Genomic DNA, 72,089 nt, shown 5'->3' on the forward strand with positions numbered 1-72,089 from the left:
AAGAAATTATCTTTATTGTTATTCTTGAATTAATGCACAGTGCTACCATACCTGATGAAGTATTTTTTTTATGTAGATACATTACTTGTATTACCACTAGTCATAAATTCTCCACTATTAATATCAGTAAAGCTCTTCACTTTAAAAGAGTTATTCATTAAATTTTATGTCACCTAAAAAAAGATTTGAATATGAGCAAAGATAAAATGACAATAATTTGATATTAAAATGAGTGACTGTACAATTCTGTCTATCTCTTTACGTATAAAATATGTTTCATTGATTAATCTCATTGCCGCAGTTATAAAAATATATTATAATTAGTGTTATAACAGATATCATGTAAAATATATAATTGCCAATCTCTATAGGTGTCATTGCATTTCTCTAGAATGTGCGATGCCGCCGTACTTTTTGATAAGCGACATTTGATTGAGAAGACATTTTGGAAACTTGCCAGAAGTTATACTATAACATCTCGCATTATAATTATAAATATATGCATGTGTGTTTTCTCGACAAAAGTAAAAATGCAGAAGTGTTCAGCCAATTTGAAAATCAATATTATACTTATATATACTAATTTGGTTTCCAAAATATATAATCATAATTTTTTATTTTTCTTACATCGCAACGTAAACCGAGTCTCCTGTTACACAGTGACATATATATTATTGATACAATTATATTTTCACATTTATTTTCTAAGACCTGCGGCAGATATTACAATACAAAAATAAATTATAGCGTGAGTATAAGTTTAATATACATATAATAAATATATAGCCATGCTTGCAGCATTATCTAACAGAGTCGGCCATAATATATTTTAAAAAATTGAAAAAATATGATAATCTATAAATAACTTACATTATCTATACACGTGTTTTCCACATTTGTGTCTGTCTTTTGGCATGGTCGAAAATTTAAATTACCAAAAATATATTCCTCGAGTGTATCCATAATCTGCGTTCCTTCTACTTTGTTCCAATAATTATCATCGATATTATTGTTTCTCCAATAGGAAAAAGATTCAGCGGACATCGAGAATATTGAATGGTTGGGATGTTTTCTTTAAGGTAAATTAGAGCTTCTTATGCGATACTATCTAATGATGCTTTTACACATGAGTAAAATACATTCATTTCAGGTTTCGCATATTGAATAGTAGCAGCTTTCTCCATTAGCTGCTTTCTGTGAGATTTTTGTTCGTGTCATTATCACAAAACAAAGGACCTTGTATATATATATATATATACAAAGTGTGTAAATAAAGTAATGAGACTGTTTTGAGATAAACTTTTATTTATAATTTAACTACAATTTAACTCTGTCTCCTTCAAAATAGTTCCCTTGGGAAGCTACACTGCGCCTGAGACATTATTTCCAGTCTTCATAGCAGTACTAAAACTCAGAAACCCGAATAGCCTTCAGCTAGTCAGTTATAGCCGCTTTTACGTTTTCGGTCGTATCAAAGGATGTCCTTTGAGATGAGTTTTCAATCTCGGAAAGAGAAAGAAGTCACAGAGACTCAGATCAGGCGAATACAGGGGTTGGAGAACGACAGGGATGTTTTTCCGCGCCCAAAACTCCGTAATCGAAAGCGTTGTGGACGGAGATTTTATCACGGAAAAACATCCCTGTCGTTCCCTAACCGCTGTATTCGCCTGACTTGAAACCCTGTGAATTCTTTAGAAACATTAAGAAACATTGAGAATTAGTTTAAATAAAATTTAACAAATTACATTACATGCACATATATTGAAAGATACTTATTTATATTAAATGGTGCGTGTATGTGTTAGAATTATAAAATAAAATATTTAACTATAAACTTTTTAATGTGACCTTGAATCAAAGTTTTATTGTTTTATATATTCATATTCTTTTAAAATAATTTATATATTATTTTTGTATGCATTATGTTTATATTATTTTTGCATTTTTATATTATTTTTGTATAATATTATTTTTGCATATCTTACGTGTAAATTTTGTGCAATTTGCACGAGTAACGTAAGATGAAGTACAGCGATTTGAAATTTCTTCTTATTACAGTGTTTTGTTACACATTTTTTATTTCAGATACATTTTTTTGCAAAAAAAACGAAACATTAATCAAAATATCAAAAATATGTATTTAAAACAAGCAAAATGTTATTAAAGAAGTCATTAAGCATAAATATCTGTAAACAATAATGAACATTTTTTTGTAATTACATGTAAATTTGTGTAATTTTTTTTGTTTATATTAAAAATGTATAAAGTTTATAAAAGACAGTTTATACAAAAAATTTATAAATATTAATAAAAAATATTGCCTATCTTACACTTTAAATTTATATTAATAAAAAATAATTTAAATATAATTGATCATTTGTAAGAAGTAATTAAATAATGAAAAGTTAGAATTAATACATACACACACACAAACATATATATATATATATATATATATATATATATATATATTGTAAAAACATTTTAAAAGTACCTATTTTCTGTTTCCTATTTTAAATGGGTGTCTCAAAATCGTTTTGCATTTTTAAATGAAAAACGCATTTATTTACATTTTCTATTATAAATGCAGGTTTAGACCCCCATTTCATATAAATCAATTTAATTTTGATAATAATCGATTCGTCATAAGGTGGAGCAAACATAATACACGATTTTCATATAACATATTAACATATCTATATATATAAGCACCGTCTGTCTGTATGTATGTACGCGAACTACTTCCGCATTTGTGGACCGATATTCGTGAAACTGGTACCAAAATGTTGCAAATTTTTTGGGGGTGGCTGCTGTGGGGTTTTTTTTTTAATTTTTTAATTTTTTTTTTTTTCTACAGAGGAGGGTATGTTTAATCTTTTTTGCAATATTTCTGAACACATGGTATCAAAATGTTGCAAATTTTTTTGGAGATAACGACGATGCGGTTTTTTTAAGTGTTACACCCCCACCCACGCACCCACCCACGCATCCACCCACGCGCATGCGCATTTATGGACCAATTTTCACGAAATTAGTACCAAAATGTTGCAAATTTTTTTGAGAAAACTACTGGTTTATTTTTTTAAGTTTACCCCTCCACCCACGCACCCACCCACGCAATCGTATATTTATGAACCGATTTTTTTTAAATTGGTACCTCTTCCGGCTCTTGCCCATCGAGCTTTCTGTTTTACTGCAAAAAATGATTATATTATATAATATTTATTTATAATATTATATTATTATATATAATATTGAGGAGGGAGAGGGAGAGAGAGAGAGAGAGAGAGAGAGAGAGAGAAAGAGAGAGAGGGATTAATTTAATCTATATATATAAGCACCGTCCGTCTGTCTGTCTGTCTGTCTGTGCCCGAACTACTTCCGCATTTGTGGACCGATTGTCTCGAAATTGGTACCAAAATGTTGCAAATTTTTCGGGGGTGGCTGCTGTGGGTTTTTTTTTAATTTTTTTATTTTTATTTTTTTTCTTCAGAGGAGGGTATGTTTTTGCGAAAAAATTTTTTTTTTGCAATATTTCTGAACACATGGTATCAAAATGTTGCAAAATTTTTGGAGATAGCGACGATGCGGTTTTTTTAAGTGTAACACCTCCACCCACGCATCCACCCACACGCATGCGCATTTATGGACCAATTTTCACGAAATTAGTACCAAAATGTTGCAAATTTTTCTGAGGAAACTGGTGTTTTATTTTTTTAAGTTTACGCCTCCACCCACGCAATCATCCACGCGCGTGCGCATTGATGGACCAATATTTTTACGAAATTGGTACAAAAATGTTGCAAATTTTTTGGAGATGGCGACGATGCGGTTTTTTTCAAGTGTTACACCTCCACCCACGCACCCACCCACGCGCATGCGCATTTATGACCAATTTTCACGAAATTAGTACCAAAATGTTGCAAATTTTTCTGACAAAGCTGGTGTTTTATTTTTTTAAGTTTACGCCTCCACCCACGCACCCACCCACGCAATCGTATATTTATAAACCGATTTTTTTAAAATTGGTACCAAAATGTTGCAAATTTTTTGAAGATGGCGACGATGTGGTTTTTTCAATTGTTACACCTCCACCCACGCATTCATCCACGCGCGTGCGCATTTATGGACCAATATTTTTACGAAATTGGTACAAAAATGTTGCAAATTTTTTTGAGAAAGCTGCTGTGTGGTTTTTTAAAGTTTTATCCCACCCACGCATTCACCCACGCATTCACACATTTATTCACAGACTTTTTCGAAATTTGTACTCAAATTTTGTTGGGGATGGCTACTATGATTTTAACAAATTTTTATCATCCTATTCATCCACCCACGCACCCATGCACCCATGTGCATACGCATTTATTGACTTGGTCACACCAATAAGTAATTTTAAATAAATTTGTGTACATGTTTGTGATTGCAAAAATTTGCAACATTTTGGTACTAATTTCGTGAAAATTGCATACAAATTAAAGGTTTATTTACACGAATTGCACACATAATCACAAATACGTACACAAATTTTTTAAAAATTACTTCTTGGTGTGACCAAGTCAATAAATGCGTATGCAAATGGGTGCATGGGTGCGTGGGTGGATGAATAGGATGATAAAAATTTGTTAAAATCATAGTAGCCATCTCCAACAAAATTTAACTACAAACTTTTCAAAAAAGTATGTGAATAAATGTGTGAATGCGTGGATGCATGCGTGGGTGGGATAAAACTTAAAAAAACCACACAGCAGCTTTCTCAGAAAAATTTGCAACATTTTGGTACTAATTTCGTGAAAATTGGTCCATAAATGCGCATGCGTGTGGGTGGAGGTGTAACACTTGAAAAAACCACATCGTCGCCAAAAATTTGCAACATTTTGGTACCAATTTTTTAAAAAATCCGTTCATAAATATGCGATTGTGTGGGTGGATGCGTAGGTGAAAGCGTAAACTTAAAAAACCCCACACACATACACACAGAGAGAGAGAGAGAGAGAGAGAGAGAGAGCGTGTGTCTTAAAGAAAGAGGGAGGGAGAGAGATAAGGAGAGAGAGAGCATGTGTCTTAAAGAGAGAGAGAGGGAGCGCGTGTGTTTTAGAGTGAGAGAGAGAGAAAGCGTGTCTTAAAAAAAGAAAATAAAATATCTGGGAGAAAGAAATAGATAACATAGTAGTCATCCACAAAAAAATTTAAACATTTATTTTGGTATAAATTTCGTGAAAGTCGAACAACAAATGTAGAAGTAGTTCGCGGTAATACAAAAAAAGAATTAATTTTTTGTGTTAAAACGGATTTAATATAGACTATATGAGGACCGCGCAAAGCGCGGTCCGAATAGAAAGGCTGGCTTTGAGGACCGCGCGAAGCGCGGTCCGAAAAGCTAGTGTGTTCATAAGTATAATAGAAAATACTACTAGCCTTGAAAAACTATGACATCTTGTGTTATTCATATATAGTACACAAAATAAAAATTATTATAAATGGAAAGAATAACAATACAAAGTATTTGAAAATATCAGACAAATTTTTAAATATATCTATCTGGGCCCTTGTAGCGGCATTATACGGATAAATTTTTGCTAATATTTTATTTGGCACATAATGCGTGCCTTCAAATTTACAAAAATAGCGACCTATTTCGTTATTATCGATCCATTTCGGCGTTGTTAAAGTTATAGCGTCTAAAATATAAAAAAAATATTAGATTCATAATCACTAAGAAAAAGAAAAAAATAAATAAAATAAATAATAAAGAAATTATAATAAATTAAAATAAATATAAAAAATATAATAATTAAATAACGGAAACAAAATAAAGTATTATTTTATATCCCAGAAAATATTTTGCGCGCATATACCTAGCCATTGCATACTAAAACGGCTCATATTGCGCAAGCAAAACCTTATCCTAGTGCGTCGTCATAGTGATAGCAAATGCTAGCACACTTTGCACGCAATTTCATCTCGTTATAAGCATGCAAGATGAGCATATTCCACAAGCATATGGCTGTCACTATCACATCACTGGCATATTTTTGGCAATTTGATATCCATTTGCACGTAATTTGCTGGTGTATTAAATAATATATAAACTAAACATTTGCCTGCAATATGTACGACTAAATATATCTCACATGCGAAACTCAGGCAAGTTTTGTACACAGTTTATATGCATAATGCGCGCAAATTTTGCAGGCAACAACTGTTATCAGGAATTACATACAAAAAGATGAGTTTCGTATACTAAACAAATAAAAAAGTTTATATATATAATGATGCTCATACCTTCTTCTACTTTACGAAGTCTATTATCTTCAGTGAGAATAATGTAATATATTTGTTGATGTACAAATTTAATTGTTGCTGTAAATTCACGAAAAAATTGATACAACAACATTGCATATCGATTCACGTTCCATGTATTGTCTAAGTTCTGTGTAACGTCTAAAGAGATTGTATCACTTCTATCAATATCATATCTGTCCCATCCGACGATCACACCCACCTCTTTACCTATAATTATAATTATATGATTATACCTAATCTATAATAAAATTCAATCTATATTCATAATAAAATAACTATATATGATTTGTCACCATGTTTAACTATCATCCCAACAGCAAACTTTACATTCTCTGGCCTTCTATACGATTTCTTTTTTTTTAACCGTTTATTTCGTAGATGCCGCTAAAAAAAGTAAGATCTAATTTGATTTGCTTATTCTTTTTATACAATTCGTAAATATTGCCTTTTTTGGCAATCAGTTTGCTACCTGAATAGTGTTAACATACCTGATGATTTGATATTTTACATAAATTATAAATAGTATAATATGTATGTGTTCCATCTACGTTCCCCAAACAAAGATGAAAGCGCTGTACTAATAAGGACAACATCTGAAAAAAAAAATTTAAACTTATACAAAAATGAAATGAGATCTGATTATAAAAATAAAAAATATGAGAGATTGTGTAATAATCCCTGCTGCCTATATTATCACGTGTAAAGCATATTTCATTGATTAATCTATTTGCCATAGTTATAAAAGTATATTATAATTAGTGTTAAGAAAATTCATATACAATGTATATAATTGTCAACCTCTTCAGGTTTTAGTATAAAGTCTGCCAAGGTATTTCCACAGATCATCATAAACAGCAATTGTATGTGAAAACGTTTCGGGAATTCTTTAAAAGTTATATCGTAACATCTTGCATTTTCAAACCTATTTATAGCACTGCAAACAATATAGAATTATAATATATGTGTATGCAATATATTAGAAATGCCGAAATGTTCAATTAATTTCAATTCTAATTTATACTTACTATTTTGGCATCCAAAATATATAGTATTCGTCGATTGCTAACTCTTCCTTAATTAAAACGCAACGTAAACCAAGTCTCCTGGCCACGCTTTCATATATTATTAATAAAATTGTTTTCTGGCCACATTTATTTTTTAACACCTTTGTCAATATTATAATACAACATTAATTTGTGCGAAAGTAATTTTAAGATATAACAACCATGACCATGCGCGCAGCATGTTAAAAGAGTTGGTTATAATATATTTTAATAAATATAAATATATTCAAATAAATTTAAATTTTATTATCGATAGAAATAACTTACGTTATCTATACAAAGGTTTTCCACATTTCTGTCTGTCCATTGGCATAGTCGAAAGTTTAATTTACCAAAAATATATTCCTCGAGTGTATCCATAATCTGCGTACTTTCTGCTTCGTCCCAATAATTATCATCGATATTGTTGTTTCTCCAATAGGAAAAATTCTCAGCCGACGTCGAGAATATCGAATGGTTGGGATGTTTTTCTCTAAGACAATTTAAAACTTCTTCTGCAATACTATCTAATGATGATTTTACATATTCGTAAAATATATCCTTTTCAGGTTGCATACGTTGAATCGCAATAGTTGCAACTTCTTCCATTAGTTGCTTTCTTCGAGATTTCTTTCTGAATTTTTTCAGTTTCTCTCTCACAAAGCATAAACTCATATAAAGAAATAATTCTTTATTGATATATATTTCAGTTAGATCGCAATCAATTCTCCTAAAAAATTATCATATTAATTGTATGATAAATTATACATATATTAGGCTACAAATAGAACGATAATATGTGTATACATGTATATATATATATATATATATATATATGTATATATTAAAAATTCTATACCGTGAAAATTGTGTAAAAGACTTTTTCAATTCATCAATGAAAAAATAATATTTTATGGTGTTTTCAGGTTTATAAATAATTTCATCAAATTTATCTGTACAAAATATTTCGTCAAATCCTCTTCTATTATTGAGTGAATCGTAATTATAGTTATGTATAATTTCAGATATACAATTTTTTAATTCTCTCATACAATTTACGCCTGTTTCTATAAAGTTTACAATTTTTTGATCCTTTCCTTCGTTCTCTTCAAATTCATTCTCATTTTCTTTAAATTGTGTGTCATAAAATATCTTCACAGAAGACCATCTGAAAATGAAACAAATTATATTTTAATAATTCTTTGTAAATTTCTTTGACAAGATTCTCATAATACTGACTGCTTAATCTGAAGATGATTTTCGGTGGGAATTTTATCGAAAGATACGGGAAAAACATTGAAAAATTCTACAATTAGAGATATCATGAATAATTGTTATTATATCTTCGAAATTATACATTAATCCTAGAATTTTTTTTGGTATTTCCAAGTTTCTCGTCATAAATGCCTATACAATTCACAGTCAGAATGAAAAAAGAATTGCAAAGAGGAATTACCTGTGAAGAAACTTTCTTTCCTTAAAACTGTCATATTTGGCTGCAAACTGGAAACGCTTGCACACACATCTGAAGCTAATTATGTCTTCAATAGTGATATCACTAGACCCAAGAATGATATCTATCACCTCGTTAGGTAAATCCATTATTGTCGTCATTATAAAAAAAATTTTAGTGAAACACGAGGCTGTAATAGAAATTTAAATAGCAACAAACTATTTGTGTAATTAATTTTCTGCTGGCAAATATACGAAATTTGCAGTATGTGATACTGCATACGTATTTAACAATTGCAGAAAGTACAAGCACGTGTTTCACCTGATCACTACATATAGTTTCCACGACTGAGTGTGGATTGTAAGACGTCCCAGCCAGAAATGTTAAATCGACGTCGAATCGACGTGGAATCGATGTCAAATCGATGTCAAATTGGTCGAATCGATATCGATTCGACGTCTTTTCGACCGATTATTTACTGACTGGGGTTGGTCAGGCATTGATCAAGTAAAAATTTTAAAATAAGAATGATTTTAAAATTTTTACCTGACCAACGCAACGGTCTGGACCTTATGTGTTGGGCTCAATATAGATCCTTTTTCCATGGCGCTTTATAATCACAAAAGGAAAACGGAATTCAAAAACAGATGACACATTATTTCCTTTTTACATTTGCGTTCTAAAAATAGAAAAAGATAGAGAACTATAGAATAGCAATATACAATTTAGATTCTTAAAGATATTCTATTGTAAATCGAGGCAATACTATGTTAGACAAACAAATTTGTTCAGGCTGTACAATTAGCGTCAGCAGTAAATGCTCTTATTATTTTACCAACAAAATTTTATAACAATTAAAAATATCTTTTAAAACCTCATATGAGGAAAATTATTAAATGAATAAAACGAGAACTTATACATACGTATGTATATATACTTTTATTAAATTAACACAAAATAATTTGTTTAATTATTTACTTCATTCATCTGTGCTAACCGCTTTTCAACAATTGCTTTCATAAACTAATCAATTTAAATTTTTTTACGGGCTTAATAAATTATTCTTACTACAAAGTTAATATACTGAAGCGTTATATTGAGTATACAGTAATAAAGAAATATTCGCAATTAATTGTCCTGAAAAATTTACATATAAATTTAGGATATAACTATATTTCATGTGTAGATGTGTGTATGTTTGTGTATGCGCGTGCATTCATGCGAATATACGAGCGGAAGTGCATGTGTGCATACATATGCATGCGTGAGTGTTGCGTGTTTGTTTGCCGTGTGTAAGAGACCTTTTTCTGCTGATACATGCACAGACGCATACACACACGCATACACATACACACATATACCAAAATTTACCAAAATTACTTTATTAAGAACATTGAGGAACATTGAGAATTAGTTTAAATAAAATCTAACACATTACATTTTATATAGAAAGATATTGTCCATATAAAGATACTTTATGTATAAATTATATGTATTTAATGATACTTTATAAATAAAGTATCTTTCAAAATATGAAATGTATGTGTGTATTAGATTTTATATTAAATGGCGTGTGTATGTGATTAGTATTATAAAGTAAAATATTTAACTATAAACTTTTTGATGAATTTTGTGAATCAAAGTTTTCTATAATTATATACTTATTTATATAATATTATTTTTATATCTTTCGTGTAAATTTCGGCCGTTCTACGGGTGGCTCAAGGCGAAGTAAAATTTCTCCTTATTACAATTTTTATTATCCTGTATTATTACTCATCTTTTGTCTTAAATACATTTTTTGTAAAAAAACCAAAAATTAATTGAATAATCAAGAAAATGTACTTAAAACATACACACAAGCAAAATATTATTAAAGAAATTATAATAAACATTTTCTACAATTCTATGAAAATTTTGTAACTATTTATTTTTCGTTTATATTAAAAATACATTAAAAGTTTATAAAAGACAGTTTATACAAAAAGTTTATAAGAAATTAATAAAAAGGTAAAAATTTAAATATAGGTGATAATTATAAAAAGTCAATAGTAAAAAATAAAAGTTTACAAATACATATTGTATATATAAAAATATTGAAAGAATTATTTTTATTGTGAAAAGCTATTTTAAAAATGCACATTTTCGTTTTCCTATTTTAAATGGGTGTCTCAAAAGCATTTTGCATTTTGCATTTTGAAATGAAAAACTTCCATTTATTTTACATTATCTATCATAAATGAGTTTAAACCCCCATTTTGTATAAATCAATTTGATTTTGATAATAATAGATTCATTATAAGACAGAGAAACATAATATACCATTTTCATAACACATGTGTGTACATAACAATAATAGAAAACATTGCTTGCCTTGAAAAACTATGGAATCATATGTTATTAATATATACAAAATTAAATATATTATAAATGAAATGAATGACAATATCAAGAATCTGAAAAACAATCAAAGATCAAACATTGTTTCAGCAATTTCTATCTCGGCTTCTGTAGCGGCGTTATACGGATAAATTTTTGCTAACATTTTATTTGGCACATAATGCGTGCCTTCGAATTTACAAAAATAGCGACCTATTTCGTTATTATCGATCCATTTCGGCGTTGTTAAAGTTATAGCGTTTGAAATAAAAAATAATAATTAAATTCATAATCACTAAGAGAAAGAAAGGAATAAATGAAATAAATAATAAAGAAATTATAATAAATACAATAAATATAAAACATATAATAATAAAATAACGGAAACGAAATAAAGTATTATTTTATATTCCAGAAAACATTTCGCGCGCAAATATATACCTAGCCATTACATACTAAAGCAGCTCATATGGCGCAAGCAGAACTTTATCCTAAAGGGTCGTCATAGTGATAGCAAATGCTAGCACACTTTGCACGCAATTTCATCTCGTTATAAGCATGCAACATGAGCATATTCCACAAGCATATTGCTGTCATACTATCACATCACTGGCATATTTTTGGCAATTTGATATCCATTTGCACGTGATTTGCTGGTGTAATAAATAATACATAAGCTAAACATTTGCGTGAAATATGTACGACTAAACATATCCCACATGCAAAACTCGGGCAAATCTCGTACACAGTTTATATGCATAATGCGCGCAAATTTTGCACGCAAAAACTGTTATCAGAGATTACATGCAAAGAGATGAGTTTCGTATACTAAATAAATAAAAAGGTTTATATATATAATGATGCTTATACCTTCTTCTACTTTGCGAAGTCTATTATCTTCAGTGAGAATAATGTAATATATTTGTTGATGTACGAATTTATATGTTGCTGTAAATTCACGAAAAAATGGATCCAACAACATTGTATATTGATTCACGTCTAAAAAGATTGTATCACTTCTATCAATATCATATTTGTCCCATCCGACGATCACACCCACCTCTTTACCTATAATTATAATTCTATAATTATTTCTAATCTATATATCCATAATAAAATAACTATATATGATTTGTCACCATGTTTAACTATCATTCCAACTGCAAACTTTACATTCTCTGGCCTTCTATACAATTTCTTTTTTTTTAACCGTTCATTTCGTAGATGCCGCTAAAAAAAATAAGATCTAATTTGATTTGCTTATTTTTTTTATACAATTCGTAAATATTGCTTTTATTGGCAGTCAGTTTGCTACCCGGATAGTGCTAACATACCTGATGAAGTGTAAATATTCCACATAAATATAAAGTATAAATTGTATGTGTTCCATCTACGTTCCACAAATATAAATCAAAGCGCCGTACTAATAAGGACAACATCTGAAAAAAAAATTTAATCTTATACAAAAATGAAATGGGATCTGATTATAAAAATAAAAAATATGAGAGATTGTGTAATAATCCCTGCTGCCTATTATCACGTGTAAAGCATATTTCATTGATTAATCTATTTGCCATAGTTATAAAAGTATATTATAATTAATGTTAAGAAAATTCATATACAATGTATGTAATTGTCAACCTCTTCAGGTTTTAGTATAAAGTCTTCTAAAGTATTTTTACGGTTCATCATAAACAGCGACAATTGTTTGTAAAGACATTTCGGGAATTCTTCAAAGGTTATATCGTAACATCTTGCATTTTCAAACCTATTCATAGCACTGCGAACAATATAAAATTATAATATATGTGTGTATGCAATATATTAGAAATGCCGAAATGTTCAATTAATTTCAATTCTAATTTATACTTACTATTTTGGCATGCAAAATATATAGTATTCGTCAATTGCGAACTCTTTCTTAATTAAAACGCAACGTAAACCAAGTCTCCTGGCCACGCTTTCATATATTATTAATAAAATTGTTTTCTGGCCACATTTATTTTTTAACACCTTTGTCAATATTACAATACAACATTAATTTGTGCGAGAGTAATTTTAAGATATAACAAACATGGCCATGCGCGCAGCATGTTAATAGAGTTGGTTATAATATATTTTAATGAATTTAATATATTCAAATAAATTTAAATTTTATGATCGATAGAAATAACTTACGTTATCTATACAAAGGTTTTCCACATTTCTGTCTGTCCATTGGCATAGTCGAAAGTTTAATTTACCAAAAATATATTCCTCGAGTGTATCCATAATCTGCGTACTTTCTGCTTCGTCCCAATAATTATCACCGATATTGTTGTTTCTCCAATAGGAAAAAGTTTCAGCCGACGTCGAGAATATCGAATGGTTGGGATGTTTTTCTCTAAGACAATTTAAAACTGCTTCTGCAATGCTATCTAATGATGATTTTACATATTCGTAACATATATCCTTTTCAGGTTGCATGCGTTGAATCGTAATAGTTGCAACTTCTTCCATTAGTTGCTTTCTTCGAGATTTCTTTCTGAATTTTTTCAATTTCTCTCTCACAAAGCATAGACTCATATAGAGAAATAATTCTTTATTGATATATATTTCAGTTAGATCGCAATCAATTCTCCTAAAAAATTATCATATTAATTGTATGATAAATTATACATACATTAGGCTACAAATAGAACGATAATATGTGTATACATATATATATATATATATATATATATATGTATATATTAAAAATCCTATACCGTGAAAATTGTGTATAGAACTTTTTCAATTCAACTTTAAAAATAATATTTTAGGATGTTTTTAGGTTTACAAATAATTTCATCAAATTTATCTGTGCAAAATATTTCGTCAAATCCTCTTGTATTATTGAGTGAATCATAATAATAATTATGTAAAATTTGAGATATATAATTTTTTAATTCTCTCATCAAGAGACACGGTAGTGTCTCGCGACCAGTTAAGGACGTAGCCGAGACACCGTGTATCTTAACGCGAGTCGGACATTTGAGTCTTTATAATATTTCGAATTCTCAATAACGGCTGAAGCAATCGAGTTTATACTAGACTTAATCGATAGATTGAGTTTGAATTATATAATAAAAGTGTCTTTATTTCTGCTCTACGTGATTTGTAAGCAGAGATATATAATTGCAAAGTCGAAATATGAAAAATTTCTTTTAAGAAACGTCCCCGTCATCATTGTCATCATCGACCACGCAAACATAGTAGTATCGTGCTACACGTATTCACACGTATACAACACATGCGCACACATATATCACACGTACACAACACATAAATAGATGCATGTATTGGAAATGTCCATCTCGCACGTTTTACAACAGACGGCGATAGTTGCCCTCCGCTATATTGACAGCGTGCGGGGTTAGATATTTTCAATCAATCAACGTGCGGGGTTAGATATTTTCAATTTCAATTTTTACATTCAATTTTAATGTTATTATTTGCAAATTTATGGTCATAATATTTCAATAATATTTCAATTATATAAATGCCTATGTATGAGTATGCATATATTTTTAATAATAGTTGCCCTCCGCTATATTGACAGCGTGCGGGGTTAGATATTTTCAATTTCAATTTTTACATTCAATTTTAATGTTATTATTTGCAAATTTATTGTCATAATAATTTATGTGCAAGTTTACAGTCTGTGATACAAAATCAGATATTTTGCTATTATTTCAATAATATTTCAATTATATAAATGCCTATGTATGAGTATGCATATATTTTTAATAATTTTCTTAATTAGCTTCTATATTTTTTTCAGTTGTACATCAAGCAGGTAGCATTATCAGCTCACTTGTGAGCATGGGTTGGGCAATGGCTAGTTATCATCGCAGCATTCGATTAGCTTAACAAGATAAATCTAATATCAGTGCTATAGGAACTATTTTACAATTTTTCTGGCATTTTCTTATTGCAGGTACATATATATCCAATAATTAATATACAAAATTAAATATTATTCATCACACACTTTGTATCAAAATAATATATTTTTTAAAATTTATTTTAAATTTATTTAATCATTTTTATCATTGTGATTGTAGTGGCAAGGATCTTATTGCTCAGTGTCATTGCAAGCATCTGGCCTGTATATACCATAATATATTGTGTAATACATTGGCTAAGTATGACAATATAGATTTTGATAGATTCCCATGGAATATTGGAATTTTGTCGGACTTACAGTCATCCACCACATATGCAGCCTACAATTAAAGAACGCATTTATTCCATATGATTTGCTTCTGTTATTGGAATATTTAAAATAAAAATTTTATTAATAAATTTCGATGAAATAATTTATAAGAGGTTGAAGAAACTATGAAACAAATTCAGTCTCATAAAAGGGTAGTTGGAACAATAGTGGTGAATGCAGAAGGTATTACATGAGATCATTGACATGATTTACTTGTAGTTGTAAACAAAAATTTATAAAATTATATTTGTTTTAGGTATTCCTATAAAGTCAACATTAGATAATACGACAACAGTTCAATACGCAGGTTTGATAAGTCAATTGTCAGATAAAGCTCGTTCTGTAGTACGTGACTTGAATCCAACAAATGATTTAACTTTCTTGCGCATACGTAGCAAAAAACATAAAATTATGATGGCACCAGATAAAGAATTCATATTAATAGTAGTACAAAATCCAGTTGATTGATATTTAAAAGAAACAAAAATATATTTCAAAGTTAAGATTTATTTTTTTGGTTGTTAATTTAATCTGTATGCTACATTGGATGTTAATATCTATTCAATTAAATAAAGAAAAATAAAAGAATAAAGCTTAAAAATTATACAAAATGCAGTATTTAATTACTAATTTAACAAATTATGAACTTTTAGAGTTTTTAAATAGTGCTTTCTTCTTTGATAACAATATTATATTTTTAAGTTTGATAATTATGAAAATATGTATACAGGGTTTGTCCGGAAAGTAATGCGTCGCATTTTTTTGTGACGCGACTATACATCGCAGAGCGATGGGACCGGTTGGGGAGGAAGGGGGGTACCCTTAGCTTTCCAACGGTAGGTCGCTCAATTGTTTCCATGCGCTTGGAGGGTTAGGACGGCTTATTCTGTGAACCTCTGCTTAGTGGTCGCGTCGAACTTGTGATGGAGAGAACGATAGAGCAACGCTATGCGATAAAGTTTTGCGTGAAGCTGGACAAGACGCCGCTGGAAACTTTTGAAATGCTCAAGAAAGTTTGGCCCCGGCGGACTTTTTTTTATTTCCTCGGCTGAAAAGGGAGCTCAAAGGACAACAGCTCGAGTCGGTTGACAACGTACAAGCTACTTCGACGGCCTCCCTGAACAGCATCCCAGTCAAGGAGTTCCAGAAATCTTATGACGCATGGAAATCGCGTTGGCAAAAATGTATTGACGCAGAAGGGTCATACTTCGAACAATTTTAAGTTGTTTTACCTATGCGATCAATAAATTCTTTTTTAAAAAAATGCGACGCATTACTTTCCGGACAAACCCTGTATATAGTAATTCATGGCATGTTTATTCTTGTATTTAATACAATTATAAATGTACATTTCTCATCAATAAAATATCACAGTATCTTTTTTATAATTTAATTTTAATATTGAGATTGTTTTTATTCAGTGGAAAAAAAAATGTGTAGTTGGTCCCTATTAATTATACATACATATAAGAGTGTCGCACAAATAATTCTATGCAGTCTTTTTAAGATAATATAAAAATACTTATAAATATAATCAATTAAAATACATATAATCAAAATTGTATGTATTAAAATTCAATAGCATATAAAAAAGATTTTTTAAAATTATATATATATAATAAAAATCCAACATTTTATATATATATATATATATATATATATATAAATATATATTTATTTATTGTATATCATAAATATATATTTATTTATTTATATTTACCTATCTTTTTTTTATATATATGGTAGAAATACAATGTATGAGTTATTTTATTTTGCAAAATTTTTGAAAGTTAAACTATTAATTACAATGAAATTATTTCATATAATACCGAGATTCTTTTCATAATAAAGATTAAGAGAGAGTTAGATTTTATCATAAGATTTATAAAAGTCATAAGATAAGGTTAATTGCATATTGTATAGTTTATCTCTCATTTTTTAAAGTAAATAAATATCAAAGTTACATTGCTTGAACTGATGCGTTTGAAGTATGTTGTCTTTTTGAGGGATGCAAGACAATATAGTACAAAAGCATTGCTGTAATTCCCAAGAAAAAAGAAATGATACAAATAATAAAGATTATATTAAAGTACTAAGCCTCTTTAACTGCAGGAGGACAAGCATATTGCCATAATAAATTTGCTGCAATATTTTCAAAAAAGCAGATAACATAGAAAGATAGATGTTTCCAAAATGTTTTGCTATCTACAGCATTGAGATATATAAAAATGTGAACTATGCCAATAACGAAAGCAAATAATATAAAATAAATGCGTTCTTTAATTGTAGGCTGCATATGTGGTGGATGACTGTAAGTCCGACAAAATTCCAATATTCCATGGGAATCTATCAAAATCCATATTGTCATACTTAGCCAATGTATTACGCAATATATTATGGTATATACAGGCCAGATGCTTGCAATGACACTGAGCAATAAAATCCTTGCCACTACAATCACAATGATAAAAATGATTAAATAAATTTAAAATAAATTTTTAAAAATATATTATTTTGATACAAATTGTGTGATGAATAATATTTAATTTTGTATATTAATTATTGGATATATATGTACCTAAAATAAGAAAATGCCAGAAAAATTGAATTTGCTTATTTATTTAAAGATGCTTATCATATACAAAAATGAATGATATAATCTCTAAAAACTCACCTTTAAAAAAAGGTAAAAAAAGGCGACCAGTTAAGGGCACGCCATTAACAAAAATTATCCATTGCAAACCCATGTACAATAGAATTGTATGAAAAATTATCGATTATAAACCCATGTACAATCGTAACAAAAGTAATGAAATAAAAAAAAAATTGCGCCAAGTGAAAGTAGAAACTTGTACCAGTGGAAAATTAAAGTTGCAGACATATATAGAGTCGTATAATGAATCAATAAAAATTTAAATTTGCAAATGTAGAATTGTACCATAAAAAAACTTATCTTATAAAAAAAAAGATAAACAAGATGCCAAGTCCATGCGCCATGTGAAAAAGTGTTAAACAAAAAAGTATTTTTAAGTAAAAAAATCTATCAATTGACAAAAATTTATGTTCTAAAATTAATATCTCTACAAAAAGTAATGTCCAATTATTGCGCGAATAAATAAACATTTTTATAAAAAATTAAAATTTAAAAACTTATGCAAATTTAAAATTAATATAAAATAAAGAGAAATAAAAAAATTTTAGTTAAAAAAACTGGGCGCGCTGCTAAATAATATTCTAATGATATTAAAATTAAATTGTTACTTTTAAACTCATTGCAGCGCGCCCAGTTTTTTTAACTAAAATTTTTTTATTTCTCTTTATTTTATATTAATTTTAAATTTGCATAAGTTTTTAAATTTTAATTTTTTATAAAAATGTTTATTTATTCGCGCAATAATTGGACATTACTTTTTGTAGAGATATTAATTTTAGAACATAAATTTTTGTCAATTGATAGATTTTTTTACTTAAAAATACTTTTTTGTTTAACACTTTTTCACATGGCGCATGGACTTGGCATCTTGTTTATCTTTTTTTTTATAAGATAAGTTTTTTTATGGTACAATTCTACATTTGCAAATTTAAATTTTTATTGATTCATTATACGACTCTATATATGTCTGCAACTTTAATTTTCCACTGGTACAAGTTTCTACTTTCACTTGGCGCAATTTTTTTTTTATTTCATTACTTTTGTTACGATTGTACATGGGTTTATAATCGATAATTTTTCATACAATTCTATTGTACATGGGTTTGCAATGGATAATTTTTGTTAATGGCGTGCCCTTAACTGGTCGCCTTTTTTTACCTTTTTTTAAAGGTGAGTACAAATTACGCCTGTTTTTATAAAGATTACGATTTTTTTATCCTTTCATTTGTTCTCTTTAAATTCATTCTCATTTTCCTTAGATTGTGTGTCATAAAATTTCTTTACAGAAGACCATCTGAAATTAAAATAAAATATATTTTAATAATCTTTTGTAAATTTGTTTGACAAAATTCTCTTAATATGTATTAACTCTGTAATGTAAAGGTGATCTTTGAGAAAAGTTTTAACGGAGAATACGGAAAAAACGTCGAAAAATTTCACAACCAAAAGATATCAGGAATAAATTTTATTAAATTGTATATTATTAAATTGTAAATTATAATTTAATTAATTTACAGAAAGAGAGCAACCTGATTTACCTCATGACTTTTACCATGATATATTATCAAGGTCATCGTTTTGAATTACCCATACATAAGTTATTCTCTTTCTGTGTAATTCTTTATTTAATAAATTTTATGTTTTGTAAATAATTGAAATTATTATTATATCTTTAAAATTATATATTTATCCTAAAATTTTTGTATTGTTTTTTCCAAGTTTATCGTCAAAAATATCTTCACATAATTCAGAGTCAAAATGTGAGGAAGCGATAAAGTTATAAAAATTTTACCCGTTTTAAAATTATTACTAGTCTAACTATTTATTATTATAAATTTTATATTTTAATATTTTATATGTACTCTACTTTTATAAAATACATTGTTCGCATAAATAATAAATTGTGCAGTTAATATAGAAAAAAATAATAAAATTGCAAATAATAAGAATTACATCTGAAGATATTTTTTTTCGTTAAAACTATTATATTTGGCTGCAAACTGGAAACGTTTGCACACACATCTAAAGCTAATTATGTCTTCAATAGTGATATTACTGGACCCAAGAATGATATCTATCACCGCGTGAGGTAAATCCATTATCGTTGTCATTATAAAAAAATGTTGTGAAACACAAGGTAGCAATAGAAATTTAAATAGCAACAAACTATTTGTGTAATTAATTTTCTGCTGGCAAAAATACGAAATTTACTGTGATACTGCATATGTATCTACTAATTGCAGAAATACAAGCACGTGATTCATCTGGTCACTGCAGACTGTTTCCATATTATACTTTAGCTCATTCTTATTTTAAAATTTTTACCTGACCAGCGTAACGGTCTGGACCTTTTTCTCCACTATGGATACCATTTTCCATGACGCTTTATGCTCTTAAGAGAAAAACGGAACTCAGAAACAGACAAAACAATTTTTTTTTTTACATTTGTGTCTTTAAGACAAAAAAGGATAGAGAATTGCAGAATAGCAATGTTTAGAATTATTATTCCATATTATTATATTTCACGAATTTGCACGATGTTTGGACATGTATCTGTTGGAATGTGCTGGTCGAGACAAGAGACACGGTTTTCTTTTATATATATATATATATATATATATATATATATATATATATGCACGCATCATTGTCTCATTTTGTTTTGGTCTTATCACGTGAACGAAGAAACGGTCAATCACGTGAACATGAACGGTCTAAATATCAATCGCGGGATCCCGGGATGTATCGGGCATTTTCGGATCGACAACGAAGGCATACCTGTGCGGCCTGAAATAAATTCGCACAGGTCACTTGCTAATCTTCATGTTTCGAGGAGCGCATCGCAACACATAGTCGCGCATAATCTTAATAAATCAATATTATACGAGGATCAAGTCATTCCAGTTTATTTCAATCAAACTCTCTCATACCATCGCGCCCGTACTGCTGCATTAAATAAAAATTAGAAGCCTGTGCTTCGGCTCGCGTCGCCCGTGGAGATTCAAAATTATACCCGGGACTTTACACGTGAGAAAATTTACGAAACATTTTGGTCCTTCGAGCCGGATCTTTGCGACAAACTGAAATTTGTCAGATTCGCAACAACATTTAACGGTACGAGCCGCTTTGGAGTTGCATCCAAAGGGTCAAGGAGCACTGATTATCGTCCATCGAGAGGACATCCCTGAAGCATACAATCAGTGGCCGCTGAAATAAATGAAATAAGGAGCTGCCAACCCGGAGGAGCCCGTGTGACGATTTATGATGCAGAGAAACTGGCGGACAAACAACCAAAGGCGGTCAATGAGGCATTAGCTGAGCGATCAAATTGACGGTCAAGGTAGGAGAATTACTCACTTGCCAATCGGGGTGTTCATTTCCGTTTCGCATTTCAGGTGAACTGTTATTGTTGCAATATATATTGTGCGCGATAGCGATATATTGCGTGGATTATGGCTCATTCGGATCAGATACGTCGATAAAAGCTGCGTGTACCCGAATAAAAACATACGCGGATTCGGTGACTCAATTGACGCCGGAAACGGTGGCGAATTTAGAGGAAAGAAAAGATAAATTAGCTAGCTATTGGAAAAAGTATAATGACTGGCAATCTGAGATAGAGGCGATCTGCGACGGTGAGGGAGGAGATCGCGAGGCGTTTGAAGAAATGTTTTTCGGATTGATGGCCGCGTTGCGCTGCAAGATTGCGGGATATAATCGCGCGCCTTCCAATAGCCGCTCCGCAGTGTCTATTCCGGTATCCGTCGGCGAGTCGAGCACCTCTGCATGCGGAGTGCGATTACCGAAATTAGATCTACCAAAATTCGCGGGAAAATACGAGGATTGGTTTCCTTTTTATGAAATGTTTAACTCCATAATAAATGATAATCCGTCCTTGAGCGACTTCCAAAAGTTTCAATATTTGAGATCTATGACAGGCGAGGCAGCAATTATAATTCAATCGCTGGAATTGACTGATTTAAATTATCAAGTAGCTTGGGATTTATTAAAGCAGAGATATGATAACAAACGCGCTATAGTGCATACACATCTACGCGCCCTGTTCGAGCTGCCGAATATCGCGAAAGAAAATGTTGTTGAGCTGCGTAGGGTGGCGGACAATGCCACGAAACACATACAAGCATTGAAAGCACTGCATTGCCCCACGGAGCATTGGGACACGCTGCTTATATACTTAGTTTCGTCTAAATTCGATCCGATTACTGCTAGAGAGTGGCAGGCGTCGTTGACCGGGACGGAGTTACCCGCGTTCAAGCAGCTCTCGGAATTTTTGGAGCACAGATGCAATTTGCTAGAATCGTTGAATCGCGGAAATTTACAAACTCAGCCCGCCGGAAAGCATTTGGCAGCTCACGTCGCGACTGCCTCTTTGTCGTGTGGATATTGCCAGGGAAAACATCTTATTTATTATTGTCGTGAGTTTATTAAACTGCCGGTCGCTCGACGAATCGCGGAAATACGGAAGCGCAAGCTATGCGCAAATTGTCTTCGCGGGGGCAATCATTATACCGCAAAATGTAAATTGGGCGCGTGTAAAACATGCGAAGCCAAACATAATTCGATGCTTCATCTTCAGGCGGATTCGAGCGACATTAATGAAAAGGGAAAGGCCGAAGGTGAGCCGTCTCTAGAGACGATAAAAGAAAAAATAGTTATGACTCAGGTGTCCTCCGCGTGGAACGCGCATGTATTGCTTTCAACGGCAATTGTGTATATAATAGATGCTAATGGAACGAGACAATCACGTCAGGTTTTGCTGGACAGCGGCTCGCAAGCGAATTTTATAACGCGAGATTGTGTCGAGAGATTAAACTTAAAGCCATCGACGGGCAGTGTTAAAATCACCGGAATAAATGGCATGACAAGCGATGCCAACGAGATCGTGAAAGTAAAATTACATTCTCGTTTGAGCGGCTTCTGCGCGAGTTTGGAGTGCATTTTGACGAACCGCATAACCGATCGGATACCTACGGCACCTATTAATCGAGAAAGGATACAAATACCTAATGGGATTAAATTAGCTAATCCGGAATTTCATAAATGCTTTGATATCGATATATTGATAGGCGCCGATATATTTTGGCAGCTGCTTTGTGTGGGGAGATTGAAGTGTTCCCGATCGCATCCCACGTTACAAAAAACGCTTTTCGGATGGATTGTCGCCAGCCGTGTGGAGGTCACTGCTCGCGACGCCCGCGGGCGCGAGGTGAGAGCGTTTCACATTTCGGTGGCGGATACCGCCTTGCAAAATCAATTAGCCAAATTCTGGCAGATCGAGGAAGATTTTCGGCCGTCGGATTCGTACACTAGCGCGGAGCGTTTTTGCGAGAGACACTTTCTCGATAATACTAAGAGGAATAAAGAGGGTCGAATAATAGTCACGCTTCCGATTATTGAACAGAAATTAGAGAATCTCGGAGAAACGCGAGACATAGCAATGCGGCGTTTTTGCGGGCTGGAAAGACGGCTGAATCGCGATCCGGGATTAAAATCGCAATACGCGGCATTTATGCGCGAGTACTTGTCCCTTGGGCATATGAAATTAGTAAGGGAGGAAAATGACAAAGACAAGGGATTGCCGACGTACTATTTACCGCATCATTGTAAATTATTTTATTTATTATTTATTTATTATAATCCTTGCCTTTCGGCTTAGGATGGCTTCCAGTTTTACACATACCTTTACATTTATACATAGATAAACTTTTACAAATTTTAAACCATTCCTAAATGATAAATGATAACTAATAATAATAATAAATGTTACAATTGCGCTAATTACATCTGCATCTTATCTCCATCTTTGGCTTTAATGAATGAAGATTGTAAATAAGAAATTAGAAGTTAGAAATTAGAAATCACATTATAACGAAAATTGAAATTACAAGTACGCATCATTGCAAATTATCCGAAAATTATCACAAATTATTACCAATTAAAATTAAAATAGCACTTAAAATTTATAATTTGACATTGAGGCTGAAAGCATCATTGTATATTAAAGACGTCAAATGAAACGACTAAAATCAGGGTGGTTTTCGATGCTTCATGCAAGAGTTCGACAGGGGTTTCTTTGAACGACGCTCTTATGATCGGGCCGACGGTGCAGCAGGATTTATTTTCCATTGTATCAAGGTTTCGAACTTTTCGATTCGTATTCTCCGCAGACATCGCCAAGATGTACCGGCAGATATTGGTCGATCCGCAGCAGACGCGACTGCAGCGTGTTCTGTGGCGAGATGAGGCCACCGAGAGCGTGCAAACATACGAATTAATAACGTTGACATACGGTACAGCGGGCGCGTCGTATTTAGCCACTAGAGCGCTGCAATTTTTGGCCGAGATGTACGCGGAGAAATTTCCCGCGGGATCCCGGCGAGTGAGACGCGATTTTTACGTTAATGACCTGCTAACGGGAGCGGACACAATCGAGGAAGCATTAGCGTTGAAAAGCCAGATTGTAAAGATTCTGAACCGCGGCGGATTTCAACTGAGCAAGTGGCATTCAAACGAATCAGTATTAATAAATGATATGTATGATAAACATAACGCCGAGGTTCAAATTGATAGAGACGCGACGTCGCGCATCCTCGGAATTCTTTGGAATCCATCGATGGATGCCTTTCGGTTCGCGATTGAATTGCCGACTGACTCACACAAGATAACGAAGCGCGTAATATTGTCGGAGATATCAAAATTATTTGACCCGTTGGGATTAATCGGTCCGGTTATTATTATACCAAAAATGCTGTTACAGGAGATTTGGCAATTAAAAATACAGTAGGATGAATTGATTCCGCTGGATATGCATGCAAGGTGGTCCGCGTTTAAGAGACAGTTAAGCGAATTAAATGATTTAAGCGTCCCGAGGTTTATAGGGGAAAATCAAGAGGGGGCTCGCGTTCAGATACACGGGTTTTGTGACGCCAGCCAGCGAGCGTATGGCGCGTGTTTGTATTCGAAGACAAGTAGATGGGAAGAAAGTGCAGATTGATCTGTTGTGCTTTAAAACAAGAGTAGCCCCACTCAGAGTGATTTCGATTCTGCGACTTGAGCTTTGCGCGGCATTATTGCTGGCACAATTGTTGGACAAAGTGCGTTCATCTATTGACATAAAGGACGTGCGGTATACTTTGTGGTCGGATTCCACGATCGCGCTGAGATGAATTTAGTTGTGCTCGAGAAAATGGTCGGTTTTTGTGTCAAATCGCGTCGGAGAAATACAGCGGTTAACTTCCGGTTTGGATTGGCGGCACGTGCCGACAACCGAAAATCCTGAGGATTTGCTATCTCGGGGCGTCCACCCGCGTGACATCGGGAATGCCGCGCTATGGTGGCGAGGTCCCGCGTTCTTAAAGAGCAGCGAGGAGTCGTGGCCAAGCGTTGGCGAATATGTCCCGGAGTCCGAGATGCCGGAGAGGCGGCGGATAGTTGCTGCCGTCGCTGGCGTGGTGGCACCGAGCCCCTTTTCGGAGCTTATAGTTAGATGTTCGAGTCTAGATAAATTGTGCCGAATTGTTGCATATTGCAGGAGATTTATTGGACCGCGTCTGCGATCCGAGGGAGACGTGGGCGTTCACGTCTCGCACGTGAAAATCTCAGCCGCATTGGGAAACATTTGCAAGCTGGTGCAAGGGGAAGTTTTTTCAAACGAGTTCGAGCAATTAAAGAAAGGAAACGCTCTCACTTCCGCTAGCTCATTAAAATCATTATCGCCGTTCTTGGATGAACAGGGTCTGATTCGCGTCGGTGGGAGGCTCGAAAAATCACAATTAGTGTACGATGCCCGCCACCCAATTTTGCTCCCAAAGAATCATCGGCTCACTCAGCTCGTAATAAAGAAAGAACATATACGCAATTTGCATGCTGGATTACAGGGCACTATGGCTGCGGTGCGACAAAAATTTTGGCCTCTCTCGGTTCGCTCGACCACACGAAAGGTTATTAGACAGTGCCTCGTTTGTTTTAGATGCAGGCCGGCGATATCGGAAGCGAAAATGGGGGTGTTACCTGCGCCTCGTGTGACACCTTCGCGGCCGTTCTCTAATTGCGGCATCGATTACGCAGGGCCTCTCATTATAAGAGAAGGCAAGCGGTGAAATGCTCGAAATAGTAAGGCTTATGTTTGTATATTTGTGTGCTTCGCTACGAAAGCAGTACACATTGAAGTAGTTAGTGACTTGACGACGGACGCTTTTCTAGCGGCTTTAAAGCGTTTCATTTCTCGGCGGGGGTGCCCGACCTCTATATTTTCCGATAATGGAACTAATTTTAAGGGGGCCTCGCGCCAATTGTCACAGTTGTACGCATTTCATGGCGCGTCATCAACCAAAGAAAAAATAGAGCAGTTTTGTCGCGACTCTAGGATATCATGGCGTTTTATCCCACCTGGAGCGCCACACTTTGGCGGGCTCTAGGAATCCGCGGTAAAATCTGCGAAATATCACCTACAGCGTGTTGCGGGCGACTCGCACCTGACTTTCGAGGAATTGCAGACAACGTTGTGCAAAATAGAGGCTGTACTGAATTCGCGTCCATTGACGCCGCTGAGCTCTGATCCTAATGATTTAGCCTATCTTACGCCGGGGCATTTTCTGGTTGGCGAGGTATTGAGTGATTTTCCATGCCACGACCTTACTGATATTAAGGAAGGTCGATTGATACGATGGCAGAGAGTCGAGCAGCTCCGCCAGCATTTTCGGAGTCGTTGGAGCCGCGAATACTTAAATCAATTGCAGCAGCGGCAGAAATGGACTAGCAACAAGGGAGAACAGATGGGCGTTGGCAAGATGGTGCTAGTCATGCAACCGGGCCTTCCGCCTCTGCAGTGGGCGCTTGGCCGCGTGAAGGAAATTCATCCCGGAACTGATGGCATCGCCCGTATAGCCACAATAATCACGGCCAAGGGATCATTTGTCAGGCCTCTTTCAAAATTATCAATTTTGCCTCTAGAAGATTAGCATTTGTAAAAAAAAAATATATATATTGTTTTTTGTTGCTTGACAATCAATTGTACTACATTCATAACATGAACGTGCTATATGAGTGCAAAAAGAAACAGGACGTTTCTTTTGCAATTAGTTATAAAGTTTGACCGCGCTGAATAATCAAATAGCGTTAATGACAAAATTATTTAAATCGCTTTAGATATTTGAATTGAGGACGACTCTTATCATTTATGCTACACTTTACTCATTATATATTATTTATTTTCTTTGCGTTACAAAGCATATTATTTAATATACATATTCATTGTACTGTTATTTGACGAAGCGTATCAATCATATTGTATGCCTGCCGCATGTATGTGACCCCGAGTTTATTTATTATTATTGTAAGACGACGTCTTCCAAGGCGGCCGGTGTTTAGAATTATTTCTCCATATTATTATATTTCACGAATTTGCACGATGTTTGGACATGTATCTGTTGGGATGTGCTGGTCGAGACAAGAGACGCGGCTTTCTCTTATATATATATATATATATAAAAGAAAGCCGCGTCTCTTGTCTCGACCAGCACATCCCAACAGATACATGTCCAAACATCGTGCAAATTCGTGAAATATAATAATATGGAGAAATAATTCTAAACACCGGCCGCCTTGGAAGACGTCGTCTTACAATAATAATAAATAAACTCGGGGTCACATACATGCGGCAGGCATACAATATGATTGATACGCTTCGTCAAATAACAGTACAATGAATATGTATATTAAATAATATGCTTAACGCATATATATATATATATATATATATATATATATATATATATATACACGCATCATTGTCTCACTTTGTTTTGGTCTTATCACGTGAACGAAGAAACGGTCAATCACGTGAACATGAACGGTCTAAATATCAATCGCGGGATTCCGGGATGTATCGGACATTTTCGGATCGACAACGAAGGCATACCTGTGCGGCCTGAAATAAATTCGCACAGGTCACTTGCTAATCTTCATGTTTCGAGGAGCGCATCGCAACACATAGTCGCGCATAATCTTAATAAATCAATATTATACGAGGATCAAGTCATTCCAGTTTACTTCAATCAAACTCTCTCATACCATCGCGCCCGTACTGCTGCATTAAATAAAAACTAGAAGCCTGTGCTTCGGCTCGCGTCGCCCGTGGAGATTCAAAATTATACCCGGGACTTTACACGCGAGAGAATTCACGAAACAAGCAATATATAATTTACATTCTAAAAGATATTCTATTGTAAATCGAGGCAATACTAAACAAACTTAGAAAATATTAGACAGTACTTAAACAAACAAATTTGTTCAGGCCGTACAATTAGCGTCAGCAGTAAATGCTGTTATAATTTTGCCAACAAAATTTTATAACAATTAAGAATATCTTTACATACCTCATATGAGAAAAATTATTAAATGAATACAATGAGAACTTATACATACGTATATATGCTATTATTAAATTAACATAAAATAATTTATTTAATTATTTAATTTTTTTATCTGTGATAACCGCTTTTTAACAATTGCTTTAATAAATTTAAATCTTTCTACGAACTTAAAAAATTATTTTGACTATAAAGTTAATATATTATATTGAGTATACAGTAATAAAAAAATATTCGCAATAAATTGTCCTGTGAAACTTACATATAAATTTGAGATATAACTATGAAATAAATATATACATTGAACATGTTTTTGGCAACATTTGGCACATATCATGTGGAAATGTGTGTATGCGCGTGCATTCGTGCGATATACGTGCGGGGATGCAGGTATGCATACATGCATGCGTGAGTGTTGCGCGAGTTTGTTTGTGTGTAAAAGGCCTTTCTCTGCTGATTCACACATGCACACACGCATACACACACGCATACACGCACGCATACACATACACACATATACCAAAATTATTTCTTTAAGAACTTTGAAAAATATTGAAAATTAGTTTAAATAAAATCTAGCACATTACATTTATATTAAAAAATACTTTAGTGTTATTAAAAATATTTCATATTGTATTGCTAAAATAGAAATTATGTAAAATAGAAGTTTACAAATACATATTCTATATATAAAAATATCGAAAAAATCATTTTTATTTTAAAAAGCCATTGTAAAAATGTTCATTTCCTGTTTCCTAATTTAAATGAAAGTCTCAAAAGCATTTTGCATTTTTAAATGGAAAACTTTCATCAATTTTATATTTTTTATCATAAATGGATTTAGACCCCCATTTTGTATAAATCAATTTGATTTAGCTGATAATCAATTCGTTACAAAGCAGAGCAAACATAATACGCGATTTTCATAAGACGTGTCTATATAAGAATGATAGAAAATACTGCTCGCCTTGAAAAACTATGGCATCTTATGTTATTAATATACACAAAATTAAATATATGATAAATGGAATGAATTACAATACAAAGAATCTGAGAAACAATCAATAATCAAACAATGATTCAGCTATTTCTATCTCGTGTCCTGTAGCGGCGTTATACGGATAAATTTTTGCTAACATATCGTTTGGCACATAATGCGTGCCTTCGAATTTACAAAAATAGCGACCTATTTCGTTATTATCGATCCATTTCGGCGTTGTTAAAGTTATAGCGTCTGAAATAAAATAAAATAATTAAATTCATAATCATTAAGAGAAAGAAAGTAATAAATAAAATAAATAATAAAGAAATTATAATAAATAAAATAATTATAAAAAATATAATAAAATGAAATAACGGAAACAAAATAAAGTATTATTTTATATCCCAGAAAACATTTTGCGCGCAAATATATACTTACCCAGCAAACACCGATATATAATTGTTACATTGCTATAATAAAACGGAATATAACAGGTAATATAACGTGTACGTTACATGTAACATCCATGTTAGTTGTAATTTCCCAATCATAGATGTAGCATTTTAATATAACATATATTACATTGTAGTTATATTGTAATTATATACCAAATAGCACATTGATGTATTGATAAGTCAGTGCTATCTTGAGATATAATGACAATATAACTACAATGTAATATATGTAATATTAAAAATGTTACATCTATGAGTGGGAAATTACAACTAACATATACGTTACATGTAACATGCTTAAGTATATAACATTTATATATTGTGTTTGCTGGGTAGTCATTGCATACTAAAGCAGCTCATATGGCGCAAGCAAAACTTTATCCTAATGCGTCGTCATAGTGATAGCAAATGCTAGCACATTTTGCACGCAATTTCATCTCGTTATAAGCATGCAACATGAGCATATTCAACAAGCATATTGCTGTCATACTATCACATCACTGGCATATTTTTGGCAATTTGATATCCATTTGAACGTAATTTGCTGGTGTATTAAATAATATATAAGCTAAACATTTGCCTGCAATATGTACGACTAAACATATCTCACATGCAAAACTCCGGCAAATCTCGTAAACAGTTTATATGCATAATGCACGCAAATTTTGCACGCAAAAACTGTTATCAGGGATTACATACAAAGAGATGAGTTTCGTATACTAAACAAATAAAAAGGTTTATATATATATAATGATGCTCATACCTTCTTCTACTTTACGAAGTCTATTATCTTTAGTAAGAATAATGTAATATACTTGTTGATGTACAAATTTATTTGTTGCTGTAAATTCACAAAAAAATTGATCTACCAACATTGTATATTGATTCACGTCTAAAGAGTCTGTATCACTTCTATCAATATCATATCTGTCCCATCCGACGATCACACCCACCTCTTTACCTATAATTATAATCATATGATTATATCTAATCTATAATAAAATTCAATCTATATTCATAATAAAATAACTATATATGATTTGTCACCATGTTTAACTATCATTCCAACTGCAAACTTTACATTCTCTGGCCTTCTATACGATTTCTTTTTTTTTAACCGTTCATTTCGTAGATGCCGCTAAAAAAAGTAAGATCTAATTTGATTTGCTTATTCTTTTTATACAATTTGTAAATATTGCCTTTTTTGGCAGGCAGTTTGCTACCCGGATAGTGCTAACATACCTGATGAAGTATAAATATTCCCCATATATATAAAGTATAAATTGTATGTGTTCCATCTACGTTCCACAAATATAAATGAAAGCGCCGCATTAATAAGGACAACATCTGAAAAAAAAATTTAATCTTATACAAAAATGAAATGGGATCTGATTATAAAAATAAAAAATATGAGAGATTGTGTAATAATCCCTGTTGCCTATTATCACGTGTAAAGCATATTTCATTGATTAATCTATTTGCCGTAGTTATAAAAGTATATTATAATTAGTGTTAAGAGAATTCATAAACAATGTATATAATTATCAACCTCTTCAGGTTTTAGTATAAAGTTTTCCAAAGTATTTTCACGGTTCATCATAAACGGCGACAATTGTTTGTGAAGACGTTTCGGGAATTCTTCAAAAGTTATATCGTAACATCTTGCATTTTCAAACCTATTCATAGCACTGCAAACAAAATAAAATTATAATATATGTGTGTATGCAATATATTAAAAATGCCGAAATGTTCAATTAATTTCAATTCTAATTTATACTTACTATTTTGGCATCCAAAATATATTGTATTCGTCAATTGCGAACTCTTTCTTAATTAAAACGCAACGTAAACCAAGTCTCCTGGCCACGCTTTCATATATTATTAATAAAATTATTTTCTGGCCACATTTATTTTTTAACACCTATGTCAAATATTACAATACAACAATAATTTGTGCGAGTGTAATTTTAAGATATAACAAACATGGCCATGCGCGCAGCATGTTAAGTTGTTATAGAGTTGGTTATAATATATTTAAATGAATATAATATACACTTGGTCAAAAAAATTATGGCAACACGCAATTAATATCAAAATTTCGCGTAAATTCAAATAAGCGTATTTCCGCTAAAATTTATCGTATTTAAAAAAAATTTTTTTTGTTTCTAAAAGATTCTTAAAGTAGAGACCTCACCCCTTAAAACAAAAATATTTTTTTCAAATATGTTTTAAAATAATTTTTCGCGGAGGTACGCTTATTTAAATTTATGCGAAATTTTGATATTAATTGCGTATTGCGATAATTTTTTTGACCAGTTTATTTATAAATAAATTTTAATTTTAAAAAATGGTAATAATTCAATCGACCAACTCTGGCAAATAAGTAATTTTATTGAATATTCACAATGTTTCGGCCGTGGGTTTCGGCCCTTATCAAGTGTTATGTTCTTAAAACAAAGTAAATCATAACTTTTTTAACAAACAAAAATTCGATCTTAGAATATGACATGATATAATAACATGATAGTATGAAAACGAAATAACTATGGTTGATTGAATTATTACCATTTTTTAATTATCATCTGGTGACTTTATAGTGTTAAAAAATTTAAATTTGATTATCAATAGAAATAACTTACGTTATCTATACAAAGGTTTTCCACATTTCTGTCTGTCTCTTGGCATAGTCGAAAGTTTAATTTACTAAAAATATATTTCTCGAGTGTATCCATAATCTGCGTACTTTCTGCTTCGTTCCAATGATTATCGTCGATATTGTTGTTTCTCCAATAAGAAAAAGTTTCAGCCGACGTCGAGAATATCGAATGATTGGGATGCTCTTCTTTAAGACAATTTAAAACTTCTTTTGCGATACTATCTAATGATGATTTTACACATTCATAAAATACATCCTTTTCAAATTGCGTATATTGAACCGCAATAGTAGCAATTTCTTCCATTATCTGCTTTCTGCGAGGTTTCTCTTTGAATTTTTTAATTTCATTTTTCGCAAAGCAATGCTTCATGCAGTAAAATAATTCTTTATTGATATATATTTCAGTTAGATCGCAATCAATTTTCCTAAAAAATTATCATATTAATTGTATGATAAATTATACATACATTAGGCTACAAATAGAACGATAATATGTGTATACATATATAAATATATATATATATATATATATATATATTAAAAATCTTATACCGTGAAAATTGTGTAAAGGACTTTTTCAATTCATCAATGAAAAAACAATATTTTATGATATTTTCAGGTTTACAAAAAATTTCATCAAATTTATCTTTACAAAATATTTTGTTAAATCTTAATATACTATTACATGGGTCATAATTATAGTTATGTATAATTTGAGATATATAATTTTTTAATTCTCTCAAACAATTTACGCCTGTTTCTATAAAGTTTACAATTTTTTGATTTTTTCCTTCGTTCTCTTCAAATTCATTCTCATTTTCTTTAGATTGTGTGTCATAAAATTTCTTCACAGAGGACCATCTGAAAATAAAATAAATTATATTTTAATAAACCTTTGTAAATTTTTTTGATAAGATATTCATAATATTGACTGCATAATCTGAACATGATATTCGGTGGGAATTTTATCAGAGGATATGGGAAAAATATTGCAAAATTCCACAACAAAAAAATCTCGTGAATAATTAATATTAAATTATATTAAAATATAAATAATATTAAATTATATATATATATATATATATATATATATATGGGACATTATTTATGAAGTGATCCACTCAAATTTTCAAAGTTTAAAAAAAAACAAAATAAAATTTAAAATGCAGAAACGTTTGTTGTATCGATTAACTTACGTTTGCTTTTAAATTTTGTATTTTATAAAATCTCTTCTAATTCTCTTAATTTTAAGCAAAATAACATTATTTATTGTTAAAGAATAAATGTTCCTGCTTTTTAAATCTTATTTTGTTTCTTTTTAACAATTTATTTTTACTCTTCCATGCTCTTTTTTCGGTTAACTTATCAAATACTTTGTAAGTATGTATATATACATGTTTATATATATATGTATATTTATTTAAGATACATATATATATAATATATGAGAAGTCACCACGCTTGGCCACAAGCAATAGAACTGGCCAGATATCTTTCTGTATTTGTAATAGCGTCCGAACTGTATCATTGGTGACACGCTTGGTTCTAAAATGGACTATATCTTGAAAACTGAAAGCCTGCCCATCTTGGCCTTGGAAGCGTTTTAAAGGGGAAGATTTCTACTTTTTTTAAAGTTTTTTTCGAAGAAAATCGAAGATGTCTAAATTTGAGAAAAATTGATTTTTACTTTGTATTTAAAAAATTTAATATAAACTGTTATTGAAAGAGAGAGAAAAAACTAATTTCACAAGATTGAAGTGCGTAAAAAGATCTTTCAAAATCACACCTTATTTTTTAAAATCGGAGTAGTCATCTGAAATTTATCAACGTTTGAAGTTGGACGTAACAGCCAAAATGATATAAAAATTCAAGTCTTTTAACACAGAGCCTGTATGGTGTGCGCTAAACAACTTGAGGAATAATTTTATTTTTGATAGAACTACACTTTCTGCAAACAGCGTGTTTGAAAAACTTTGAAAATTTGGATGGATCACTTCATAAATAATGCCCCATATATATATATATATATATATATATATATATATATATATATGTATATATACATTACTAATTATTTTACGGAAATCTCATAGAGCTCATGTTCTTAACATTGATATATGTTACTAAATTCATCGTCCTGAGTGACCTTTTAAATAATGTTATTTTTTTTCTGTATAATTACTAATTGTGTAAATTTTATATATTATAAATAATTTATATTTTTATCATATTTTGGAAACTATATTGATTCCAGAATTATTTTATTATTTTTCCTATATTCCTCGTCAAAAATGCCTTCACATCTTATTGTTAAAATATAAGAAAACGCCAAAATTATAAGTATCTTATCCGTTTGATAATTTATTATTAGCCCAATTATTTGTTTTATTACATTATATTTTTGACATTTTTATTTGATTACTATTTATAAAATACATTCTTGTCTAATTATAATAGATTGACTAATGTAAAACATTATAAAAAATTTACAAACAAAAAAAATTACCTCTAAAGATACTTTTTTTTCATAATCCTGTTCGTGACAAGTTTGTAGAAACGTTTGCATACAAATAAAAAACTAATTACATCGTTAAAGGGATCCTAAATGCACGGGCGAACTCCGATAGGGTCGATAATGAAGAATTTTTAAATATAATTATCGACAAAACTCGACAGATGTCGCAATAAAAAAGTTGTCAATCGACACACACATACATATACAGGGTGTCCCATTTTATATAATTTATAATTATATAAAAATTATATATACACAGGTTGTTACACATACATATACACATATGTATGTGTGTGTGTATTTATACAAGGTGTCCCATTTTTACTACCCCTAATATCTCTTTGTTTCAATGCATTTTATAATAAAACAACAAAAGTTATACGGTTTCAAAGGAACTATAAAATAGTACCATTAGTGTTGACCTTGCACAGTCATAAAGATTACGTGAAAGTCACTATCACATGATAAGTTATAAAGTTTCAACATTGCAATATCGCTTCTGAGAATTTTGCGCACATGCAAACTGCATCTGGGGTAAAATATTTTGTACAGTTATCAGCAAACAAATAGATCGCCTGTGGAATTATTTTTTAAAACAACCAGCACACGAATAGATCGCCTCTGGAATTATTTTTTAAAACAACCAGCACACGAATAGATCGCCTCTGGAATTATTTTTTAAAACACACACACACACACACACACACACACAGAATGAAAAATTTATTTAGAAAAGCTCTCAAAGTAAACTCCTGATATATGATCGTTGTTACATCCTGTATATGTATAATTTATATAACATTTGTTATAAGAAGTTGTGTGCGTGTGTGTGTGTGTGTGTGTGTGTGTGTGTTGAGAAGATTGGAATATATTATTTTATTACTTTATGTTTCTATCTGATAAATGCAGCTTTTTTTAATTAAATTTATAAAATACAATTTCTATGAAAGTCAATTTTAACAAAATTTCGATTTCACAAATATATGTTTATATGAATATATTCTTTTCGATATTTTATATTTTCTCTATTTACTATTTATTATTTGTTCAATAAAATCTATTTTATTATGAAATAAATTAATAAAGATAGAATAATGCAAAATATATTAGTCTAATTGTGCAGTAAAAAATATTTTGATAAATTTAAAATATTTGTAGAAAAATTATTTATTTCGGATATTTACAAAAAGCTGCATTTATAATATAAAAACATGAAGTAATAAAATTTTATCTATTCCAATCTTCTCAACATACATACAAATCCAAATTATACATGATACACATACAACATAATAACATGCATGTAAAGACAGACAAGAATGGGGAAAGAAAAAGAAAATAAAAGTTTAAAATACCCCGGGACAAAAATTTGTGTATATAATAATATAACATTATATAGAAATATATAAAAGTATACGTATAATCGCAGAATTATATTATGAAATATGTCTATACATAATTAAGTAAAAGTGCTTGTTATATATAATTATATAAATTTATATATATATATATATATATATATATATATATATATATATACAAGTGTAATAAATAAGTATTTCTTTATATATATAAATATATATGCTTTATATACAAATTTGACATGATTATATATGCACCCTTATTTTTTATATATAAATTTACATAATTATGTATAAAAATGGACATATTTTAAAAGAATGAATGAGTGAGTGTACGAGTAACTGGCTGTTGCCGTAAAACGATATGATTGATTGCATTGATTACTAATTGATAGAATACTAACAATAAGCATAAAGGATCAAGAAAGAGAGAGAGAGAGAGAGAGAGAGAGAGCTCTCTTTTTTTACTTTTCAGAAAATAGTGACATTCAATGTAAACGATCAATTATACATATATCTCCTTACGACACATACAACGCGGGAAAAATTTTTTATATATAATTATATTAAATAATTGTGTAATTATAATTTTGCGAAAAATAACAAAAATTGGGTACATGCTAAAAATGTAGCATGTAGACACCCTATATATACATATTTGTAAACAAAATCGTGTGCGCGCAATGACATATATTTGCGCGGGATGGTTCACTTGTCACGCGGTACGTACTATACGTGCTTACACGCAGTGCGCGACTCGACCGTTATAACGTGTGATAACGTGTCGAATATTGTGATAGATAGACATACTGTGATATTTTAAAAGTGATATTTTTATATTTATTAAATATATAGTGTATAATGGGTGCAAACAAAAATAAACGTTTGCCCCTATCTGGTCGCAGATTGAGTAGAAAGGGAGCATGTTTTAAAAGGTTAGTATTATGTCATATCATAAAATTGATTCAATATCAGAATTACTGTTACATACAGCACAAATACACAAAATATTACATACCTATTTATTATGCACATAAATGTATATAACGATTAGATAGACAAAAAGAAAAAGAAATATATATATATATATATATATATATATATATATATATATATAACATTATAAACAGTACAAATAAACATTAATTATATACATCTATTTGTTATATACATACATGGATATAATGAATAAATTAACAGATACAGAAAGCTGAAGAAAAAAAAGAGAAAGATAGTGAGTATGAGTTCTCTAGCCTCTTTACATTATAAATATATATCATAAAGCAATATATATATGTATATATACATACACACATACATGTATACATACATAATAATATATTGCTTGTCGACGTTTATAAAAAGGCTCACTCGTTCGCTCTCTTTCTATTTATTTCTTTTTTCTTCTATTTCTTTTTTTTTGTATATCTAATCGTTATATACATTTATGTGCATAATAAATAGGTATGTAATATTTTGTGTATTTGTGCTGTATGTAACAGTATTATGTATGCTGTATGTATTATATATATATATATATATATATATTATAATAGTGCGCATGATATTTGAGACGTTTCTGATAATTAAAAAATTTATATTGTACAAATGAATTTGTTTCAAAGCTATTACGTAACAGAAAAATTTAAAAAAAAATGTTTTCATGAAAAAATAAATGTCATAATTTTTTTTAAAATAAAAGCATCATATTCAATCTAAATCAATTTGTTACAATATTCTGCATCAAAAATTATAAAGATAAAATTGTGAAAAAGTGAAAAGTTTACGAGATATTTGAGTTTTAACGTAAAACGATATGATTGATTGCATTGATTACTAATTGATAGAATACTAACAATAAGCATAAAGGATCAAGAAAGAGAGAGAGAGAGAGAGAGAGAGAGAGCTCTCTTTTTTTACTTTTCAAAAAATAGTGACATTCAATGCAAACGATCAATTATACATATATTTCCTTACGACACATACAACCCGGGAAAAAATTTTTTATATATAATTATATTAAAATAATTGTATAATTTTATACATATAATCGCAAAATTATATATATAATTATACAATTATTTTATATAATTATATATAAAAAATTTTTCCTCGGCTGTACGTGTCGTAAAGAGATATACAATTCACCGTTTGCATTGAATGTCTCTATTTTCGGGAAAGAAAAAAAAGCTCGCTCTCTCTCTCTCTCTCTCTCTCTCTCTCTCTCTCTCTCTCTCTCTCTCTCTCTCTCTCTCTGTCTCTCTCTTTTTGTTTTATAGATTGCATACAATTTATCTTATATTTACAGTAAAAGTAATTTTTATAACAATTTACAGGTATATGCGAACAAATAAAATTCGTTAGAATCACAATGTCTATCAAATATATATTTCAGTAAAATCATTACTCGAATTACTTTTATGTATGAAAAAGAAGATTTAGTTTTTATAAATTATAAATGCATATACTTATTATCTATAAAAATCATGTGAAAATTATTGTATTATACAAATATAATTAAAATAAAATTGTATGTCATTATATATTTCATGTGTTTGATAATATAAATAACACAAAATTTTTTCTGTTTTATATATAGTTTTTTATAGAAAAAAATTGATGTATTATTTATATTATCAAACATAAAATATATAATGGCATACATTGGCTACACTAATTCAGAGGTTATCTTTTTCCTTCCAATGTCGAACAAAAAAGACAACCTCTGAACTAATGTGGCCAGTGTAGCCAAAACGAACAGACCTTATAAAAAACAGAAAGAGAGAGAGCGAGAGAAAGAGAGAGAGAGAGAAACACGTTGCAGCTCCATCTATCACGATATCACGCAACTAATCTACTGCTCTGTTTAATTCCGCAGCCTCGATTTGCACACACACATATGCGTGAAATGTTTTTTTATATATAACTTTTTTATTAGACTTGCAATCTCACTTTTAATTGCTTACTAATATTTCTTCATATAATCCTTACCGCGCATACTATATTTTATGCACAGACAAACTGCAAAACTTTTTTTATTAAATAAGTATTATTACGAACTGACACAAAGCAGCCGATAACAAAACTGTAATTTTTGATTTTTATATGATTTATATATGCAAACATAGCTAGCGCGGTCCGTTTTTATAAGTACTTTAATTGTGGAAAAGGATTTATTGATCAGTATAGTCAATAAAAAGTTATATGAAAAAAATAAATATTCTCGCATTCGGTCGGTAAAAACATCATTTAGGATTCCCTATGTCACTGTAGCTAAGAATGATCTCTATCATTTCGTCAGGCAAGCACATTATCGTAGCCATTTTGACAAAAATTTCAATAAAATACAAGAATATAATACAATATAATGTGATGGCGACTAAGTATTAAAGTAATCAATTTTCTGCTTGCGAACACGCAAAATTTATTGTAAACACGCTAAATTTATTGCAATATGACGTATGTGTCTACCGACTTGCAGAGTACACGTGTTTTATCTGATCACTGCAGACTCTTCATATAACATACTTTGCCCATTCTTCTTTTAAAATTTTTATCTGACCAACGCAACGGTTTGGACCTTTTTTTCCCACTATATTCACATATAGCGCTTTATGCTTAGAAAAGAAAAAGAGAACTCACAAAGAGACGACACAATATTCCTTTCTGTTTGCTTTTAAGACAGAAAAAGTTAGAGAGAAAAACGAGAACTTTTATATTGTTTTATGCTCCCAGCAAACACAGTATATAAATGTTATATACTTAAGCATGTTACATGTAACGTATATGTTAGTTGTAATTTTCCACTCATAGATGTAACATTGTTAATATTACATATATTACATTGTAGTTATATTGTAATTATATCCCAAGATAGCACTGACTTATCAATACATCAATGTGCTATTTGGTATATAATTACAATATAACTATAATGTAATATATGTTGAGTATATAACATTTATATACTGTGTTTGCTGGGTATATTACATATGATTTGCGATAACACATATTCCCAGCAAACACCGATATATAATTGTTACATTGCTATAATAAAACGGAATATAACAGGTAATATAACGTGTACGTTACATGTAACATCCATGTTAGTTGTAATTTCCCCACTCATAGATGCAACATTTTAATATAACATATATTACATTGTAGTTATATTGTAATTATATACCAAATAGCACATTGATGTATTGATAAGTCAGTGCTATCTTGGGATATAATTACAATATAACTACAATGTAATATATGTAATATTAAAAATGTTACATCTATGAGTGGGAAATTACAACTAACATATACGTTACATGTAATATGCTTAAATATATAACAGTTATATATTGTGTTTGCTGGGTTCTTTATATTTAAATTTTGCAATATTAAAAAATTAATAATTAATAAAAAAGTAATATAATTAATTAAATTAATTAATATAATTAATATAATTAATATAATTAATATAATTAATATAAGTAATATAATTAATATAATTAATATAATTAATATAATTAATATAATTAATATAATTAATATAATTAATATAATTAATATAATTAAAATATGTGATATAATAAAAGGCCAACTTAACGAGCTTATATGCTATTAATTGAAAAATTTTTATTTATTAATTTACGTCATACTATACAAAAGTTAAGATAAACGTTTCGACTGTACGACAGTCTTTCTCAATATCCTAATAATATGTTAAAAAATTAATTTAGTCATTTCGACATCATAAATAAATACAACAATTATAAGATTATATGACGAACGCAGTACAAAATTCATGTTTGTTGGCAGATGCTGTTATATTATGTAACGACACTGTGAACAAATTAATATATCCGCTCAAATATTACATTTAGATTTTTAATAAATAGTATTAACTTACTTTTTTGTCAACGAACATAACACTTTTTTTAAAAAATTATTTCTTTTTACTTAACATAATCACATTGTGTACTTTTTTAAAAAACAAATCGATGTCTGTATCTTACAATGTCGGCGCGCTGTATATATACCCAATTTTTAAGATGACGTAGACAATTTTTTTAGAATATCATAATAAGAACCGTCAAGACGCTCGGTGTCCTTTTTTAGGTTGATACTGTTGTTTTCTTCTTTAATATATATCATTTCTGATATCAACCTTTTATAATAATTCTTTTCATAATCTAGGATTTTTGTGTCGTTCCAATTGAAATTGTGTGTAAATTTTACAATATGATCAGAAACCACCGAGTGCCTTGCTGAATCTAATCTAATATTATTTTTATGTTCATTTACTCTTGTACCTAATTGTCTTTTCGTCTGTCCTACATATGTAGCATCACAATTATTACACGAAATCTTATATATGACCCCCGAATTATTTTGGAGCTTATCTCTGTCTTTTTGCGTTTTTATGACTCTGTTTAATTTCTTTAGACATCTGTATCCTACTGTTATATTTGATTTCTTTAATTCTGATGCTACTAGTTCCGAGATTCTTTCAATATAAGGTATCGCTATGAATTTTTTATTATTGTCATTATTTATGATTTCGTTATTTATATCTTGAGTCATTTCTTTGTTTAATCTATTAACAATAAGGAACTTCAGTCTATTATTGATTTCTGAGAAATGAGATCAAGAGGATAACTATTGCTCAATAAAATCTCTATGATTAATGTTAAGTTTTTACTATGAAAACGGGGATGTGATAATAATATTGACCGGTCTACTAAATTATATATTACACTTTTTTGTGGCATATAGGATGATTTGAATGATATGAGAGTGTTCTACCCGAAAATGTTTTTTTCTGAAACCAATCTATGTATATTATGTTATTTATAATTTTGAGTGAGATATCTAAAAAACTTATGCTACGGTTATCCTCTCTTTCTATTGTGAATTTTAATCTATCGTGACAATCATTAAATTTTTCTACTAGATATGTGACTTGATCTTCCGACAAGCAAAGCAAGATATCATCGACGTAGCGATAGTAAAACCTTATATTAACCTTTATAGTTTCAAGAATCCTAGTTTCTATATCTTGCATGACAATATCCGCAATAATTGGAGATAAAGGCGATCCCATAGGAGTTCCATGTATTTGTTTATAGATCGTTTCGTTGAATGTGAAGTACGTTGAAGTCAAAATGAATTTAATTACATTAACAACTTATTTTTGTCTATTGATGTGTGGTTTTCAATGTAATGCCATCTATTATTTATGCTGTCTATTGCAAGGTCCACAGGAACATTTGTGAACAACGATATCACATCCAAAGATACGATTGTTTCATTGTTATTTAATTTAAGATCAGACAAAGCGTTGCACAATTCAAAACTATTGTTAACATGACTTTTCCCTTTGGGTAAACTTGTCACTAAAATGTTGTGTAAATATGCAGCTAAATGATGTAGTGCTGTATTGACCGACGATACTATTACTCTGAATGGAACATTTTCCTTGTGAATTTTGGGCAAGCCATATGCTTTAGGAAGCACTGAATCACTGGAACTTAAACAATAATAGTCTTTTTTTGTGATCCATTCATTTTTTAACCATTGTTTTAAATTTTTGTTAAGGTCTTTTTCTATTTTTATTATTGGATTGTTTTTGATTGTCATATAATTATCTTTGTCATTTAATAATTCTTCAACTTTGTCTATATAAATTCTTTGGTCATTGCTACGGTCGTGTTTCCCTTGTCTGCTCTTGTGAAATGATGCTGGGATTTTGTTTACAAAATGTCATGGTTTTTTTGTACATAAAAGTAAGTTTGTCATTAATTATGTCTTTCCTAGTATTGTTGTTTAAAAAAACAAAGAACTGTGGAATAGCTATGTTTCTTATTGTCGTGAGATTAGTTATGTTATTCGAATTGCTTTCTATGTCTTTAATGAATTCATGGACAGCTGTTTTTTTATCAGTATTAATAGGAAGGCTAAAATCACTACCTAATTGCAATAAATTTGTGACATCAGTTGGAATATCTACATCAGTCAAATTAATAAACCATTTATCATTGGTTTGTTCTAATGGATTAATAGTTCTGTTTATAAAATTTGTTGCGTTAATGTGGTTATTAATATATTTATTATTTTGAGAGTTTATACTATTATTCTCTGAACAAGAAAAAACTATGGGTTTAATATTATTATAGTAATCCGATTCTTTTTTTTGCAATAACCAACAGAATTTTTCTTATGTAAGTAATGTAAGTTTAAAATTTGTTTTTTGAATAATCTACTATGGTGGTATAAATCTCTTGCCATACCTGGGATGGGATGTTGTTATTTAATCTTTGTGTAAAGTATCTTATGTTTTGTTAAAATACCCTATTTGTCTGTGCAAGTCAATATCTCTATGTTTAATATTTCCATTCTAGATTTATGCACACACCACTGTCTAACCTTTTTTTTGATTTATAATGACATACGGTTAATATTACTATTGTCTGATAGATGCTTAGGTAAAACTCTGAATGTCCTACATTGTTTTAAAAATATTAATTTGGACACAGTTCTTATTTTGCCATAATTCGCCCCTAGCCAAGATTTAAATCTTCAAAGCTTTGTTGTCCATAATTTAGGTTGTACAAACTTAAAATTAATTGGTGGAACTTAAAAAGTGTATAATTATTACGCATTGTAAGGCCAGCGTGAATTAAATTATATATATTTTATAAATTAAACTTCGGCTCGTATACAATTAAATATGTGATATAATAAAAAGGCCAACTTAACGAACTATATGCTATTAATTGAAAATTTTTTTTATTAATTTACGTCATACTATACAAAAGTTACGATAAACGTTTCGACTGTACGACAGTCGTTGTATTTATTTATGATGTCGAAAGGACTCAACATTAATTTTTTTAACATATTATTAGGATATTGAGAAAGACTGTCGTAAGTCTCGAAACGTTTATCGTAACTTTTGTATAGTATGACGTAAATTAATAAATAAAAATTTTTCAATAATAGCATATAAGCTCGTTAAGTTGGCCTTTATTTATATCACATATTTTAATTGTATACGAGCCGAAGTTTAATTTATAAAATATATATATTTAATTCACGCTGCCTTACAATGCGTAATAATTATACACTTTTAAGTTCCACCAATTTAATTTTAAGTTTGTACAACATAATTATGGACAACAACGCTTTGAAGATTTAAAATCTTGGCTAGGGGCGAATTATGGCAAAATAAGAAACTGTGTCCAAATTAATATTTTTAAAACAATGTAGGACATTCAGAGTTTTACCTAAGCATCTATCAGACAATAGTAATATTAACGTATGTCATTATAAATCAAAAAAAAGGTTAGACAGTGTGTTTGCATAAATCTAGAATGGAAATATTAAAACATAGAGATATTGACTTGCACAGACAAATAGGGTATTTTAACAAAAACATAAGATACTTTACACAAAGATTAAATAACAACATCCATCCCAGGTATGGCAAGAGATTTATAACCACCATAGTAGATTATTCAAAAAAACAAATTTTAAACTACATTACTTACATAAGAAAAAATTCTGTTGGTTATTGCAAAAAAAAGAATCGGATTACTATAATAATATTAAACCCATAGTTTTTTCTTGTTCAGAGAATAAGAGTATAAACTCTCAAAATAATAAATATATTAATAACCACATTAACGCAACAAAGTTTATAAACAGGAACTATTAATCCATTAGAACAAACCAATGATAAATGGTTTATTAATTTGGACTGATGTAGATATTCCAACTGATGTCACAAAATTTATTGCAATTAGGTAGTGATTTTAGCCTTCCTATTAATACTGATAAAAAACAGCTGTCCATGAATTCATTAAAGACATAGAAAGCAATTCGAATAACATAACTAATCTCACGACAATAAGAAACATAGCTATTCCACAGTTCTTTGTTTTTTTAACAACAATACTAGGAAAGACATAATTAATGACAAACTTACTTTTATGTACAAAAAAACCATGACATTTTGTAAACAAAATCCCAGCATCATTTTCACAAGAGCAGACAAGGGAAACACGACCGTAGCAATGACCAAAGAATTTTATATAGACAAAGTTGAAGAATTATTAAATGACAAGATAATTATATGACAATCAAAAACCAATCCAATAATAAAAATAGAAAAAAGACCTTAACAAAATTAATTAAAACAATGGTTAAAAAATGAATGGATCACAAAAAAAGGACTATTATTGTTTAAGTTCCAGTGATTCAGTGCTTCCTAAAGCATATGGCTTGCCCAAAATTCACAGGAAAATGTTCCATTCAGAGTAATAGTATCGTCGGTCAAATACAGCACTACATCATTTAGCTGCATATTTTACACAACATTTTAGTGACAAGTTTACCCAAAGGGAAAAGTCATGTTAACATAGTTTTGAATTGTGCAACGCTTTGTCTGATCTTAAATTAAATAACAATGAAACAATCGTATCTTTGGATGTGATCTCGTTGTTCACAAATGTTCCTGTGGACCTTGCAATAGACAGCATAAATAATAGATGGCATTACATTGAAACCACACATCAATAGACAAAAATAAGTTGTTAATGTAATTAAATTCATTTTGACTTCAACCGTACTTCACATTCAACGAAACGATCTATAAACAAATACATGGAACTCCTATGGGATCGCCTTTATCTCCAATTATTGCGGATATTGTCAGCAAAGATATAGAAACTAGGATTACGTTGAAACTATTTCAAAGGGTTAATATAAGGTTTTACTATCAGCTACGTCCGATGATATCTTGCTTTGCTGCCGGAAGATCAAGTCACATATCTAGTAGAAAAATTTAATGATGTCACGATAGATTAAAATTCACAATAGAACGAGAGGATAACCGTAGCATAAGTTTTTTAGATATCTCACTCACATTATAAAAACATAATATACATAGATTGGTTTTTTCAGAAAAAAACATTTTCGGGTCTGTAGTTAGACACACTCTCATATCATTCAAATCATCCTATATGCCACAAAAAAGTGTAATATATAATTTAGTAGACCGGTCAATATATTATCACATCCCCGTTTTCATATAAAAAATTAAAATTAATCATAGGTTTTTATTGAGCAATAGTTATCCTCTTGATCTCATTTTCTCAGAAATCCTAATAGACTGAAAATTCCTTATTTGTTAAAGTTAAACAAAGAAATGACCAAGATTAAATAACGAAATCATAAATAATGACAATAATAAAAAAAATTTAAGCGATCCTTATATTGAAAGAATCTCGGACAGTACTCAGAATTAAAGAAATCAAAAATAACATAGGATACAGATGTCTAAAGAAATTAAAACAGAGTCAAAAAAACGCAAAAAAAACAGAGAAAGCTCCAAAATAATTCGGGGGTCATATTAAGATTTCGTTAATAATTTGATGCTACATATGTAGGCAGACGAAAAAAAACAATTAGGTACAAGAGTAAATGAACATAAAAATAATATTAGATTAGATTCAGCAAGGCACTCGGTGGTTTTCTGATCATATTGTAAAAACCCAATTTCAATTGGGGGCCGACAACAAAAATCCTAGATTATGAAAAGAATTATTATAAAAGGTTGATATCAGAAATGAATATATTAAAGAAGAAAAACAACAGTATCAAACCTAAAAAAGGACACCGAGCGTCTTGACGGTTCTTATTATGATATTCTAAAAAAAAGTCATTTTTCTTAAAAAAATTGGGGGGATATAAAGCGCGCCGACTTGTAAAAAACGACCCAAAATTTTTTTTTTTAAAAAATACACAAGTGATATGTTTTTAAAAAAAAAAAAATTTTTTTAAAAAATGTTTTTTCGTTGACAAAAAAAAGTTTACTATTTATTAAAAACTAAAGAATTTTGAGCGGATATATTAATTTTTCACATGTCTTTTATAAATAAAAGCATCGACGCTCTACCAGCCAACAAAACATGAATTTTGTACTGCGTTCGTCATATAATCTTATAAATTTGTGGTTTTTTATTTAGATGTCAAAATGAACTAAAATTAATTTTTTAACATATTATTAGGATATTGAGAAAGACTGTCGTACAGTCGAAATTTATCGTAACTTTTGTATAGTATGACGAAAATTTAATAAATAAAAATTTTTCAATTAATAGAAATAAGCGTTAATTGGCCTTTTTTTATATCACATATTTTAATTGTAACAGCCGAAGTTAATTAAAAATATATCATTTAATAATTAATATAATTAAAAATATTAAAAATAATTACTAAAAAATTAAATATATATAATTAATATAATTATATAATAATCAATTACTAATAAAATACTTAATTAACATTCTTCTCTTCATATCTTAACTAATTACTTACTACCTTTTCTCAAATTATAAGTTCGTTTTGTTATTTTGTACGTATAAATTTTTTTACAAATAAATCGGGTTTACAAATGCAGTTATTTGTAAAGTGTTTTAGAGCTCCAGTTATTTCAGATTAATAACAAAAGTAAATAATAAAATTATTATAATGATATTATTAATTAAAGTAAAATATAATATATTAATATTAAATAATTATATATATATTATATTATATTTTACTGTAATTAATATATCATAAAATATAATTTTATTATTTACTTCTGTTATAATTCTAAAATAACTGTAGCTCTAAAACACTTACAAGTAACTGCATTTTGTAACAGATTTATTTGTAAAAAAATTCATACGTACAGATATAACAAATTACAACTTTTATAATTTTTACAGTTTATATATCATGAATATCATGTCAACAATAGCTATGAATTACCATTAAAACTAATTGTAAAACACATGTATGCACTTGGACGAAAATTTAGGAACTGATGCCTGTGGTGAAGTAAGACGTTATACAAGACTGTTTTCAAAGAATGGTTCTAAAACGATTTGCCGTCAAAATTATAGCGATGAATAGTATAAATAAAAATGGATTAATCCCAATAGCCACAGTAATTATTATGACATCATTTTGATGGCAATGATTTCATTTTGACATCAAAATGATGTCATAATAATTACTATGGCTATCTGGGATAATATCAGAAATAAATTGAAATATTAAAGAGGGTTGGGGGCATGTAGTTACACATTAAGAAAATCACATATGATATCGCATATCATATATGGTGTTTTATAGTTTTGTTAAAATCTTTCAGTGAGATAATATTTGATTTTTATCAACATCTAAAGCTTCCACGTTACAATATACACATCTTACTCGATTTTTACTTTTAAGTTCATTTTATTAATTTACTTATCTTCAATGTTAATTTTCTTATATTTATAATTTTTTTAGACACATTAACAATGGCTGTTATTGAGATTCGCAACGACCTCCTAAAAGAACAATTAGCGAGAGATCTGTTTCGCGACGTTACCTACCTATAATGACATTGTGAGGAATATTATATTAATATACTAAAAAAGCTCTTGCTTTATAATTGCGTTGATCTGGGGTTTAGCATATAATTTGATTCCGTATTTTTTATTATAATGACAGTTTATGAATAATTTATTGTTTAATTTCTACTAATCTTTTAATTTTTAATGATGCGGTTGAAGAAGGGTTAAAAGACAACCGAACGTACGAATTTACTTCTGTATAATATTTAATAATTTATGTTATAAATCTTTTCACAAATATAATTCTAGTATAAACTTAATTAGCTCTTATTGCCTTTTTATTTGTAAATTAAAAAGATATCATGAAAAATAATATAAATTATATAGTATAAATTACATTGCTAATTATTTTTGTGGAAAGTGGGCAACCTCTCATACCTCATGACTTTTACCTTGATATATGTTATTAACGTCATCATTTATGTGATTTTTACAAAAAAGTTTTCTTTCTTCAGTACTTATTTGTAAATTACTTATTTTGTAAATTTTATATTATATATAAATAATTTATATTTTTATTATATTTTAATCAACTAATTCTCGTAATATAAAAAACCAAAATTATGGGAATCTAGTCCGTTTTATAATTAATTTTTAGTGCAAAATTTGTATCATTACATTATATTTTTATATTTTTTATGTATTTTATTTTTATAAAATATATTTTTGCGTAAATAACAATTTGTGCAGTTAACGTAAACAAATTATAAAAATTATAACAAATAAGAAGAATTACCTCTGAAGAAGCTTCCCTTCCGAAATTTTTTCATATTTGGATGCAAATTGAAATGCTTGCATGTACATCTCAAGCTAATTACATCCTCATTGTAATATTACTTTGGTTGAGAATAAACTCTATCATTTCGTCAGGTAAGCACATTATCGTAGTCATTATGAAAAAATTTCAATAAAACACAAGAAATAATACAAATTAAAATGATGGCAACAATTGGTACTATTAATTACTTTAATACTTTAACGTATTTAACATAAGTAAATTTAATTTTCTGCTCCGGAGAACACGAAATTTACTGCGATACCATATATGCATTCTACCCATTGCAGAAGGCACATGTACGAAGGGGGCGTTTCCAATTCCATTACTATACGCCTGTTGCGTATCTGCCGCAGTCGATTGAGACGCCATCTGTCGCCTCACAAAGGCATTCGTAAGGCGAGCAGCGCGAAAAAATTTACATAAAATGCAAGTAAAGAGGAAGTAAAACATTCAGTTTCTATTTTAACCAAAATGACCCTCCCTTTGTTATTTTTTGTGATTTTCAAAATGTTCAGACCAATCTGTTTTGTCCTAAAAGATATCTTGGATTTTTCCTATTTTTTTTTCTTATTGCCTGTACTTTTGATTGTGAAATAAATTTTTTGCTGGATTTCATTTAAAAAGGAATTGACATTTTCGATGTTTTTTTCTTTAATATATTTGGAACAAATTTTCCAAAGTAATCACGGAGTGAAGTCGAGAGTTTGTAATCGAAAGGGTACCACGCAATTAAAAAAGGAAAATTTTTACCTGCGAAAAAAAATAATCCTCAATATAAATCAAAATTGAATATTTTTTATTTTTGAAAATTTAAAAAGTTTTCTTGTTTAGTTAATTTTGGTATTTCTGTGCTTACGGCGCGCGGCAAACGGAAAAAGGGGAGCAAACGATGACTGTGTAAAAATCGTTTTTCGAAAATCTTCTTTTTAAAAACAATAATTTTGCGAAAAATCGAAAAAAACGAAGAAACTTCCTATTCGGTTTAACTTTTTTACCGCCCACACGATTCTACTCTACACTTGCACACAAACGATTGAGGCGACAATTACTGGAAAAAACCCCTGTATATATAATACTTTTTAAAAATTTTGGGCAAATTAAAAATTAGTAGTAAAAGACATTCGAGAAAAAAATTAAAATACAATTATAATAAAAAAAAAATAAAAATTTAAAACTTATAATATAATATACTGCAGAAATTATTTATATCTGCATTTTTTTAAAATGAAAATTTTGAATGTTTTCTCAAATTGTATTATTATTTTCTATTATCATTTACCATACAAGAATAATTTAATCATTTTAAAAAAACCTACAAAAATTTAATAATAACTCCCATTTTTTATATCTCATTATTTTTAAATAAAAATTATTGATTACCCAACGCACGATTTTTGAAATTTATATTGCAGCAAACGTTGCAATGTTGCAAGTTGCAATCAACATTATACAACATTGCAGAGATATAGGTCCAAAAAATTCCAGCACACTTGAGCAACAACTTTAATATTTCGGAATATTGCATTTTAATCCAAAATTCTATAATTTAAATATTAATTATAAATTAAATACAAAGTAAATTTTTATTAATGATTTATTTAATTTTATATACCTGTATATCAACATTAGTTTATGTTGCAATAACAATGCTTATTGCAATTTAAACATTTCAATATTTTTAATATTTGTTGCAATCTTCCAAAAAGCGGCATTTTAACATTTCTGCAATTCAACACAATGATGTAGCAAACATTTTGCGTGAATTTGCAATATTGCAATATTGCGGTGAAAGATTGTTGTAATTTTTTTGCAATCTATCGGGGCTGTATGGGTAAATTTTTCAAATTTGTATTATTAGTATTCTATTATCAGTTTACCATACTAAGAAAAATTTGTACGAGAAAAAATTTTCAATATAATAAAATGCTCGAAAAAAAAAAACGGCCATCATATAAACCCACGAACAAAAAAGCGGTTTTTGATTAAAAATTTATTTTGTGCAAACCTACATCGAAATTATGCTACAGAACTACATAAACTTGGGATTAAAAATTTCATTGATTTTAAATTCAAAAAATATATAAAATTGATGAATTACACATTTTCAAATTTAAAAATAAAAAATGTTACAGTTTTCCCCCGAGTTTTTTAGTCGTAGCATACAGGTTTGTCCGGAAAATAAAGCGTCGCATTTTTTTAAAAAAAAAAATTTTTTGATCGCAAGGGAAAAAACTTAAAAATTTTTCGAATATGACCCCCTTTTCGTCAATCTTTTTTTCCAACGCGATTTCCATGCGTCATAAATTTCTGGAACTCCTTTACTGGGATGCGTTCGGGGCCGTCGAAGTACTTGTAGCGGGGTGCCATTCCCCCGCCCTGCCTCTTTGACTCCGGATCGTACTGAAAACCCATGACTCATCCCCCCGTATAAGTTGTTCAGAAATTGGGTTACTGCACAAAGTTGCTTGAGTTCTTCACAAACTTCCACTCGGTGTTGCTTTTGCGCATCGGTCAACACTCTGGGCACAAGTTTTGCGCAAATCTTCCGCATGGCCAAGTCTTCCGATACAATCTCGTGAACAATCGTTTTCGGCAAGTTCAATAATTCCGACATTAAGCGAACATTCATTCGACGGTCTGAATTCAATAATTGGCGCACACGAGTCACATTGTCGTCCGTTCGCGATGTTGACGGGCGTCCTGCGCGGGCCTCGTCGGCGACCTCCTTCCGACCTTCTCTAAACATCTTGTGCCATCTGTTTGACTGCGATTTGGAAAGGCAATCGTCCCCGAAAACTTTCTTGAGCATTTCAAAAGTTTCCAGCGGCGTCTTGTCCAGCTTCACGCAAAACTTTATCGCATAGCGTTGCTCTATCGTTCTCTCCATCACAAGTTCGACGCGACCACTAAGCAGAGGTTCACAGAATAAGCCGTCCTAACCCTCCAAGCGCATGGAAACAATTGAGCGACCTACCGTTGGAAAGCTAAGGGTACCCCCCTTCCTCCCCAACCGGTCCCATCGCTCTGCGATGTATAGTCGCGTCACAAAAAAATGCGACGCATTACTTTCCGGAAAAAACCCTGTAGTTCCAACCGTGGGCTGTCACTAAATAATATTTATCCGAAAATCTAGTATTTTCGAATAAAAAGTGTAAGAGCTATTGGACCCCAAAGGGAACTTTTGGATTCCAGGAGTTCTAAAAATTGGAAAATTTTAAAATTTTTTAAAAATTTTTACGTTAAAAAAAACTCTAATTTTTAAATATAAGCGCTGGTTGTTTTACGACGTTCGTTTTTTTTGAAAGGTTTTGAAATTTTTAAAAAGAAGTTTTTAAAAAGATATAAAAAAAGAATGGGGACTTAAAAAGAATAGTCAACAAGGGAAAATAGGGGGAAAAACCTAGCAAAAAAAAAAAACACTAAAAAGAAACAATTAAAGAAATAAGCCCAAAAGTAAAATAAAAAAAAAAGAAAAAGAGGAAAATAAAAACGTATTGCAAAAGGGTTTTAGAATTAATTTGAAAAAACACGGCTTAAAAAAATAAAGGTGTTTTTAAAATTTTATTTTTGAAACCATGGGAGGGTCCGGGCAAAAATAAAATTTAAAAAAAACAGGAACCAATAATTTTTTTCGGAGGTGCGTCCTTTTATTATTCGGGGGAGTAACAATAAGTTGATATAAAAAGAAACTTTGAATAAAAAAAAAAAGAGAGACGGGACCTTTTAAAAAGAAAAAAGAAAAAACAAGGGCATTCGAGGCGTTAAATAATCTTAAAACTCCCTTTTAAAAAAAAGGTAAAAAAAAAGGCGACCATTTAAGGGCACGCCTTTAACAAAAATATCCTTGAAAACCCAGTAAATTTCCTATCCTATGCAAACCCATGTAGAACCTATGAAAAATTAATCTTTGAAAACCCATGAGAATCCTGGGCAAATTAACCTTTGAAAACCCCATGTAGAATGCCCTTTGCAAACCTATTTAGAACCCTATAAAAATTACCATGCAAACTCATGTAGAATCCTATAAAAAATTTAAAACCATTGCAAACCCATGTAAAATTGTATTAAAAATTATCCATTGCAACTTATGTAGAATCCCCCTTGCAAACCCATGTAAAAATAAAATTGTTAAAAAAATTATCGATTTAAACCCTGTAAAACGTAAAAAAAGAAATGAAAAAAAAAAAAAAGCGCCAAGTGAAAGTAGAAATTTGTCCCAGGGGGAAAATTAAATTGCAGACTTTAAAAGGTCTTAATAATCAGAAAAAATTTAAATTTGCAAAGTAGAACGTCCCAAAAAAAAAATTTATTTTTAAAAAAAAGAAAAAAAAGAGCCAAGCCCTGCGCATGTGAAAAGAAATAAAAATTTTTTGTTAAAAAAACGGGGCGCGCTGCTATTTAAAATTTACAATCCCCTTTAAAAGAACATAATAATTTAAACCAAAAAATTTTTAAATGTTGAGTTTAAAAGTAACTTTTAAATTTTAAAATATTTTTTAAAATTTTTGAAGCGCTCCCATTTTTTTTAAAAAAATTTTTTTATTTTTTTCAATGGCGCATGGGATTGGGCATCTTTTTATTTTTTTTTTTTAAAAAGAAAAGTTTTTTTTTTAGGGTTTAGTTTTCTCATTGCAAATTTAAATTTTTTACTGATTCATTAAACGACTTTATATTTCTAAAAATTTAATTTTTCCATGGTACAAGTTTCTATTTTTCATTTGGGCGCAATTTTTTTTTTATTTCTTACTTTTGTTACGATTGTACAGGGGTTTTAAATCGATAATTTTTATAAAATTTATTACAGGGGTTTTGCAGTAGGTTTCAAAAAGTTTGAAATGGAAAATTTTAATAAAAATTCTACGGGTTTGCAATGGTTAATTTTTTCATAGGATTTAAAGGTTTGCAATGGGAAAGATTCCATGGGTTTAAATGGTTAATTTTGCCTGGATTTACAGGGTTTGCAATTTAATTTTTCGGGTTTACAGGGGTTTGCAATGGGATAGGATTTCAGGGTTGAATGATATTTTTGAAAATGGTCCCCCTTAATGGCCCCTTTTTTTTCCCTTTTTTTTAAAGGGGGTTTTTTAGAGTTAATCATTCTTTTTAATTTTATGCCCGGGAAATAAAAAATTTATTAAACATTTTTATCTAAAACTTCTTGCTTAAATGATGTGTAAAATCATACCCTAGAACCTGATATTCCCCCAAAAGCACCCTTTTTATAAAATTTCCCAATTGTGTGGGGTGTTTTGTTGTACAAATGTGGCATTTTTTATACATTTTCTTTAAAATTTGATAAAAGTTGCAGGATTTCGAAAAAGAAAAAGTTGACAAGACTTTTTCCAAAACCGGCGATTTTTCAAGGTTTTTTTAAAGGTCACTTATATTTTCAAAAAGAATTCCTTTTTTTTTCTCATTAAACGATTCCCGCAATTTTTACTAAAAAAGTTGTAAAGGTAAAATTTTTACTAATCTACAAAACTTAAAAATATTAAAAATTTTTATTTAGAAATTTTTCATTTTTTTTTTATGTAAAATTTTAACATTTTTTAAAATTATTCATTTTTACCATTCTTACCCTTACAACCTTTATGTGAATATTCAACAAATTTGGGTTTATATTAATATATTTAACATAGTATTTTTAAATTGATTTTTTAATTTATTTTAGACTTACTAGAGCTCAAAATGCCCCACATTTTTTGAAAAAAATGTTTATTCTACAGATTTCAAATAGTTTTTAAAATGAGATTGAATATTCCTTTTTTAATTATTTTATTTATTTTTCAACCCAAATCAATTTTATAACTTTACCCCGCACGATAAAAAAACGGCTTTTTTTTTTATTTTTCTTTATTTTTTTTTAAATCTAAATCAACTTCTTAACCTTAGCCAGAGGTCAAAACTGTAGTTTTTATTATTGATCAACTTTGTTTTTTCCTTTAACCTGTCTTCATATTTTAAATTATCCCTTCATCTTCTCAATCTTTCGCAGAGATTTAATTAATTTAAATCCCTTCACCAAAAAAGTTTTGGAAGATTAAGCAAACGATAACGTAAAAATGATTAGGGGAAAGAAAAAGAGTTGGTACGAAAAGGGAAGTAAGTAAGTACAGTATGATGTTTGGCATAACGCTAATCCCCCCGGAGCAGATTTGGGGCTGTAGAGGTGTCTGCAGTGCGCTAATGTGGACGTAATGTTATTGAGATAATTTGTTATTAAAATAGAATTTAAAAATTTTTTTAAAAAAAGGTTGCTATATAATAAAGTTTATTTTTTTAAATTGGAATATTTTTAAAATTAATTAATTTTTTAAGTTTTTTAAAAAATTTTTTTAAGTCTGTTTCAATTTTTTATTCTTTTGAAAATACGTATGTCTTTATTTTAATTTTAATAAAATTAAAATTCATTATTAATTGAATGTAAACAAAAATTCATATATAAATTTGAAAAATATGTGAAAAAAAATTTTTTAAATTTTTTATTTCCCTTCCCTCCCCTTTCAATCTCTTTAATATCAATTGTGTATGGTGTCACGCGCGACATTTGTACATTTATTTAATTTTTGGATGTTGAGAGATTAATTGATAAAAAATTATGACAATAAAAACCCTGTTTTTTTTTTTTTTTTTGTTTTTTTTTTATTTATAGATTTTTTTTCAATCTTTTTAAAAAACAAACTTAGTTTAATATTTCAATAAAAAAAAAGAGAAAAAAAAAAATGGGGGGGGGAATTAAAAAAAAATTAGAAAAAAGGGGGGGGGGGAAAAAAAAAAAAAAGGGAAACCCAAAACCCCAGGTGAGTTGGGGGGGTGAGTGGGGGAAGAGGGGGGGGGGGTGGGGTGGGGGGGGGGGGGGGGGGGGGTTTTGGGGGGGGGGTAGAAAAAAGAGAAGAAGAGAGAGGGGAAGGAGAGGAGGGGGGGGGGGGGGGAAAAAAAGCCAACAAAAACCCCGAGTGCCGAAAAGACAAAAAAGGACACAAGCAAAAGGAGTGAGGATAGAATGAGAGAGGGGGTCTGGTGGGGGTGGGGAAGAGAGGGAGAGAAAAAGAAAGAAAGAGAGGGGAGAAGAGGAGGAAAGAGAGAGAGAGAGAGAGAAAAGAGGAGAGAGAGAAGAGATAGAGAGAGGAGAAGGGGGGGAGGGGGGAGGGGGGGAAAAAAATTCCCCAACCCCGCCGCTGCCGATATGGGGAGCGCCACTATCGCCATCTGTTGTAAAACGTGCGAGTGGACAAATTCCCACTACATGCATCTTGCTGTGGTGTACGGTTTTTAATGTGTGCGATGTTTTTTGTTAGTGTGAATAGGGAAACCCGATACATATGTGGCGTGGCAGATGATAATGGGGGGACTTTTCTTAATAAAAATTTTTTCTATTTCGATTTTGGGCATTTATAATTCGTTTAAAAATCACGTAGAGCAAAATAAAGACATTTTATATATAATTCAAACCAATCACGATTAAGTTAGTTAAACCATTGCTTCAGCCATTTTTGGGGTTTCAAATATTATAAAGCCCAAAATGTCCGACTCGCTTTAAATACACGGTGTCCCCCGCTACGCCCCAAAAAGGGTCGCGGCCCATACCTGCTCTTGAAGAGAAATAGCAAAAGCAGACAATATTTCCAATGTAAAATCGGGTGTCGCAATTATAAAATTTATTTTAGAAATTTAAAGTTTTTAAAAAAATTTAAAAAAAATATCTAAATTGTTATAAATTTTTTTGTATAATAAGTAAAAAAAAAGAAATACAATCATTTAGGACTTGTTAAATAGAGAAACCCTATATGAATTGTATTACATAGTTAAATATTTAGTTCTTTTAAAAGGGGGTATTGTAAAAATTTTTAAAAAAGATAAAAATAAAAGAAACTTCGTTGGATGTCCTGTAAGGGTAGCTATAGCATAAAGCAACAATTTTTCAAGTATGAAAATTTATGTCCAAATTATTTTTTTTTTTATTTTATCCCCAAAAAAAAAGTATTCTGAAAAAAAAAGAAGCTGCTTTCCCCCGGGGAACAGGGCAAAAAAGATTTAATATGACGTCAAAATGCTTATTTTTTCACTACGTGATTTTTTTTCTCCCTTGGGTTGATCAATTTATTTTTCTTGACTTTATAAATGATATTTAAAATGCCCTAAATTTTTTTCAAATTGCGTCCCAAAGCGCGCATATTTGAATATAAACCCAGCAAACACGTATATAAAGTTAATATTTAAAAAGGGTTTCAGTAACGTAATGTTGTTGTAATTTTCCCCCTAAGATGTAACCTTTTTAATTAATATATTAATTGTAGTTATATTGTCATTATATCCCCAAATTAGCAGACTTTTTAATACATCAATGTGCATTTGGTATTAATTTCAATATAAACAATGTTATTGTTTAAAAAAAAGTTTTCATTATGAGTGGGAAATTCAAAAACATGGATGTTACAGTAAAAGTACACGTTATTTCTGTTAATCCCTTTTTTATAGCAATGTAAACTTTTTTTAAATTTTGGGGGGTTTGCGGGATTATAATTTTTTAACGGCAAAAAGTACAATCCATAGAGCTCTGTTCAACCGATAATTTTGAAAATTTTTTCCGAGTGATCTTTAATAATGTTTCCTTCTTTTTTTTATAATTATTTTTATTAAATTTTATATAAAATTTAAAAATATAAGACAGGCATAAGAGCCAAATCGCGGTGCAGGCGTTATCTAACGAAAAAAATTTTTTTGTTGGATTAGTACTGTGCCCCAAGGCACCAAAAATTTTCTTTGGCCCCGGGCCAAAATTTAAAATATGAAATAATTATATTTTTAATTTTTAATTTTAATAAAACCCTTTACCCCCTACGGAAAAAAGTAAAAGAAGAAAAAAATAGATCCCAAAGCGTGAATCGGGAATCGAAACCCCCGATAAAAATTTTTAATTTTAAATAATTTTTATTCTTATTATTTTGGAAAAAAATTAAATTCCCGAAAAATTTTATTGTTTTCCTGTTTCCTCTCCAAAACCTTACTCTCATTCCCCCAAAAAAAAACCATTAAAATTTTGGGTTTTTCTTGTCCTTTTGATTATTTATTATTGGCCAATTGTTTGTTTTATTTCATTATTTTTTGATTTTTTATTTGATTACTTTTTTTAAAAAACATTTCGTCCAAATAATAGATTTACTAAGTAAAAAAAATTTTAAAAAAATTTCAAACAAAAAAAAATTTCCTCAAAGTACTTTTTTTTCATAATCCTTTTGTGACAAGTTCCAGAAACGTTTTGCTACAAAAAGAAAAATAATTACTCGTTAAGAGTATGCCTGTACTAAGAAAATCTCTCTATTTCGTCAGGCAAGCAAATTATGTAGCCATTTGACAAAAAAATTTTAAAAAATACAAGAATATAAACAATTAATGTGAGGGAATAAGTATTAAAATAATTTTTAATTTTTGCTTGCAAAAACGCAAAATTTTTTTAAACACGCTAAATTTATTGCAATAGAGTATGTGTCTACCGCTTTCAGGTTTAAAAAAGTGGGTTTTTTCTGATCCGCAGCTCTTATATAACAACTTTTCCCATTCTTCTTTTAAAATTTTATTGCCAACGCAACGGTTTTGGATCTTTTTTTCCCCCAAAATTATTCCCAAAAAGCGTTTATGCTTAGAAAAGAAAAAGGGGAATCAAAAGAGACGAACAATATTCCTTTTTGTTTGCTTTTAGACAAAAAAAATAGAGGGAAAAAGAAAACTTATAAATTTTAAGCTATTACCCTCAGAAATGATAGGTCGAAAAGAATTAATCATATTTGTTCGACCAAATTCGACATGATTCGGCATTGATTTGCGTCGTTTTTAAAGTCGATTTAACTTCATTCTGGCTGGAACGACAAAATTCCTTTTATTTTTCTTTTAAAACAGAAAAAAGATGAGACGAAAAACGAGAACTTTATTAGTTATTGCTATATTAAAATAATGCAATAAAATTAAAAATTTTATTTTTTTTTTTCCCCGACAACAAAATTATCAGCAATTGCGGAAAAATATCCATTTAAATTTGTTCAAATTTATAATTATATATATGAATAAACTTTGTCATTGTTTTTCATGGGAAATTTAGTATACAGGGTTAAAAAAAAATTTTTGAAAAACTTTAAATTTTTTCCGATAGATATTTATTTATAAATCAAAAAAAAAATCTTAGGAATCAACCCGTCGGGTTAGTTAAAAAAAAAAGAATATATTTAAAAAAAATCGTCAAAACTTTTCTCTTTATATAAAATCTGAAATTCGAGAGAAAATAAAAAAGAAAATTAAAATTTAAAAAAATTTTTTTATCTAAATTATTGTTTTTTTTTAAACATTTGTTTTATTTTTGGTCATATATAAGTAAAACAACATTAAAATAGATAATATGATCTCCGGTTTTTGGGTTTGGGTAAATATCGATTAACAATAAATTTTAAAAAAATTATTTAACAAAAAGTAATTTTTTTTATTAAATTAATTTTTTATAAATTTAAAAATTTGTAAAAAAAATTTATTGTATTAGTTAAAACCACTCATTACTTTAAATTTTAATTTTAAAATTTTTAAAATTTTAGTGTGTGTGTGATTAAAGGAAAAAGAAAGAAATATTTAGTAAAAAAACAATTTTACAGAATGTTTTTTTTTCACGTTGAATTTTATAATCATCCCTTTTTTCAAGTAAGATTAATTTTTAGTATTTCAACTAATTTAAGTTATAAAATTTTCATATTTATATTTTAAATTTTAGAAAAAAAAATAAAAATCGAATAGAAAATTATATTTTATGGCTGTATAAAAAAAGAAACATTAAAAAACAAAAATGCAAAAATTATTTTGTCAGTTTTTAATTTTTAAGCCCCAAACTCCATTGATTCTTCGCCAATGAGCCAAAGCGATGATTTCGACAATTATGAGGAAAGAACATTTTTTTGGGAAAAGGTTTGAATCCCTTGGTTGGGGTCTCAAAATTCCCCCCTTCCTTTTCTTAACATCCCCTGTAAAGAAATAGGCGAGAAAAATATTGGTCCGAAAGTCGGCTGAATCGGGACTCGAACCCGAGACCTTCCGCTTGCCGGGCGACTGCTCTTCCAACTGAGCTAGTGTTCGAGTCCCGATTCAGCCGACTTTCGGACCAATATTTTTCTCGCCTATTTCTTTACGGGGATGTTAAGAGAAGGAACAGGGGGAATTTTGAGATCCCAACCATAGGATTCGAATTCCTTTCCAAAAATGTTCTTTCCTTCATAATTGTCGCCATAACATCGCGTTTGGCTCTATTGGTCGAGAGGAATCAAGTGGAGATTGTGGCTTTAAAAATTAAAAGAGCTGACTAAATAATTATTCGCATTATTGTTCGTCGCGTCTGGACCTAATACGACGCTTTGGGGGGGTGGGGGGGGTAAAACATTGAGAAAGGTATTTATTCGTAAGTGTCTGAATAGCTCAGTTGGAAGAGCAGTCGCCCGGCAATCGGAAGGTCTCGGGTTCGAGTCCCGATTCAGCCGACTTTCGGACCATATTTTTCTCGCCTATTTCTTTACAGGGGATGTTAGAGAAGGAACAGGGGGGAATTTTGAGATCCCACCATAGGATTCGAATTCCTTTCCAAAAATGTTCTTTCCTTCATAATTGTCGCAATAACATCGCGTTTGGCTCTATTGGTCGAGAGGATCAAGTGGAGATTGTGGCATTAAAAAACAATTATTTATTAAACATTATAATAAAATACAATCTAATTAAAGACATAATAAACTTAATTATTTAAGAAATGGAGACACATTTAAAACTATTATATATAAAATCAAACACGAATGTAATAACATAATAAAAGATAATTAATTTTATATTAGATAGAATGCTGTGCTCGTTTGTATGTGTGTGTATGTCAGTGTTGTGACAAGTATAATATTTAATTATAAAACGTTTTTAATGTAATTTTGAATTAAAGTTGACTACGCATGTACACAAACAATTCATAATATATATAATTAGAGTAATAATATATATAATTAGAGTTATAATAAGCAAGAAGTAACTAATTTTTAATTTTTAATTTTTAATTTTTACATATACATATGTGGATTTCTATTTTATAATATAAAATTTCTTTTTAAATTCAGTTTATAGTAACAAATATTAAATAACTTGGAGAAGATGGACACGATCATGGCCAGACTGATAGCCTTTCGCCGACTAACGATGAGTGATTGGTTTGGACGAATGTTTAAGTGCCACTTCGAGGTTTTAATAATTTTAAAATATTTATTGATTAGCCGGATGAATTATTTTAATTCGATTTTTGCTTCTAATTGGGACTTTTCGTGTTGAACTATTTTTAATTATTTTAATTTATTGTTAACGTATTTCGTATTTTAATTTTGACATAATTATCTAATTTATTTTGACTATTGTATTGCGACTTTTTATTAGAATGTTTATTCTTATTGGTTTATGCGACACTGAAGAAGGACTAAGTATAGTTTTGAAACGTTTGTAATTAAGAACTATTAGAGTTTGTATTATAATTGGTTTTTTTTAATTAAAATTTTTCCAAGTTAAAATAATTTTTTATTGCCTCGTTCACATAGCCTCGTAATAATTTAGTAAGTTATCATTGTGTTTGTTTACATACGGATGCTTTGAACATGGTTAGAGATTAGGTGAATTGTATATTTTTTCATTGTATAGAGTAATTAGAGTAGTAATTATTTCTCCAAGTATTGTGAGCTGCTGTATAGCACCGTCCCTGCGGATAAATTCGTGCTAGCATTCTATTCGACAAGTACATGCGTACCTGTGATTTTATAAAGCGACGACCAATGTTGCTATTATCGATACATATCGGACTTGTAAGGGGTTATATTATCTAAAATAAAACAACAATGCAAAATGCAAATTTTATGATCTCTAAAATAACGAAAATAAATATAAATAAGATAATAACTAAATAATTATAATTATGTAATTTAAATATAATAAATGTAATAATTAAATAGAGAAACAAAATAAAATAAGATAAAATATTATTTCATATTGCATACGAAGATATATGAACTAGTATAATAAACAATTATAAAACCAAATTTAGTAATATAAAAGGCCATCGAGCATTATTAGATGATATAAACCAAGTATTTATTTTATATAAGATAATACAGTACAAACGTTTCGGACCGCACGCGGTCTTCTTTAGTATAGAAATTTAAAGTAGATGATCATAAGTGATTGTAAGTCGCAAATTTTATCGCCGAATTAGGGCATGTCATGTTAATGCAAATTACAAAACGTCAGTATATTTCTTACGGATTGATCGCTCTATTCAAATGTTTGGCCGATCCCATTGATTTTATCGTTGGTATGCGAAAAATTATTATTGTCATAACGCATTGTAATGTTTGTCGCTTCTCAACTAGACCGTAACATAACTTCTCATTTCCAAATGTACTCATTTTGTAATTATGTGTGTTTATATAGTTTAAGTGGTGTTTAGGATTTTAACAAACTGTTTTTCTTATGTGTTTTTTTATTATTACATGTGTGCTGGTTTTTCCAATATATCAAAATAAGATTTGCTAAGCAATTCGGTATCTCTATTTAGGTTTAACCCATTTTTTTGTTCCTTAATGTGTAACATCTTGGAAATGAGTCTTTTATGATAATTAGTGTCACTGTCTAAAATTTTAACGTTGTTCCAATCAAAAGAATGATGTTCATTTGATATGTGATCAGAGATTATTGAATATCTTGTCGAATCTAACTTTATGTATTTCACGTGTTCTTTCATTTTAGTCTGCAATTGTCTCTTCGTTTGGCCCACATAAGAAGCGTTGCATCTTTACAAATGATCTTATAGGCTACATTTGACGTACATAGCTGTTCATTTTATTCTTTTGCGTCTTAATAATTTTATCGAGTTTATTGATACATCTGTATCCTGTTATGAGTTCCGTATTTTTTACCCGAAGAGACAATCATTTCCTGAAATTTTAATTGAATATATGGGAGTAACAAAGAACTTTTTGGCACTGATTCTTTTTCTGAGTTGCCTATTTGTCTTTTACTGTGTCTATTTTAATTTTTTAAATTTAAATACCTCATATGAGAAAAATTATTAAATGAATAAAATGAGAACTTATACATATGCAGGTATATATGCTTTTTATTAAATTAACACAAAATAACTTTTTTAATTATTTATTTCTTTCGTCTGTAGAGACGCTTTTCAATAACTGGCTTAATAAACTAATCAATTCAAATTTTCTACAGGCTTAATAAAATTATTCTGACTACAAAGTTAATGTACTGAAGCGTTATATTGAGTATACAGTAATAAAAAAAAATTGCGCCAAGTGAAAGTAGAAAACTTGTACCAGTGGAAAATTAAAGTTGCAGACATATATAGAGTCGTATAATGAATCAGTAAAAATTTAAATTTTGCAAATGTAGAATCGTACCATAAAAAAACTTATCTTTTAAAAAAAAGATAACACAGATGCCAAGTCCATGCGCCATGTGAAAAAGAAATCAAAAAATTTTAGTTAAAAAAACTGGGCGCGCTGCTAAGTTTCAAAATTACAATGCACCTTAAAGTAACATTAATTAATTTAAACACAAAACATATTTTAACTGTAATGAGTTAAAAGTAACAATTTAATTTTAATATTGTTTAGAATATTATTTAGCAGCGCTCCCAGTTTTTTTAACTAAAATTTTTTATTCTTTTTCACATGGCGCATGGATTTGGCATCTTGTTTATCTTTTTTTTTAAAAGATAAGTTTTTTTATGGTACGATTCTACATTTGCAAATTTAAATTTTTACTGATTCATTATACGACTCTATATATGTCTGCAACTTTAATTTTCCACTGGTACAAGTTTCTACTTTCACTTGGCGCAATTTTTTTTTATTTCATTACTTTTGTTACGATTGTACATGGGTTTATAATCGATAATTTTTTATACAATTCTATTGTACATGGGTTTGCAATGTAGGATTCTACATAAGTTTGCAATGGATAATTTTTAATACAATTCTACATGGGTTTGCAATGGTTAATTTTCATAGGATTCTACATGAGTTTGCAATGGTTAATTTTTCATAGGATTCTACATAGGTTTGCAATGGGTACGATTCTACATGGGTTTGCAATGGTTAATTTTGCCTAGGATTCTACATGGGTTTGCAATGATTAATTTTTCATAGGATTCTACATGGGTTTGCAATAGGATAGGATTCTACATGGGTTTGCAATGGTTGAGTATACAGTGATAAAGAAATATTCGCAATTCGTTGTCCTGAAAATTTACATATAAATTTGGGATACAACTAAGAGATAAATATATACATTTTAGTCATATTTTGGTAATATTTGGCACATTTTATGTCTAGATTGTGTGTATATGTATGTGTATACGCGTGCATTCGTGCGAATATACATGCGGGGTAAGTGTGCATACATGCATGCGTGAGTGTTGCGTGTTTGTTTGTTTGCGTGTAAGAGGCCCTTCTCTGCTGATACACACATGCACACACTCATATATATCACAATTTACTAAAATTAATTCTTTAAAAACATTGAGGAATCTTGAAAATTAGTTTTAATAAAATTTAACGCACATTACATTACATACACATGTATTGAAAGATACTTATTTATATTAAATGGCGTGAGTATGTGTTAGAATTATAAAATAAAATATTTAACTATAAACTTTTTAATGTAATCTTGAATCAAAATTTTATATGTATATTTATATTCTTTAAAATAATTTATATATTATTATTTTTGTATGCGTTATGTTTATATTATTTTTGTATTTTGTATTTTTTTTATATAATAGTATTTTTGCATATCTTACGTGTAAATTTTGTGCAATTTCCACGAGTGACGTAAGACAAAGTATTTAAAATTTCTTCTTATTACATTTTTTTATTACCCAATTTTATTACACTTTCTTTATATCAGATGCATTTTTGCAATAAACTAAAAATTAATCGAAATATCAAAAATATATATTAAAACAAGCAAAATGTTATTAAAGAAGTCATTAAGTATAAATATCTGAAAACATTAATGAACATTTTTGCAATTACAGTTTTTGTGTAATGTTGTCGGTTTATATTAAAATGTATAAAGTTTAATAAAAGACAGTTTATACAAAAAATTTATAAAATTTAATAAAAAATTAGAATTTAAATATAATTGATTATTTGTAAAAAGTAATTAAATAATGAAAAATTAGAATTAATATACACACATATATATATATATAATATACATATATATATATATATATATATATACATATATATATATATATATACATATATATATATAGTATATATATACATATATATATATAAATATTTAAAAAATTATTTAATTGTGAAAAATATTTTAAAAGTTCCTATTTTCTATTTCCTATTTTAAATGAGTTTCTAAAAAGCATTTGCATTCTTAAATGGAAAGCTTGCATTTATTTCGCATTTTCTATTATAAATGCGGGTTTCGACCCCCATTTTGTATATCCCAGCTTCCTCCCTAAATCAATTTGATTTTGATAATAAACATTATAAGATGGATCAAATATAAATCAATTTGATTTTGATAATAATCGATTCGTTATAAGACAGAGCAAACATAATACACGATTTTCATAAAACGTGTCTATATAAGAATGATAGAAAATACTGCTCGCCTTGAAAAACTATGGCATCTTATGTTATTAATATACACAAAATTAAATATATGCTAAATGAAATGAATTACAATACAAAGAATCTGAGAAACAATCAAAGATCAAACAATGTTTCATCTATTTCTATCTCGGCTCTTGTAGCGGCGTTATACGGATAAATTTTTGCTAACATTTTATTTGGCACATAATGCGTGCCTTCGAATTTACAAAAATAGCGACCTATTTCGTTATTATCGATCCATTTCGGTGTTGTTAAAGTTATAGCGTCTGCAATAAAAAAAAATTAATAAATTTATAATCTCTAAGAGAAAGAAAAGATAATAAATAAAATGAATAATAAAGAAATTATAATAAATATAAAATATATAATAATTAAATAACGGAAACAAAATAAAGTATTATTTTATATCCCAGAAAATATTTGCGCGCAAATACCTAGACATTGCATATTTCACTGGCATATTTTGGCAATTTCATATGCAGTTGCACGTAATTTGCTGGTATATTAAATAATATATAAGCTAAACATTTGCGTGCAATATGCTAAATATATCTCACATGCAAAACTCAAGCAAATCTCGTACACAGTTTATACGCATAATGCACGCAAATACTGTTATCAGGGATTACATACAAAGAAGTTAGCTTCGTATACTAAACAAATATAATTTAAAAAAAAGGTTTGTATACATATAATGATGCTCATACCTTCTTCTACTTTACAAAGTCTATTATCTTCAGTGAGAATAGTGTAATATATTTGTCGCTGTACAAATTTATTTGTTGCTGTAAATTTACGAAAAAATTGATACAACAACATTACAAATCGATTCACCTTCCTTGTATTGTCTAAGTTCTGTGTATCGTCTAAAGAGATTGTATCACTTCTATCAATATCAAATCTGTCCCATCCGACGATCACACCCACCTCTTTACCTATAATTATAATTATATAATTATATCTAATCTATAATAAAATTCAATCTATATTCATAATATAATAACTATATATGATTGATCACCATGTTTAACTATCATTCCAACTGCAAACCTTACATTCTCTGGCATTCTATATGATTTCTTTTTTTTTAACCATTCATTTCGTAGATAATACTAAAAAAAATAATATCTAACTTGATTTGCTTTTTCTTTTTATACAATTCGTAAATATTGCCTTTTTTGGCAATCAGTTTGCTACCTGAACAGTGTTAACATACCTGATGATTTGATATTTTACATGAATTATAAAAAGTAAAAATTCCATGTGTTCCATCTACGTTCTCCAACCAATAATGAAAGCGCTGTACTAATAAGGACAACATCTGAAAAAAAAATTTAAACTTATACAAAAATAAAATGGAATCTGATTATAAAAATAAAAAATATGAAAGCCTAGAATGTGTAATAATCCCTGCTGCCTATTATCACGTGTAAAGCATATTTCATTGATTAATCTATCGTTGTCGAAGTTATATAAGTAAATCACAATTAGTGTTAACAGAAATCATATTGGCAAAAAAATGTATAAAATTGTCAACCTCTTCAGATGTTGGTATAGCCAAAGTATTTTCTCGGTTCATAAGCAATTGTATGTGAAAACGTTTCGGGATTTCTTCAAAGGTTATATCGTAACATCTTGCATTTTCAAACCTATTCCTAGCACTGCGAACAATATAAAATTATAATATATGTGTGTATGCAATATATTAGAAATGCCGAAATGTTCACCTAATTTCAAATCTAATTTATACTTACTAGTTTGGCATCCAAAATATATAGTATTCGTCAATTGCTAACTCTTCCTTAATTAAAACGCAACGTAAACCAAGTCTCCTGGTCACGCTTTCATATATTATTAATAAAATTATTTTCTGGCCACATTTATTTTTTAACACCTTTGTCAATATTACAATACAACATTAATTTGTGCGACAGTAATTTTAAGATATAACAAACATGGCCATGCGCGCAGCATGTTAAAAGAGTTGGTTATAATATATTTTAATGAATATATTATATTCAAATAAATTTAAATTTTATTATCGATAGAAATAACTTACGTTATCTATACAAAGGTTTTCCACATTTCTGTCTGTCTCTTGGCATAGTCGAAAGGTTAATTTACCAAAAATATATTCCTCGATTGTATCCATAATCTGCGTACTTTCTGCTTCGTCCCAATGATTATCACCGATATTGTTGTTTCTCCAATAGGAAAAAGTTTCAGCCGACGTCGAGAATATCGAATGGTTGGGATGTTTTTCTCTAAGACAATTTAAAACTGCTTCTGCAATGCTATCTAATGATGATTTTACATATTCGTAACATATATCCTTTTCAGGTTGCATGCGTTGAATCGTAATAGTTGCAACTTCTTCCATTAGTTGCTTTCTTCGAGATTTCTTTCTGAATTTTTTCAATTTCTCTCTCACAAAGCATAGACTCATATAGAGAAATAATTCTTTATTGATATATATTTCAGTTAGATCGCAATCAATTCTCCTAAAAAATTATCATATTAATTGTATGATAAATTATACATACATTAGGCTACAAATAGAACGATAATATGTGTATACATATATATATATATATATATATATATATATTATTGTATATATTAAAAATTCTATACCGTGAAAATTGTGTATAGAACTTTTTCAATTCATCTTTGAAAAAATAATATTTTATGGTGTTTTCAGGTTTATAAATAATTTCATCAAATTTATCTGTACAAAATATTTCGTCAAATCCTCTTCTATTATTGAGTGAATCGTAATTATAGTTATGTATAATTTCAGATATACAATTTTTTAATTCTCTCATACAAATTACGCCTGTTTTTATAAAAATTACGATTTTTTTATCCTTTCCTTCGTTCTCTTCAAATTCATTCTCATTTTCCTTAGAGTGTGTGTCATAAAGTTTCTTTACAGAAGACCATCTGCATTAAGATAAAATATATTTTAATAATTCTTTGTAAATTTGTTTGACAAAATTCTCATAATATGTATTGACTCTGTAATGTAAAGGTGATCTTCGAAGGAAGTTTTAACGGAGAATACGGAAAAAACGTCGAAAATTTCACAATCAAAAGATATCATGAATAAATTTAATTAAATTGTATATTATTAAATTGTAAATTATAAAATAATTAATTTACAGAAAGAGAGCAACCTGATTTACTTCATAACCTTTACCTTGATATATTATTAAGAGATCATCGATTTGAATTATCCATACATAAATTATTCTCTTTCTGTGTAATTCTCTATTTAATAAATTTTATTAATTTTATTAATATGTTTTGTAAATAATTGAAATTATTATTATATCTTTAAAATTATATATTTATTCTAAAATTTTTGTATTAGTTTTCCCAAGTTTACCGTCAAAAATGTCTTCACATAATTCAGAGTCAAAATGTGAGGAAGCGATAAAGTTATAAAAATTTTACTCGTTTTAAAATTATTACTAGTCTAATTATTTATTTTTATAAATTTTATATTTTAATATTTTATATGTACTCTACTCTTATAAAATACATTCTTCGCATAAATAATAAATTGTGCAGTTAATATAAAAAAAAATTATAAAATAGCAAATAATAAGTATTACCTCTGAAGATATTTTCTTTCCTTAAAACTGTTATATTTGGCTGCAAACTGGAAACGTTTGCACACACATCTGAAGCTAATTATGTCTTCAATTGTGATATCACTGGACCCAAGAATAATATCTATCACCTCGTTAGGTAAATCCATTATAGTCGTCATTATAAAAAAATTTTAGTAAAACACGAGGCTGTAATAGAAATTTAAATAGCAACAAACTATTTGTGTAATTAATTTTTTGCTGGCAAAAATACGAAATTTGCAATATGTGATACTGCATACGTATTTAACAATTGCAAAAAGTACAAGCACGTGTTTCACCTGATCACTACATATAGTTTCCACGACTGAGTGTGGATTGTAAGACGTCCCAGCCAGAAATGATAGTTAAATCGACGTCGAATCGACGTGGAATTGATGTCGAATCGATGTCAAATTGGTCGAATCGATATCGATTCGACGTCTTTTCGACCGATTATTTACTGACTGAGGTTGGTCAGGCATTGGTCAGGTAAAAATTTTAAAATAAGAATAACTCTAAAATTTTTACCTGACCAACGCAACGGTCTGGACCTTATGCCTCACTATAGATCCTTTTTCCATGGCGCTGTATAGTCACAAAAGGAAAACGGAATTCAAAAACAGATGACACAAATATTTTCTTTCTACATTTGCGTTCTAAAAATAGAAAAAGATAGAGAAATACAGAATAGCAATATACAATTTAGATTCTTAAAGATATTCTATTGTAAATCGAGGCAATACTATGTTAGACAAACAAATTTGTTCAGGCTGTACAATTAGCGTCAGCAGTAAATGCTCTTATTATTTTACCAACAAAATTTTATAACAATTAAAAATATCTTTTAAAACCTCATATGAGGAAAATTATTAAATGAATAAAACGAGAACTTATACATACGTATGTATATATACTTTTATTAAATTAACACAAAATAATTTGTTTAATTATTTACTTCATTCATCTGTGCTAACCGCTTTTCAACAATTGCTTTCATAAACTAATCAATTTAAATTTTTTACGGGCTTAATAAATTATTTTGACTACAAAGTTAATTAATATACTGAAGCGTTATATTGAGTATACAGTAATAAAGAAATATTCGCAATTAATTGTCCTGAAAAATTTACATATAAATTTAGGATATAACTATACTTCATGTGTAGATGTGTGCATGTTGTGTATGCGCGTGCATTCATGCGACTATACGAGCGGGAGTGCATGTGTGCGTACATATGCATGCGTGAGTGTTGCGTGTTTGTTTGCCGTGTGTAAGAGGCCTTTCTCTGCTGATACACACATGCACAAACGCATACACACACGCATACACATACACACTTATACCAAAATTTACCAAAATTACTTTATTAAAAACATTGAGAAACATTGAGAATTAGTTTAAATAAAATCTAACACATTACATTTTATATTGAAAGATACTGTCTATATAAAGATATTTTATATATAAATTACATGTATTTAATGATACTTTATGAATAAAGTATCTTTCAAAATATGAAATGTATGTGTGTATTAGATTTTATATTAAATGGCGTGTGTATGTGATTAGTATTATAAAGTAAAATATTTAACTATAAACTTTTTGATGAATTTTGAATCAAAGTTTTCTATAATTATATACTTAATTATTTGTATAATATTATTTTTATATCTTTCGTGTAAATTCCAACCAATTTCTACGGATGGCGCAAGGCGAAGTAAAATTTCTCCTTATTACAATTTTTATTATCCTGTATTATTACTCATTTTTTGTCTTAAATACATTTTTTAAACCAACCATTTTTAAAAAAACCAAAAATTAATTGAACAATCAAGAAAATGTACTTAAAACATACACACAAGCAAAATATTATTAAAGAAATTATAATAAACATTTTCTGCAATGTTATGAAAATTTTGTAACTTTTTATTTTTTGTTTATATTAAAAATACATTAAAAGTTTATAAAAGACAGTTTATACAAAAAGTTTATAAGAAATTAATAAAAAGGTAAGAATTTAAATATAGGTGATAATTATAAGTCAATAGTAAAAAATAAAAGTTTACATATACATATTATATATATAAAAATATTG

General features: G+C 29.4%; 5 protein-coding genes and 1 long non-coding RNA gene across 6 annotated transcripts; 2 read left to right on the plus strand and 4 right to left on the minus strand.

Moving 5' to 3' along the window:
• Nucleotides 1–5,885: 5,885 nt before the first annotated feature.
• LOC114943498 (uncharacterized) lies at nucleotides 5,886–8,951 on the minus strand. The gene is made up of 8 exons (XM_029319136.2): nucleotides 8,806–8,951; nucleotides 7,638–8,079; nucleotides 7,332–7,471; nucleotides 7,105–7,240; nucleotides 6,795–6,899; nucleotides 6,600–6,690; nucleotides 6,286–6,513; nucleotides 5,886–6,068 (listed from the first exon to the last, which is right to left on the minus strand). Exons 1-8 carry the CDS (start codon nucleotides 8,949–8,951, stop codon nucleotides 6,022–6,024), a joined length of 1,335 nt encoding a protein of 444 aa, XP_029174969.2. The 3' UTR covers nucleotides 5,886–6,021.
• Nucleotides 8,952–11,269: 2,318 nt separating this feature from the next.
• Nucleotides 11,270–13,691, minus strand: LOC114943493 (uncharacterized). The gene is made up of 5 exons (XM_029319132.2): nucleotides 13,360–13,691; nucleotides 13,055–13,194; nucleotides 12,804–12,961; nucleotides 12,050–12,249; nucleotides 11,270–11,440 (listed from the first exon to the last, which is right to left on the minus strand). Exons 1-5 carry the CDS (start codon nucleotides 13,678–13,680, stop codon nucleotides 11,270–11,272), a joined length of 990 nt encoding a protein of 329 aa, XP_029174965.2. The 5' UTR covers nucleotides 13,681–13,691.
• Nucleotides 13,692–14,121: 430 nt separating this feature from the next.
• Nucleotides 14,122–16,024, plus strand: LOC146723613 (dynein light chain roadblock-type 2-like). The gene is made up of 4 exons (XM_085481567.1): nucleotides 14,122–14,605; nucleotides 14,984–15,139; nucleotides 15,267–15,601; nucleotides 15,675–16,024. The coding sequence occupies exons 3-4, from the start codon at nucleotides 15,544–15,546 to the stop codon at nucleotides 15,884–15,886; spliced, it is 270 nt and encodes an 89-aa protein (XP_085337693.1). The 5' UTR covers nucleotides 14,122–14,605; nucleotides 14,984–15,139; nucleotides 15,267–15,543; the 3' UTR covers nucleotides 15,887–16,024.
• Nucleotides 16,025–20,776: 4,752 nt separating this feature from the next.
• Nucleotides 20,777–27,052, plus strand: LOC146723614 (uncharacterized). Its single transcript, XM_085481574.1, has 6 exons — nucleotides 20,777–20,813; nucleotides 21,467–23,695; nucleotides 24,260–24,609; nucleotides 24,971–25,186; nucleotides 25,319–25,984; nucleotides 26,546–27,052. Exons 1-6 carry the CDS (start codon nucleotides 20,777–20,779, stop codon nucleotides 27,050–27,052), a joined length of 4,005 nt encoding a protein of 1,334 aa, XP_085337700.1.
• Nucleotides 27,053–29,193: 2,141 nt separating this feature from the next.
• Nucleotides 29,194–33,030, minus strand: LOC114943497 (F-box only protein 21-like). Its single transcript, XM_085481561.1, has 7 exons — nucleotides 32,539–33,030; nucleotides 31,681–31,820; nucleotides 31,449–31,587; nucleotides 31,142–31,246; nucleotides 30,947–31,037; nucleotides 30,663–30,860; nucleotides 29,194–29,696 (listed from the first exon to the last, which is right to left on the minus strand). Exons 1-7 carry the CDS (start codon nucleotides 32,923–32,925, stop codon nucleotides 29,524–29,526), a joined length of 1,233 nt encoding a protein of 410 aa, XP_085337687.1. The 5' UTR covers nucleotides 32,926–33,030; the 3' UTR covers nucleotides 29,194–29,523.
• A 34,388-nt stretch (nucleotides 33,031–67,418) lies between these two features.
• LOC146723615 (uncharacterized) lies at nucleotides 67,419–67,962 on the minus strand. The gene is made up of 3 exons (XR_014924487.1): nucleotides 67,896–67,962; nucleotides 67,575–67,679; nucleotides 67,419–67,470 (listed from the first exon to the last, which is right to left on the minus strand). It is a non-coding gene; the product is annotated as an uncharacterized LOC146723615 (long non-coding RNA).
• Nucleotides 67,963–72,089: the final 4,127 nt, after the last annotated feature.

Source organism: Nylanderia fulva, unplaced genomic scaffold (assembly GCF_048542155.1).
Source record: "Nylanderia fulva isolate GAGA-0341 unplaced genomic scaffold, ASM4854215v1 Scaffold181, whole genome shotgun sequence".
Classification (NCBI taxonomy): domain Eukaryota; kingdom Metazoa; phylum Arthropoda; class Insecta; order Hymenoptera; family Formicidae; genus Nylanderia; species Nylanderia fulva.

Excerpts from the sequence above, each read along its gene's own strand:
- LOC114943498 (XM_029319136.2), bottom strand. The coding sequence starts at position 8,951 with ATGGATTTACCTAACGAGGTGATAGATATCATTCTTGGGTCTAGTGAT. Across the intron at positions 6,900-7,104 it reads TTATACTAAAACCTGAAGAG|ATGTTGTCCTTATTAGTACA; the intron begins GTTGACAATTAT and ends TTTTTTTTTCAG. Across the intron at positions 6,514-6,599 it reads TGGGATGATAGTTAAACATG|GTAAAGAGGTGGGTGTGATC; the intron begins GTGACAAATCAT and ends TTATAATTATAG.
- LOC114943493 (XM_029319132.2), bottom strand. The coding sequence starts at position 13,680 with ATGGAAGAAGTTGCAACTATTACGATTCAACGCATGCAACCTGAAAAG. Across the intron at positions 12,962-13,054 it reads ATATTTTGCATGCCAAAATA|TGCTATGAATAGGTTTGAAA; the intron begins GTAAGTATAAAT and ends TATTGTTCGCAG. Across the intron at positions 11,441-12,049 it reads TTCGCAAAGTAGAAGAAGGT|GCTATAACTTTAACAACGCC; the intron begins ATAAGCATCATT and ends TTTATTTCAAAC.
- LOC146723613 (XM_085481567.1), top strand. The coding sequence starts at position 15,544 with ATGAAACAAATTCAGTCTCATAAAAGGGTAGTTGGAACAATAGTGGTG. Across the intron at positions 15,602-15,674 it reads AATAGTGGTGAATGCAGAAG|GTATTCCTATAAAGTCAACA; the intron begins GTATTACATGAG and ends TATTTGTTTTAG.
- LOC146723614 (XM_085481574.1), top strand. The coding sequence starts at position 20,777 with ATGAACGGTCTAAATATCAATCGCGGGATCCCGGGAT. Across the intron at positions 20,814-21,466 it reads CAATCGCGGGATCCCGGGAT|GTGAACTGTTATTGTTGCAA; the intron begins GTATCGGGCATT and ends TTCGCATTTCAG. Across the intron at positions 24,610-24,970 it reads AGTGGCATTCAAACGAATCA|GGGAAAATCAAGAGGGGGCT; the intron begins GTATTAATAAAT and ends CGAGGTTTATAG.
- LOC114943497 (XM_085481561.1), bottom strand. The coding sequence starts at position 32,925 with ATGAAGCATTGCTTTGCGAAAAATGAAATTAAAAAATTCAAAGAGAAA. Across the intron at positions 31,821-32,538 it reads AAAACCTTTGTATAGATAAC|GTGTTAAAAAATAAATGTGG; the intron begins GTAAGTTATTTC and ends TATTTGACATAG. Across the intron at positions 30,861-30,946 it reads TGGAATGATAGTTAAACATG|GTAAAGAGGTGGGTGTGATC; the intron begins GTGACAAATCAT and ends TTATAATTATAG.